Here is a 72,089-nt window from a genome sequence, read left to right on the forward strand (position 1 = left end):
TCTGTCAGATTTTGGATAAAGATGACAGAGAGAGAGAGGGAAGGAGGGAGAGATACACAGACAGAGAGAAACTGAGACAGAGAGAAACAGAGAGAGATGCAGAGAGAGACACACACAGAGGGAGACAGAGAGAAGGAGAGAGAGAGAGAGAGAGAGAGAGAGAGAGAGAGAGAGAGAGAGAGAGAGAGAGAGAGAGAGAGAGAGAGAGAGAGAGAGAGAGAGAGAGAGAGAGACAGAGAGAGAGAGAGAGAGAGAGAGAGAGAGAAAGGGTTGGTGAAGGATGGATGCTGACAGTCTAGAAGCAGCAATTAGGGAGCAAGAAATGTTCTGAAACCCTACAACAGCAAATGAAGTGATGAGAGAGGGAGGACAAAACAGAAAATGGAGCTGGCACTGAAAATTGTCATAAAAGGAGAATTTTCATCTACAGAGAAGGAGATCTCAGTGAATGCTAGAAAATGAAAGGAGAAGAAAGAACAAAGTTTATGATGAAAGGAAGATTATTTATTATGCAGCAGACATTACAAAGAACACAGTGGAAGGAAGGATCAAATATTTAGTAGGTCATTGTTGGGAGTTTTGAAATAGATGGAAATGAAGGAGGAGATACATGATATTGAAGAGGGGGGTGCTATTTGGAAACTGGTAGTTCAGTATAACTGGGCTTGTCCAAATAATAAAGGAGATGGTATCCAAAATTTTCTTCTTAGTCTAGGAAACACATAGGTGAATGGCAAGATGACTGCTAAAGCAGACAGGTGATTAGAAATGTCACTGTGTATTCTTGATCCTGACTTTATAGTAAATTGTATTTCCACATCTTGAGAAAGCTCAGGAAGGTCATCTTAGGACATGCACAAACAAGAAGAAGCATGGTATTTAATTCTGCTGTCCTGGAAAGGAAGGAAGAATACACCAGGGATCCTGCCATATTGGTAAACTTATCCTTAAAATTACTTATGACTCTAGTAGAAATTAGCAGAGAATAAAGCACATTGATTCCTGCCCTTGTGATCTGCTTTATTCTTTTTTTTTTTTTAAAGCAATCGGGGTTAAGTAACTTGCTCAAGGTTACACAGCCAGTTATTTCTGGGTGTGGTGCTGAGTATCTGAGCCCGGATTTGATCCAGGTCATCCCAACACTGGAGCCGGTGCTCTTACTCGTTGAGCCACCTGGCCGCCCCTGAGCAATTGGGGTTAAGTAACTTGCTCAAGGTTACACGGCCAGGTGTTTCTGGGTGGGTGCTAAGTGTCTGAGCCCGGGATTCAATCTCCAGATCTTCTCAACACTGGAGCCGGTGCTCTTACTCGCCGTGCTACCTGGCCGCCCCGATCTGCTTTATTCTTGATACTTTCCTGAGTGTTTCTGTCTGGCCTCAGCAGAATAATGTAACACTTGGGAAAAAAGATGCAGCTCAGTAACCCAGCACTGGATGCCAGGATGGAGAAGATTTCCACAATGACCATGGCCTTCCCCTTGGTGCTCTGGTATGTTGGGAGAAAAGAGACCCAGACACTGCAGAACACCAGCATGCTGAATGTGATGAACTTGGCTTCATTGAAGGTGTCAGGAAGGTTCCTGGCAAGGAAAGCCACTGTGAAGCTGCACAGAGATAGGAATCCCATGTAGCCCAGGACAGAGTAGAAGGCAATGACAGAGCCCTCATTGCACCCAATGATGATCTGACCTGGCTCAGAGTGTATATCTGTGTCTGGGAAAGGGGGGAAGAATCCCAACCAAATACTGCAGAGAATCACTTGAATCCCAGAACAGATGATGACGACAGAGTTGGCCACTCTGGACTGTACCCACATTCTTCCTCTGTTCCCTGGTGTTGTAAGCTTGAAAGCCAAGACTACCATAGTAGTTTTGGCCAAGATGGAGGACACGGCTACAGTGAACACAATCCCAAATGTCGTTTGTCTGAGGAGGCAGGTGACTGATGTTGGTTGACCAATGAAGAGCAAGGAGCATAGGAAAGAGAATTTGAGGGAGATGAGGAGAGTATAGCTGAGAGCTCGGTTGTTGGCTTTCACTATGGCTGTGTCTTGAAACTTCACAAATATCCAGAGAACCAGAGCTGTCATTAGAGAAAAAGAAAGAGCCACAGAGAATAGGCACATCCCCAAAGGTTCTGAAAAATCCAGGAAGGTCACAACCTTGGGGAGGCATCCACTTCTTTCCTTGTTAGGGTACTCTTCTTCTGGGCACTTCACACAATGCTGCATATCTGCAAGGGACAAAAGTTCTTAGGGTGTTAGATTCAGCAAATTATCCCCATCCTCATACACAGAAAATAAGTGCGATTGCTCAAGGTAGTATTTTTTTCTTTTCACATGACATACTATTTCTTTCTCTGCTGGAATATAGTCATTAATAAGCAACCTAGTGCCCAACCCAGATTCATTCTTTATTTGTATATTATTTGTAATAATTGGTTTTGTAAAGTTGATTTTATTTTTTCAATAGTCAGCTTTTCTACCTTAATACAAAGTTTTCCTATGTGTCTATCATCATAGTGTGATGAACAAAGTAATTGGAGTTCTTTCATACTGTTCTCTCTTTCTTTTCTAAATCAATTATGTTGTAACAATAGCTTTAGGTTAGAAATTCTGAGGTGTTTGCTAGATATTAAGCAATAAATCAATGAGCTATTAACTACCTACTTTGGGCCAGGTGGTTGAGTTGCAAACAATGAAGCAATACTTACACATAAGGGCTTTACATTCTAATCAGATAGTGCTAGTGGTACAACTTGTCTTTTTTAAAAAATAGTTTTTATGGAAATATTCAGAAAATTTATTAACTTACATACTTTGTATGTATGTGCAGTGGTCGCATGAGTAAATCATTCAAATAACACATCCTTATTAAATTAAATGATAATGTACTATAGCCTGGTTCCTTCATCTGGTGATGATACACCTCAGTTTTTCACTAGGTGTAAGCAGTGAATGGACAAATTTGACAGGCAAGTGGATTGGGATAGTTGAGGGGCTTGACGCCATTTGCAAGAGCCAGGAAGATTCCAGGAAGCTATTTTGCATAGTAAATACTAGTTCTTGGTATTGGATAGAAGATACACTATTTGAGACAAATTTCAGAGGTGTAATGGATTGCCAGGGCAAGACTAGACTGTTAAGTTTCAGCCTTGGTAACAGGTTAGTTCTCCTTCTTTGGCCCAGGGAGCCTTGTTAATTGTTAAAGTTCAGGAAGACTTGAACTTTTTTTCTGGCATGCTTGTATCACCTGCATAATGGTTAACCACAGAGTACACATTGGAGAAAAGGACAGACCAGATGCAGTGAAGAAAGGAGACTCAGGACTCTCCAAAGAACAGAAGAGAAAATCTACACCATACCTAGGGATAGATCTTTATTTTAGGAAAAGCTTTTGCAGGAGCTGTGAATTACAACTCCCCTCTTCATTTCATTTGCTCTCAAAGTTTGAATGCATTTCTTCCTGTGGTATTTGTATATGCAAGAGACCTTACTTTGATGGAAAAGAAGCGGTTCCACTGATGAATGCTCTTATGGATGAAGATAGATGGTCTATGAAGGGAGATCTACACTGCGTATGGCCTGGGTCACTTGGTGCTTTAAGAGTCTACATTAAGAGTAAAGTTGGAGAGGTTAAGTTACATCCCATGGGTTCAACTGACAACCTGGAGAGTTGAGAGCATCGATACAGAGAACAGATTTCAAGGCAAATATGGGTAAAAGATTACCAGAGGAGGGAATAGAACAGTTATGGCCTGCATAATCAGTGATGTGGTGGGGGAGTGACCATACAATAGGTTAGAGACTTCTCTGATGCTTACAATAATTAGCAATTTTCTGGGTATGCAACATAATGGAAAAGAGGAATCCATTGAACAAATCCTACAAGGCAGTGCCAGAAACCACATCCGGTGGGGGTAACCTAGAATGGATACCATGAAAGCTTTGATTACGAGAAAAATATATGAAAAAAAAGAAAGAAAGGCTATATTATCATAGGGTGCATGTGCCATACAATGAAAGTTTAGAGAAGGCCTGAACAACATAGAACCTGTGGGTCACTTGCAACCCACCAAAGCAGCCTGTTTTACATAATCTACATATTTTTTGCCAGCAACCCAAAATTCTTTGGCAATCTTCAAGTGGCAAGGGGGCCATAAGCATCCCGTGATGATGTGTAGGCCTGTTCTAGAGCATACAGAAAGGATAAATAATGAAGAAAGTAAGGTAAATCCTTTTTGGATATTAATGCAAAACAAATGACATTAAAATATGAAGGAACAAAAATACTTGAAGGTGGGGAGATGAAGATGGATACTACCTGAGTGAGAAGGTAAAATATAGACTTATATCACTATGAAAAACCAGGAGAAAAAAGGAACTAATAAAAAAACCCCAAAGAAAAAGGGGTAACAAACAATAAGAGGGCATATGGGAGGGGAAAAAATCCAGTAGGAACAGGGAAACCTTAAAAAAAATAAATGTGAAGTAACTTATGATGATACTGAATTTACAACAGAAGAGGGGAAATTATACTTTGAAAAAACTCAACATTAGAGAAGCAGGAAAATATAAACCTAACTCGAATAATTTTAAATGTGAATGGAATAAACAATCCAATAAAATGAAAAAGAGTGAAAGATTGGAAAAGAAAACAAAACCCTACAATCAATAGCTAATGAGAAAGATATTTAAAAACAGGACCATGCATAAAATTCAGCTCTAAATATTTTTATTTTTATCTGTACTTTATTCTTATCAATGTTGTCTTTGTGGTATACATCTACTATTGGAACCACTGGGTAAAATGTAGAGCACACTTTAGTCACTTTAATAATTTCAAATTGCTTTCAAAAGTGATTACATTTATTCACAGTTGCATCAACAATATACCAGTGTTCCTGTTTCCCCACAACTTTTCAAGAACTGAATATTCCTATATTTGACAAGTTGATAGGATGGAGGTGAAATGTCTGGGTTTTTTAAATGAGCATTTCTCTTATTTGCAATTTTGTGTATTCTTTCATATGTTAGTTAATACTTTGCAATTCTTCTGTTGAGAAGAAAATGTTCATGTCCTTTTACACTTATGTATTGAGGAATTATTTGTGCTCACCCAAAGCTGTGCATATGTACACACACGTGTATATATATATGCACACATATATGTATAACCCAGTGAGTAAGTATATGTATGTATGTATCCAGTGGTGTTAAACTCAAAGAGAAACCAATCCCTGTATACCACATATTGACTTATAAAACTGAAAATTAACAGTATTTTTGAAATTTTGTACTTTTATTTATTTTGTTAGACTTTTCCAAATGGCATAATCTGGATCTGGTCACACTAGTGTGTTTGGCAGGCTGCATAAGGTCCATGGTGATGAATTTGACACTGCTGATGTATATAAAATTCTTATCTAAGAAATAAATTTGATATAAATATTTTCCTGTTCATCCACATCCCTTAATATTCTACATAGGATCTTGTACCCCATTTTATGAATGTTCTCTCTCCTTTTACCCTTTTGTATCTTGGATTCTCTAGCCTTTTTTGAGACAGAAGAAAATTTTGATCTTCTGTAGGAAGTCTTTTGTAGACCAGGCAGCTGCTTTTTTTCTTTCTTTTCTGAGTTTACCTTCCTCTGTTCTGTATATATATTCTATTTCCAAGTTACTTGTACATTGACTTCCATGAATGCTGGGATTGTTTTTGCCTTTCCTTATATCTCCAGTATTTAGTGCAATTCCTGGAATATAGTAACCTCTGGATGAATGTTTGTTATCTTCCTGATACACATGTTTGCCATGCAGTCTGTCTTCAAAAATCTCTGGACATTGCCTATGTTGCTACCATATTGTTTTCTGTGATGTAGATACATTTTTCAACACAATAAAAGGATAAGTTCTGAAGACTCAATGCAACCTAGGTGTCAGGTCCAGAAGTCATGTTCCAAAGAATCATCAATATTCTTTCATTCACTTTGATGTCTTGAAAATCATCTTTTTCAAGGCCCAAATGCATCTCTATAAATGAGGAATCTCCTTAGAAATCTGATTGTATCCTTGCCTCTGGGTTAACTGGTATGTTCCTTTGTTCCATTTTGTCCTGTGCTGCCACCACCCTTTCATATCCCTGAGTACAAACAGCAAGGTAGAACTTTTTCCTTTTTGAGACTGAGTTAAATGTAGAAAATAAGATGTATTTGCTTTTAGCTGTACTAGAGAAATAATGAACATTTGCTTATATCAGTCTTCTCAGTTAATAAATATTTCCCCATCTGTCCATTAACCATACCCAGCTGGTTTCTTCTCCACCCACTGTAGAGGTGCTTCCAAAGCTAAAATTCTTTGGTTTTATAATCCTGTAGCCACCTTAGGAAGTGTTGTAGTGTGAAGTCATTTATGAATAGAGGCAAAGAATGGTTCTAATATATTATGTTTCACTTATTGTTTACATTGTTTTGTTTTAAATGTTTTTTTTTTCCTTATTGGAGTGTGACTCTAAATATTCTGTACATATAATAGGGTGTAACACTTGAGGGCTTCATAATAAATAACCCAAATAACCCAACCCATACTGATTCTGAAAAGAAGGACAAGTACTCCTCTAACAGAATTCTAAGAGAGAATATAGAGACACTTAACTGGTGATATCCTTCCCCTTCTACATGATTTATCAAAATATCACTTTAAAATATGTCAAGAGATATGGATATCAGGAAATCCAGCATATACCATGGGTCCCCTCTTCCTCTAGGAATAATTCTTCCTTCCTTAAAAGCTATATTATTCTAAAGTTTTCTAGTTAATGTTGCACATAAGATGCACAGAAACTCAGCTCTGAACAATCACAAATATTTTGCAGAGTGCATACTCCTCCACCTGTCAACTAAACTATTCCATAAAACTTGAAGCCATAAGAGACCATGCCAATATGCTTTTTTTTTTTTTACAAAGAGATAGGGTGAGAGAACTACTTTTATTTTGTAGGTTTCATTTTGAATAGTAAAGTGATACTGGACACCAAATTCTAACCATTTATTCAAGTCACTTGCCTTTACTCAGAACTTTTCCCTAACTCATCTTGCTTCTGTATACCTTACTGCTCAGGCAGGGATGGAGTTCTATGTGACCCTAGAGCAAAATACCAGTTTATTTTGTCCAGTGGGTGTAGGAGGAAAACTACCTGCAGACACTTACTCATGTTATTAGAGGTCTCCCCCTCAGGGCACAGAGAGCAGTTGAAGCAGCAGATGGGCTGTCCCTCCAGAGGGGTTTGCCTGAATCCAGGACCACAGCTCTCACTGCATGTGGAACGGGGAATCTAGTGACAAGGGAGTAAAATACAGGTTGCTTTTAGAAATTAATAGGACAGAGGATGGTGTATCATGAGCAGAGGGTGAATATATTAATTTGGGTCAAAGAAAGCTAATTATTTATGAGAAACATGAGAATTGTTCATACATCAGTAGAATATGACTAAAAGTACCACTGGCCTGGCCTAAAAACAGAGACCTGGCTACTAGACCCATTTCTGCCACTTGCTGAAGAAAAGTGTCTGAACATTTTAAATCTTGTGGACATTAATCATTTGTAAAAGAAGAAATTTGAACAAGATGGCACTTCAGGGTCCTTACTTATCAAGCATTTTGTAATCCTCAGTGTCAAGTATGTTTTTTAATGGTTCTGATACAAGTTACCAAAGGAAGTATAAGTGTTGATTTAAACTACATTTGATCAATCTGCATGTAGGATGCAGGACACAGATAACTTGAAGACAAAAGTGACTTCATTGCTCCTTTTAATCAAAAAGGGGAATTTCCCAGTCCTGTAGAGAAATAACTTGGTAGATTCAGAAATGCAATGAGTTTCGGGAATTAGCTATCAAGCCCATTATTTGGTTTATAGAGGTATAGTCCTTGGAGGACTAAATGTAAATTTTTCGCTGCATTAAGATGAATGGTTGGGTGTCATCATTCACAAAAATGTCAGTTAAATGGAAAATAACAACACTAGCCTTGCTATGGGAGGACATTGGGTCAGTCGCTACCCTTGTATGCCTCAGTTTCTCATTTCTGTCAAATGGCATAGCTGAGGAGGATGAGCTTGAAAGTCTATCTCAGCTCTCTCTGTAATGGCACTAACCAACCTGAGTTTAAAATCGCCTGATGGACTGCTTATTTGGCTTTTTTGGCAAACCAACATGTTTGCTGCAAGGGGAAAAGAAATCAGTGTCCAGGGAGGATTTTCTACCCATAAAAAAGGGATGTGGTTTGAGCTAAACAGGGTAAACTTCATTCCCTTGATTGGGTAATCGGGTTGAGTAGAATTGTTTCTGACCTCATAAAATGTCCAGCCCCACACTATGGCTTCCTCATTAATGGTGAAATCTTGACCAGTCTCAGCCTTGGGGATAAACTGTCCAACTTCCACCAGAGCTTCAACATTCTCATCAATTATGTAGTTCAGGATGTTATATTGAGCCTCAGCGTTTCTATTCTCATCCATAAACACCTGGTCACCGGCACTGTTGTTAAACTGGACATATTTTAGAAATGAGTGGAGCTGTAAGAGAAGAAAAGGCCCAGTCACTGGCTGGTGCCCTTGGTTAGTAAATTCCTAGAAGGAAAATCTATGAGTTGTTTGGGATTCAGTCCACAGTCAACAACATTTTATTAAGTACATATATGTTTTTGCCTCAATAGAAGAAATGAAGATGTAAAGGAAGATAAAAGCAGTCTCTGCTCTCCAGGAACTTATATTCCAAGAGAAAAAAAGGTAGATAAATAAACACCTCATCCCTAAGACCTTTGTCCAACACCCATGCTTAGATATGTGTCAGATTCCTGAAGAAGTCTATATCACCTCAACCTTTCAGCCATATTGCTGAGGGGTTCTTGGTTGCTTTCTCCACTGCCATCATTTAAGGCTTTTCCCCCATTCTACCATGCTCTTCCCAAATTTAATCACCAGCCATTAGTGTCCCATTTCATTTAACCTATTAGCATTAGTTAATTTTTGGAAAAGGGTACTTCTTTCAAAGTTATAACAGCAATAGCTGTGAAAAAGCAATGCATTCTGAGATACGCACACAGACACACACACATATATGTAAAATTATTCTATACATAATTTTATTTGTTAGTTCTTTATCTGGATGCAGATGGCATACTTTTAAATATGTTCTTTGTAGTTAATCTGGCCATTTTTGATAGTCAAAACAACTTATTTGCTCAAGACCATTCTTTTTTTCTTTTTAAAATATCAATCAATTAATTTATTTTTAGTTTTCAGCATTCAATTCCATAGGATTTTGAGTTCCAAATTTTCTCCCCATCTCTCCCTCCCCCACCCCAAGAAATCAAATATTTTGATTAACCCTTATCCCAATATTCCCTTCTTTCTATCACACCCCCTCCTTTCTCTTATCCCTTCCCTCCCTTCTATTTTTCCATAGGGCAAGATGGATTTTTATACCCTATTGCCTGTATAGTTTATTTCCCAGTTGCTTATAAAAACAATTTTTAACATTTTCTTTTAAAACTTTCAGTTCCACATTCTTGCCCTTCCTCCCTCCCCACCCACCCTCATTGAGCAGGCAAGCAACTCGACATAGGTTATACATATGTAGTCATGTAAAACACTTTCATAACAGTCATGTTGTGAAAGGCTAACTCTATCTCCCTCCATCCTATCCTATCCCCCATTTATTCTATCCTCTCCTTTGAACTGGTCCCTCCTCAAAAGTGTTTGCTGCTGATATCCCCCTTCTCCCATTTTCACTCCCTTTTATTGTCCCCCCTCTCTTATTTACTTCCCCTACTTTCCTGTAGGATCAGATAGATATTCATACCCAACTGAGTGTGTATGCTATTCCCTCCTTAAGCCAAATCCAATGAGAACAAGGTTTACCCATTCCCTCTCACCTCCCCCTTCTCCTCCATTGTAAAATGTTTTCTTGCCTATTTTATGTGAGACAATTTACCCAATTCTACCTCTCCCTTTCTCCTCCTCCCAGTACATTACTTTCTCTTCCCTTAATTTTATTTTTTAGATATCATCCCTTCATATTCAGCTCACCTTGTACCCTCAATATATACATATACACACATATACATACATATACACATCCACATGCGCACATCTACGTATTTAATACATACATATGTACATACACACATATACATGCATATGTAAGTGTATGTGTGTGCATGTGTATGTGTATGTATAAGTACATGTAGATGTAGATGTATATACCCTCCAACTACCCTAATATGGAGAAAGGTCTCATGAGTTACAAATATCATCTTCCTATGTAGGATGTAAACAGTTCAACTTTAATAAGTCCCTGAGATAATGTATCTTGCCTGTGTACCTTTTCATGCTTCTCTTGATTCTTGTTTTTAAAAGTCAAATTTTCTATTCAGCTCTGGTCTTTTTATCAAGAATACTTGAATATAGTTAGTCTTTCACAATATAACTGAATGTGGTCACATGGAACCTGTGGCAGGAGGTATGGTTTTCAGGAACACCCACACCTTGATGCTGTGTGATTGGGCAGTGGGTCAAGAGGGTGGTTACATTTTCTGACCCAGGAGAAGGCTATATAAGCCCTGATGGGATTCTTTGCTTTGGTGCTCACTTTGAGAAGTGTTGTGTGATTTGACCAGATGAGACTCTGGGCAGCCATTGAGAACCCCCAGCTTTGACAACCCAGATGTTGATGCTTCCCTCTCTGGTAACTGTGATTTGGTATGGATGTAATGGTTGGACAGTTTGGAAGCCTGTCTGCTTGATCTGTTTCTCGGTCTTGTAACTTCTCTCAGTATACTCTGAAGTTTGGGGTGCTGACCTTTTCCCCCTGAACTAGGTAAGTGATATATGCTTGATTGATTAAAGTAAGCTTGTTAACCCATTTTGAGTTGCTTTCCTTTAGAAAAGCAGATCTAAGAACCTGTGTTGGCAGCTACCCTGGGGATGCTGGGGGGCTTGCTGCTACACCCAGACCCAAGCAGGTCAAAGCAAGAGTGATTACCCTCTGTATGGTCACTTGGTCCCCCTATGATCTGCAGGCCAGGAGCACCAGAGGCAGCCATGCAGCAGCAGTGGCAGCCTCCCCACCACAACCTCTGTCACCCCAGGGGCAGGGGTTGGACTGTGCTCTTCTCTCACCCAGTTCCAACAGAGTTCCCTTCTGACCTTTTACTTTCTCTTTGGTGTTTATGGGTTCAGAAGTCTGGAAACCACCACAGCTGCTGGTGATTCACTCTTCTGATTCACTCACTGCTCCAGCCAGTCTGGGCTGCGAATTTGGGTGGCATGAATCATGCAGGACTGTGCTCAGCTCCTAGCCTGGAGTGATAAACCCTTCCTGTCAGCCTGCCAGGCTGCCTTCAGTGGGAGATTTGTTTCTCTCTGTCACTTTGTGAGTTCTGTGGCTCTAAAATTTGTTTAAAGTCATTTTTACAGGTATTGGAGGTGGTTGGAATGGCAGCTCAAGCAAGTTCCTGCTTTTACTCTGCCATCTTGGCTCTGTCCCCACCTCATAAAATTTTTAAATGGATGTTTAAAATTGTTTTAACATGTAACTGGGGAAAATAAAATGTGAAATAAATAACTTTTAAAATATGAGGATTGTTTTTACATTTTTTATACCTATAGGATTTAGCACAGTGCTTGAAATACAGTAAGCCCAGATAAATGTTTGTTATCTCACTGGTGGCTATGCTTCTATAAAATATGTCCTTCAATCCAAAGTGCCTATACTTTGCCCGTATGTCACTCCCATATTATTTTGTGTGATGTGGATAGGTGTTTCAACAGAACAAAAGGATGAGTGACCAAGGCCTGATGCAATCTAGGTGCCAGGTGCAGGAGGCACCTTTCACAGAATGACTAATCTCCTTTCATATATTTTCATGTTCTGAAAAGCATCTTTTCAAGGCCTACATGTGCCACAATAAATTAGGAAGCTATCTCCTATCCCCCCAAGACCTAATTGTATCCTGCCCTCTGGGATAACTATTTTTCCCCTTATTGCATTTTGTCCTGCACTACCACCACCACCCTTTCATTTTCCTGAAAAATAATGTCAACTCCTTCATTTTTGTGACAGAGATAAAAATGTAGAAAAGAAATTGTTTTTTTAGCAATACTGGAGTGTTACTGAAAGTTTCCTTACTCCAATCTTCTAATGAACTTAAGAAAAATTTCCCCACATATCTATTACTCATCCCCAGGCAGTTTACTCCCCATTCACTGTGGAGGACACTTCCAATTCTAAAATTCTGATTCTGTAATCCTTTAATCACCTTAAGAAGTTTAATAGTGTGAAATCATTTATGTACAGAGGCAAAGAATAATGCTAATATATTTTCTTTCCCTTATTGTTTTAAGTCTTAAGAGTATGATTCTTACAGAGTCTCTGCATATAATAAGATGTTCCACTCATGGAGTTCATAATAAACGACCCAAATAACCCAGCCCAATTTGATTCTGCAAAGAAGGTTAAGGTTTCCTGTGACAGAGTTCATAGAGGGAATACAAAAAATTAATTCATGACATACTTCCCTTATTAGATGATTTATAAAAATATCACTTTAAAATATGGTGAGCTAGGCATGGCATAACATCCAGAATAGAGCAGGGGTACCCATTTCCTCTGAGAATTATTCCTCAAACCTTCATTAGTCTAAAGTTCTCTGATGAATATGGAATTCAAAATGTATGTAACTTTGGTTCCACACCATCACAAATATTTTGCAGAGTACATATTCTGTCATAATCTAGCTAACTTGCTCTTGAAAATATAACAAGACCAAGTAAATATGTCCTACAAAGACATAGTTCAAGATAGCTATTTTTTTATTTTATAGACTTCATTTTGAATAGTAAAGTTATATTGGACACCATCTTATAACCATTTATTCAACTCACTTGTCCTTATCCTGTATAACCTGTTATTCAGGCAGCGATAGAGCTGTTGTGTGACCTTAGAGCCAAAAACTAGTTTATTTGGTTCAGTGGGTGTAGGAAGAAAACTACATGCAGATGCTTACTCAGCTGATTGGAGATCTCCCCCTCGGGGCACAGAGAACAGTTGAAACAACAGATGGGCTGTCCCTCCAGTGGGGTTTGCCTGAACCCAGGATCACAGCTCTCACTGCACATAGCACAGGGAACCTAGTGACAGGAGAGTAACATGCATGATGGCTCTGGAAATTAACAGGACAGAGGATGGTATGTCATCATCAGAGGGGGAATGACACTGATTTGGGGCACAGAAAGCTTCTTCTGTAGGATAGATAAGAGAATTACTCAGAAATCAGTGGAATATGGCTAGAAGAGCACTGGGCTGCAAAGAGAGACCTGGGTGTCAGTCCTGTTCCTGCCACTAGTTGTGGAAAACTGGGTGAATCTTTTAAAAGTCATGGACTTTAAGCCTTTGCAAAAGGAGGAATTTGAACAAGATTCTATCTCAAGGTCCTATTTATCTAGAGTTTTGTCATTTTCAGTGCTATCTTTGTCTTTTTAATGGTCATGACCCAAGCTACCAAAGGCAATGGAAGTGACTGACCTGAAACAGATGTAACCTGTCTGCATGTGTGATGCAGGACACAGTTAACTCAAAAATGATACTGATATAATTGTTCATTATAATTGAAAAGATAAATTCCACATCCTATAGAGAAACATCTTGAGTTCAGAAAGTTAATGAGTTTCAAAAATTTGATAGACATCAGACTTATTGCAGGGTTGCCTAGAGATATGGTTCTTGGATGCTTGAATTGACGTTATTTTCACTGAATTAACATAATTGTTTTGGTGTCATTCCCCCAAATGCCACATAGTTGACAAAAACACTGGCTTGGTACAGGGGGCACTTGGCCAATTGCTATGTTTACATGTCTCATTTATTATTTTTGCCAGATGACAGGGCTGAGCAAGATCAGTTTCAAAGTCCACTTCAGCTGTATCTCCAGTCATGGACCCCAAATTTAAAATTACCTGATGGTTTGCTTATTTGAATTTTTTTCTTTTTGGAAGGCAATTGGGGTTAAGTGACTGGCCTAAGGTCGCATGGCTAGTTTTTGTGTTAAGTGTCTGAGGCCGAATTTGAATTCAGGTCCTCCTGACTTTAGGGCTGGTGCTCTACTCACTGCACCACCAAGCTGCCCCTCTTATTTGACTTTCCCCCCAGAATTTTGCTGTAAAAGAAAAATATATCAGTGTCCAGGGAGGATTTTTGATTCATAAAGGGAGATATGGAGAGAGTTAAGCAGGGTAAAGGTTGTTCCTATGATTAGATTTGATTTTACAATTGTTTCTGACCTCAGAATATGTCCAGGCCCACACTATGACCTCTTCATTAATGGTGAAATCTTGACCAGGCCTAGCTGTGGGGATAAACTGTCCAACTTTCACCAGAGCTTCAGCATCTCGACTGAAGGTTACATAGTTCAGGATGTTATATTGAGCTTCAGGTTTTCTATTCTCATCTGCAAACACCTGGTCACCAGCACTGTTGTTAAACTGGATATTCTTTAGAAATGAGTGGAGCTGTGGGAGAAAAGAAATCCCAGTCATTTCCTGGTCCTGAGGCCAGCAAACTTCCAGAAAGAAGACCTGTGAGTTGTTCAAAATTCAGTCTGTGGTCAACAAGATTTTATAAAGTATATAATATATATGTTGGGTGCTATGAGAAGAAATGAAGATGTAAAGGAAGACAAAATTAATCCCTGTTCTCAAGGACCTTATATTCCAATTGGAGAGAAAATATATATATACACATACATACATAGTCCCTATAAGCTTTGTCCAGCTTCCTTGCTTGTGTATATGCCAGGCTCCTGAGGAAGGCTACATCTTTCTCTCAAGCTTTCAGACATGTTGCTTATGTGTTCTTGATTTTTTCCTCCACTGTCATCAGTTTAAACTTTTTGCCCATTCTATCATGCTCTTCCAGAAGTTAATCACCAGTGTTTAGTACCCCATTTCATTTGATCTACTAACACTAATTAGCTTTTACAAAAAGGTACTAACTTCAAAGTTGTAACAGGAATAGCTGTTACAAAGCACCTGGAATAGGTGCTTGTACAATTTGCCATCTATCACCTCAATCCTTAGGAACAGTGTGTTCATACTTAAAGCATTTGCATGCTATTCACATAGGCACTGTTCTGTCCTGCTGCCTCGGAAACTCTACCTCCTCTGCATATGATATATTGTTGCTCTGAAAATTGCAATCAAGGTGGGGGGGGGGAGCCAAGATGGCGGAACTGAAGCAGTAATTTTTCTAAATTCCTTCGTGAATCCCATCACTGAACTTTAAAAAGTGAATCTGAGCAGTTTTTGGTGTGACAGAATCCACTGGGAGAAAGAGCATGGCAGAATCCAGCCCAGGAAAGTGCCCATGTATGTCTGGGCACGGAGCATGTGGGGGCTGCAGCAGCTCGAACTAGAAAGAAGACTACAACGGAGAGAAGGAGTCCCAGCAGGTGGACTCACCCACCCCAAGGGTGATTCGCAGACCTCTCACCAGCATCTCACCACAGGATGGGAGGCTCCATTGCAGCTGGGTAAGAGAGGGATCAGGGCCCCCAGCAGAGACAGCAGCTTCTCCTGGGGCTATCAGCCCCCAGGCTGGAAGTTTAGAAATCGCCTGCCTGATTTTCCAGAGGCTGGGATGACAAAGTAAACTCTGGCTGCTCAGATTCCCCCTCCCTGACCTAGAAAACCCAGAGATAAGTGTCCCACCCAGAGTGAAATCCTGAGATAGTGGAAATAGCCTCAGGCTTGGGAGTCATTGTGAAGGGGTGTAACTGAGGCAGCAAGGAGTCTGAAGAGAAGGTGGGGAGGGGTCACAAAAAGCCCTACCTCAACTGACCAGCAAAAGCCTCCCTGAGCGTAGCCCAGGGGTATGGAGGCAGAAATCAGAAGTGGCCAGATCACCCCGCCTCTACAGAGTACTCTGTGAGCATCAGCATAGCTCAGGGGAAACACTGAGACTCTTGGCCTTGGCCTCAATCTAGACACCCAGAAGCTACAGAACACAAACTAAACAACCAGGCACATAGCTCCCAGCCTGAAAAATTAGGAAATAGGAAATTACAATGGGAAGGGAGGAAGCTGAGAAGGAGAAGGGGAAGGCAAGAAAATCAACTAGAGCTTATTATAGTGAGCAAGAACAACCAAATTCAGAGGACAACATGGGCTCTATACTCACACCTGAGACCACAGAAGGAAATATGAACAGGTCTCAAGCTCAGAAAGCATTCTTGGAGGAGCCCAAGAAAAATTTTAAATGTCAAATTAGGAAAGTAGAAGACAAATTTAAATCTCCAGTGACCAAACTGGAAAAAAGTCTCATTGAAGAAAACAAATCCTTAAAAAGTAAAATTTGTGAACTAATTAGAGAAAATACCTCCCTAAAAAAGGACCTACAAAAACTAACCAAAGAGAATAATTCACTAAAAGTTAGAATCAGTCAAATTGAAGATCAGGACTCTATGATGCACCAAGAGTCAGTCAAACAAAACATGAAGACTGAAAAATTGGAAGAAAGTATAAAATATCTCACTGGAAAAACAACTGACCTAGAGAACAGATCCAGGAGAGATAACTTAAGAATTGGTCTACCAGAAAGCCATGAGGAAAAAAGCAGCCTGTACAACATCCTCCAAGAGACTGTCAAAGAAAACTGTCTTGAAGTCCTAGAATCAGAAGGTAAAATAGTTATCAAAAGAATACACCATACTCCTCCTGAAAGAGATCCCAAACAGAAAGCCCCAAGAAATATAACAGCCAAATTCCAGAATTACAAGATTATGGAGAACATATTGCAAGCAGCGAAAAAGAAACAATTCAAATATTGTGTGACTACAGTCAGGATCACACAGGACCTAACAGCTTCTACATTAAAAGATCAGAGGGATTGGAATTTCATATTTTGTAGGGCAAAAGAGCTAGGACTGCAACCAAGGATTAACTACCTAGCAAAACTGAGCATAATCTTTCAGGCAAGGAGATGGTCATTTAATGAAATAAGGGGTTTCCAGACTTTCCTGATGAAAAAGCCAGAGCTCAATGGAAAATCTGATCTCCAATTACAAGACTCAAGAAAGACATAAAAAGGTAAACAAGGAAAATACACACTCACACATACACACATGCACACATGCCCACTCAAGCACACATGCACATAACTTGGGATGCAAGAAGAGCAAAATATTTACATCCCTAGATGAGAAGCTGATCACTGTCAATATCAAAATTTATATGATTATCATGACCTTTAAAAGGGTGTGGTTATAAAGGAACTAAAATGAACTATAAAGAGGGTGTGGTTATAAATGAACTAATCTGATGATAAAAAAGAAAAGCCTTATTAAAGGGGTCAAAGGGATGGTAATGAGATAAAAGGAAAGGATGAGACAGAAAAAGGTAAATTATGCCATACGAAGAGGCATAAAAACACACTATAGTAGAGGGGAAGGAAAGAGGAAGAGGAACATCATTTGAACATTATTCTCACTGGTTCTGGTTCAAAGAGGGATCAACATAATCAGTTAAGTTTAAGATTCTAATATGAAGGGGCGGCCAGGTTGCTCAATGAGTAAGAGCACCAGACCCAGAGTCGGGATGACCTGGGATTGAATCTGGGCTCAGATACTTAGCACCACACCCAGAAATGACTGGCCATGTAACCTTGAGCAAGTTGCTTAACCCCATTTGCTTTAAAAAAAGATTCTAATGTGAAAAGACATGAAAACTCATAAAATAGAGGGAAAGGAGGGAGGGAGAGGGGCACTGTGTGAAATTTACTCTCATTGGTTTGGGGTCAAAGGGGGAATAACATACTCTAATAAGTATAAAAATCTATTGTGTCCTATAGGCAGTAGGATGGTAAAGGGGGATAAAAAGGAGGATTAGAGGGGAGGGAAATAGTAGTAAGGGGAGAGGGTAGGTAAAGAAGGGGGGGTCACAGGGAGGGAACACTGAGGGAGGTGGTGGTCAAAAGGAAAATCCTTAAGGAGGGGAAGGGAGAAGGAAGAAACAAAAACATAAACCTGGGAGGGAATAGGATGGAGGGAAAGAGACAGGTAGTTATCATTACTGGGAATGTGAATGGGTTGAACTCTCCCATAAAACACAGGTATATAGCAGAATGGGTTAAAAAACATAATCTTACAATATGCTGTCTGCAAGAAACACATTTGAAATAAAGGGATACCCACGGGGTAAAGGTAAAAGGCTGGAATAGAATATATTATGCCTCAACTAAAGTAAAAAAAGGCAGGGGTAGCAATCCTTATCTCAGATAAAGTAAAAGCAAAAATAGATCTAATTAAAAGAGATAAGGAAGGAAACTATATCCTGCTAAAAGGCACCGTAGAGAATGAAGCAATATCATTACTTAACATATATTCACCAAGTGGTATAGCATCCAAATTCCTAGAGGAAAAGTTAAGGGAATTAGCAGAAGAAATAAATAGCAAAACTATACTAGTGAGGGACCTTAATTTCCCCCTCTCTGAACTTGATAAATCCAACCTCAAAATAAACAAGAAAGAAATTAAGGAGGCGAATAGAATTTTAGAGAGGCTAGATATGATAGATCTCTGGAGAAAACTGATTGGGGATAAAAAGGAATATACTTTATTCTCAGCAGTTCATGGCACATACTCAAAAATCTACCATGTACTAGGGCATAAAAACATCACAATTCAGTGCAGAAAGGCAGAAATATTAAATGCATCCTTCTCAGGTCATGATGCAATAAAAACTATAGGCAATAAAGGACCATGGAAAGATAGACTAAAAAGTAAATGGAAATTAAACAACTTAATCCTAAAGAATGAGTGGGTCAAATAAGAAGTTATAGAAACAATAAGTAATTGCATTCAAGAGAATGACAATAATGAGACAACAGACCAAAATTTGTGGGATGCAACAAATGAAGTTCTTAAGGGAAGTTCTATATCCCTGAGTGCATACATGAATAAATTAGAGAAAAGTAGGTCAATGAATTAGGCATGCTATTGAAAAAGCTAGAAAAATAACAAATTGAAAATTCCCATTTAAATACTGAATTAGAAATACTGAAAACCAAAGGAGAGATTAATAAAATTGAAATCAAGAAAACTATTGAATTAATAAATAAAACTAAGAGGTGTTTTTATGAAAAAAAAAAACAATAAAATTGATAGATCCTTAGTCAATATGTTAAAAAAAGAAAGAAAACTAAATTATGAGTATCAAAAATGATAAGGGTGAGTCTACCTTCAATGAAAAGGAAATCAAAACAATAATTAGGAATTATTTTTCCAAATTGTATGCACATAAATTTGACAATCTTAGTAAAATGGATGAATATTTACAAAAATACAAGTTGCCAAGATTAACTGAAGAGGAAATAAATTACTTAAATAACCCCATCTCATAAAAAGGAATCAAACAAGCCATCAGTGAACTTCCTAGGAAAAAAATTTCTAGGGCAAGATGGATTAACTAGTGAATTCTATCAAATATTTAAAGAACAATTGATTCCAATACTCTACAAACTATTTAGGAAAATTAATAAAGAGAGAGTCTTACCAAATTCTTTTTATGACTCACATAAAAATACTTAGGTACTGATACCTAAATCAGGAAGAGATAAAACAGAGAGAGAAAATTATAGACCAATTTCCCTCATGAATATAGATGCAAAATTTTAAATAAAATATTAGCTCAAAGACTCAGCAACTTATCACAAAAATAATACACTTTGATCAGGTAGGATTTATTCCAGGAATGTAAGGATGGTTTAATATTAGGAAAACCATCAGTATAATTGATCATATCAACAATAAAATTAGCAGAAACTACATGATTATTTCAATAGATGCAGAAAAGGCTTTTGACAAAATTTACAACATCCATTCTTATTTAAAACACTAGAAAGTATAGGAATAAATGGAGCCTTCCTTAAAATAATAGGTAACATCTATTTAAAACCATCAACAAGTATTGTATGTAATAGGAATAAGCTAGAAGCATTTCTAATTAGATCAGGGGTGAAACAAGGGTGTCCACTATCACTCCTCTTTTTCAATCTGGTACTAGATATGTTAGCAATAGCAATTAGAGAAGAAAAAGAAATCAAAGAATCAAGTTAGGCAAAGAGGAGGCCAAGCTATTACTCTTTGCAGATGATATGATGATATACTTAGAGAATCAAGTAAATAATTACTTGGGACAATAAATAAATTTGGCAAAGTTGCAGGATATAAAATAAACCCACATAAATCCTCAGCACAACTGTATATTTCCAATGAAATTCAACAGCAAGTGATAGAAAAAGAAATCCCATTTAAAGTTACTGTAGACGTTATAAAATATTTGGGAATCTACCTGCCAAAACAAACCCAGGACCTATATGATCACAACTACAAAACAAAAATTCCAAAGGAATCATGAAAAATACCATACACTTCCAGAAGGAGAACTCATGAGATCTGATTGCTCATTGAATAATAATTTTTAACACTTTATTTTTCTTGCTTTTGGTCCAATATGGCTCATATGTAAATACATTTTGCATGTCATTATAAGTATAATTCATATCATATGCCTTATTTTTTCGATGTATAGGAGAGGGGCTAGAAGGAGAGGAGAATTTGGAACTCAAATTTCTAAAAAAATAGAAAAAAGAAATTTTAAAAATAAAAAATAGAATGGAAAAAATAAATTACGTGTGTAATAAATACAGAAAAGCAGGGTAAGAGCTATATAAATTGATAGTGAAATAAGCAGAACCAAGAAGACAATATGAAGTAATGGCAATGATGTAAAGGGAAAGAATAATGAATCCCTACCCCCCCCAAAAAAAAAATCAAAAGCACATGTAACAAAATAATAAAGATCAAGCAGGACTCTGAATGAGGAGATATGAGTAGACACCTCCAACCTACTCCTTCATGGAGGTGGGAGGGGGGGGGGCGGGGATGATCCACAGGTGTTACAAATTACAGTGGTTTTTGGACTTTTTCGATTTTTTGATCACTGGTGCTGACTTACATTTCCTCTTTAAAAAGTACTATTTGTCATATGAGATGTATTTTGGGGAGGACTTTGGGAGGGAGCTATGGGATACTATAACTGTGTAAGAAACAGAAAAATATCATTAAAGTTAATAAAAAAATAAGTGGGTATCCTATAGACATCTGAAATTCCACATCTGAAACTGAACTCATTATCTTCTTTTTCCCCCAAATTTCCCTTCTTTTTAGCTTCACTACTACTCTTGAGGGTACCCCTGTGCTCCAAGTCACCCAGGTTCCCAACATAGGTGTCATCCTTGACTCTCCATTGTCTCTCATTCAACTATATACAAATTATTACCAAATTCTGTTGACTTTATATTCCTAACATCTCTCATATTTGTCATCCTCCCTACTCTGACATTGCAACCCCACATATTCAGACCATCATCACTTCAAGCCTGGATTATTGCAATAGTGTCATGGTTGATCTGCCTACCACAAGTCTTTCCCATTACAGTATTTTCTACACTAATCTGTCAAAATGATTTTCTAAAATCTCCATTTCACTTTAGCACTGATAAATTCTAGTGACTGTAACCTCCGGCATCAAATACAAACCCTCCAATTTTACTTCAAAGTCTCCCATGAACTGTGTCTTATCTTTCTGAAAAAAAATATTTTGATAGCCAGTGACACTGGCTTACTTGTTATTCTTCAAACAGAAGACTCCATCTGCTGGCTTCAGGTATTCTGGTTATCTTTCATTCCTGAGATATTCTCCCTCCTCAGCGGAGCATCCAAAATTTCTTATATAGGATCCTATATATATAAATTTTTAATGCCTTCCTTCCGATGATTATGTCAAACTTCTGCTTCCTATGCCTTGTCTGTACACATTTGTTCTCATGCTCTGTCCTCCATTAGATTAAACTACTCGAGATGAGAGACTGTCTTATGCTTCTTTGTATCCCCAGCCTTTAACACAGTGCCTAACACATAGTAGACATTGAATAAATCTTTGTTGACTGACTGGTTCCCAGCTCAAATAAACTTTGGGAGGATCCCCGGCTGTGCACTTCCTGGTCAGGTTGCCATTTCCTGACAGTAGAAAACACACAACTTTAAAGGCATATTACCTGCCATGGATGAGGTGCCCAGCTTCCTCCCTCTACCAGGGATCTTTCTTCTGATTTCACCAAGAACATTTCATGGAGGGTCCAAGCCACAGCATAGATGGCATTGTAGATGGTGTAACTCAGGTCAGACATGGTCATGTCAAAGTAAAGCAAAGGCAAAGACTCCAAGGAGCCATTTGGTGAACATTGCTTTTGCTCCAGCTCTTCAGGTTCATCTGTACATCTGAATGTTGCATGCCAGAATTCTCTCAGTACAATATCCTCTGAGTGTTTAACAGGGTTCACAGTCCTGAGGAAAGGCTTAAAACCTGGAACATCACTTGTTAGGTGTGAAAATGTAAGAGCTCCATGTAAATTATAGCCATCAATGTATTGTGGTCTCATGGTAATGTCCCAGTGCGAGGTGGTGACCCACACCTTGAAATTCACGAGTAAAGGAAATTGTGAATATCTCAAGATCATTAATGAGTCTGTGTCACCATGAATGAAAATTACTCTGGTTGTGGATGCTATGATTCTGGGCATAAATGTCACCTGTGATTCTCTGTGTCTTCTCTCACTGACAGGGATCTTCTCTGTAAAGGCCACACAGACAGCATGATTTGTCATCTCCAGTGTCATTTCCTGAAGGAATTTCTCACCTCTCAGGTCATCTACTGTCACCATGCCTACCCATGTCCACTCAAAATGAGTCATTAATCTGACCAGACCTTTATGGAGGGAAGAGTCCCTGAGGGCCATCTGGTAAAGAGAATGAAACTGAACCTTGTCACTTAGGATGGGATCAAATGGTCCAAAGGTGATCTGGATGTGAAAAAAAAAAACATGGAAAAATCTGGGATTTAAGAACATCAACTTTTTTTTAAAGCAATTGGGGTTAAGTAACTTGCTCAAGGTAACCTTGGCCAGTTATTTCTGGGTGTGGTGCTAAGTATCAGAGCCCGAATTTGATGCCAGGTCATCCCGACTCTGGGGATGGTGCTCTTACTCACTGTGCTACCTAGCCGCCCCAAGAGTATGATCTTGATTAATGTGTAGATGTGGGTTTGAAACCAAACAATTCCATTGTGTATTTGGTATTTTAACTAGGCAAGACTATATCTCAATTAATCAAAGACCTTGGACTAAATGTGAGGTATCTTTGAAGTCACTGAATGAAATGAAATTAAGCTGGACAGGAAAACTGTTTCAACAGCTGGGGAAATCTGTTTGTGCCTCAAGATATCATCTGTAAGGTATCAGAGACCCTATAATATAATTTATTGTTTCATTACCCAAACATTTTCAGTAAGTTCAATTTTTCCTCAACCAAAAAAAGGTCAGGACCTAACCAGAGACAAATACAAATATCACATTAGGCAATATACTTTTAAGTATTAGTATTTTTTACATATGAGGGTCAAAGGTTGGGTCCAGGGACAGAGCTCAGTAAATAACAGTAAGAAGGATGTTAGGCCTGTGGCATCATTCCCTGTACCTAGGGACCAGAACCTGATTATGACAATTAGCTGCTAAAAATAAAATTAAAATAAATGTGAGTAAGCAAAGGAGAAAGAACTCAACCATAGATAGCTACTATGGTGAAAGAGAGGATCTGGGTTGATATTAAGAGGAAGAAAATGGACTTAAAAATACTCCTTTTTCAGTGAGAAATGTCAAATGGTCATAATGCCAAAAAGAGTTCTTGGAAGAACTTTCTTTAAAAGGACTTTTAAAATCAAATAATAGAAATTGAAGAAAAATTTGAAAAAAATTAGATGAATCCAAGAAAATCAAGAAAATTATTTTTAAAAGTTGATGAATTGGAAATAGAAAATCAAAAACTTAAGGAAGAAAATAATTCCCTCAAAATTAGAATGGGGAAGGGGGGAGCTAATGGCATTATGATATATCAAGAAATAATAAAACAAAATGAAAAGAATGAAAAAAAGATAGAATGTAAAACATCTCAGAAGAAAAACATTGGTATGGGGAACAGATTGAGGAGAGACAAGAGAAGAATTGTAGGACTACCTGAAAGTTATGATAAAAAAGTATCTTGATATAATTGAAATTTGTATTGAAAATTGAAAAGAAATTGAAGAAAATTGCCCTGAAGTTTTAGAATAAGAAGGTAAAGCAGAAATAGAAAAAAATAATCCACTGATCACCACTTGAATGAAATCCCAGGAGAAAAACCTATAGGAATATCATAGCCAAGTTTCAAAACTCCCAGATTAAATTGAAAATATTGCAAGCAACAAGAAAAAAAAGCAATTTAAATATCATGGCATTTTGATCAGATTTACATAAGACCCAGCAGCTTCTACACTAAAGGACCATAGGTTTTGGAACACTGTATTTCATAGAGTAAGCAAGGGTAACTCACCCAGTAAAATTAAATATAATTCTGAATGAAAAACATGGACATTTAAAGAATTGAAAGGCTTTCAGGTATTTGTGACAAAAACAGCAGAACTTCAACATACAATATGCAGAAGAAATTTAAGATTAACATTTAAAATGAATTTTAAATCACTCAAAAATGTTCAAACTGTTTACTTCTTATATGTGAAAATGGTCTCAGTACTTTTATAACTGTTATTATTATTTGGGTAGTTTAAAAGAAAGGCTTGGACTGAACTGTGTATGGTAGGGTGATTAAAAAATAAAGCTGTGTAGGGAGAGATAAAAAGGAGTAATTATCTCAAACATGTGAAGCATGAAAGGAAGAACTGATACAGAAGAAATAAGTTGGAAGGGACTGATAGTGCTGGAACCTTACTCTCATTGAAATGTGGTAAAGAAGAAACAACATATGGTATAAAAGTCTTCTAAATTTGGAAAAAAAAATAGGAGGTCAAGGGGATAGGATAAGCCAGGGACTTTTAGGTGGGTGTGAAGATTAAGAATTTAGGAGGGATAGGAGATAAGGGGAAAACTCTCAGAAAGATTAGGTATATTATGGTGAAGGGTGGCAGGAAATGTTAAGAGAGGAATTCTTAGAGAGGTGGGTAGATTAAGGAACAGGAGGACAAGCCAGTGGGTAGAAGTAAATTAGATAAGTAAGGAGGGAGAGGGTTAATAGGATGAGAAGGGAAATACACAAGAAATTATAATTTATAATGTGAAAGGGTTTAATTTATCAAAATGGAAATGGATAGAATGGAATAAAAATCTGAATGTAACAATATATGGCAATCAAGAAACTCAAGAAAAATGAGAGATACATACAGAGATAGAATAAAGGGATGGAGTAGAAATTATTATGTAAAAAAGTATGGATAGATGATCTCAGACAAAGTTAAAGCTAAAATAGATTTAATTAAAAGAAAAAAAGGGAAACTACATTATGTGTCAGCAATATTATTTAATATTGTTTGAGACCATTTAAAATAACTAGACAGTATAAAATACCCAAGAGTATACCTACCAAAACTGATACAGGAACTACATGAACAAAAACATCAAATATGCTTTCTATAAATAAAATCACGTTTAGATAACTGGAGAAATATTCATTGTTCATGGACAGGCAAAATCAATGTAGTAAAAAATGACAATGCTATCTAATCTATTTATTCAATGCCACCCCAATTAAATTGCTAAAACTATTTTACTGAGTTAGGAAAAATAATAATAAAATTCATTTGGAACAACAAAAGGTCAAGAATTTTAAAGAAACTATCTGGTGGGGCGGCCAGGTGGCTCATTGAGTAAGAGCACCGGCTCCAGTGTTGGGACGACCTGGAGATCGAATCCCGAGCTCAGACACTCAGCACCACACCCAGAAATAACTGGCCATGTAACCTTGAGCAAGTTACTTAACCCCAATTGCTTAAATTAAAAAAAAAAAGAAACTATCTGGTACTGGCTAAGAAATGGAGAGATAGATTAGGGAAACTTAAACATATGACACACGGTAATAAAGGATTATAGTACTGTGTTTTACAAATGTAAAGATTTAAGTTTTGGGGATAAGAATTCATTACTTGGTAAAAAAAAATTCAGGAAAACTGAAAGCAGTCTGGCAGGAATTGCACATAGACCAATACATTAAACCATATAACAAGACAAGGTCAAAATAGATACATGACCTAAATACAAAAGAAGATGTCACAAGAAAATTAGAAGAAATTGTGTGAAATTAGAAGAAAATATGTTTCTGGAGTCTTATTCTGACAGGTAATCTTCAGAAACTTCCTAAGGCAATTCAAATGGAAGCAACTCAGTTTCCTGGCATGGTTCTGGTATACTGTCCAGGTTTCACAGAGTCTATACAATAATAAATTGGAAAAACAGCTCTTTAGGCCATCAGTTTGGTAGACAGTCTAATAACTCTTCTCTCCATACCATGCCACCATCATTGGTGCCTATGCTCCCACAGCGACAAACCCTGATGAGGTCAAAGAAAAAATTTATGAGGATCTGGAGATCTTCATCATCAATGTGCCAAAGGAGTACAAGCTAATAATTCTGAGTGATTTTAATGCTAGAGTAAGCACAGACTACCAGAAGAGGTAGGTTGTCCTTGGGAGGAATAGAGTTGGAAACAGCAGTGATCATTTTCTATTGAAGACTTGGACATCTCATGTTCCTCTTATCTCCAAAGGTGTCTTCCATTTACCTAAATACAATAAAGCCTTATGGATGCATCCTCACAGAAAATGTTGGCATTGAATAGGTTATGTCATTTTAAGAAGAAGAGATAGACAAGATATTAGAGTGGCAAAGGTAACATGTGGTCCAGAGTGCTGAACTGATCACAGACATCCCCTCCAACCTAAATATTCCCATTCAGCAAAAGTGGTGGATTCAAGGAAAAATCATGATCAGAAGACTTAATGTCAACAGATTAGAGCACTTCTCTGAGTAGGAACAGTTCATTATTAACTTGGAGGGAAAGCTGAGCCAACACACATTTAATAACAGTGGAGCAGAAAAGGAACAGGCAATTTTCAGAGATCTGGCATGCAGCATTACATTTACTCATCTAGGTCAAAACACTAGCAAACTTCAAGACTAGTTTAACAAAAATGACAGGGAAATTCAGAAATTTGGAAGAACCATAATAAGTGTAAGAAGGGATGAAAAGGTTTGGAAGACTTGCTGTGGAGAGTGGAATAGTGAGTTGAGAAGAGGTTTAGAAGGATTGCATAACAACAGTTAGGGCACAGTTGAAAGTCTTTAGCACACATTTGTAGTGGACCCAGTAAGAAGAGTTGTTTGATTTTCTGTGCTTTTATTCAGCAACACATGTAGAAGCAAAGTTGTCCAATGGTGGGGGTGATACAGGGGTGACATTTGGCTGACTACAATAAATAATATAATAAAGATGCTAAAAACTGAAAAGAATAGAACAATGTAGACTTGAATTGGTTCACTAAGGAATAAAAATAGGGAAAAGAGAATAGACTTGTTAGAAATTGATAGAGATAACTCAGAGGTTAAGTGGTTGAATTTCCTAAAATGCATTCATTTAGAGAATGAAGAGTACAGTTTGGTAAGGAAAGGCAGAGAGAGAGATGGAAATAATAGATTATGGTAAAAATAGTGGGTTTTAGAATTCTGGAAGATGGAGGTGGTATATTTGTGGATGGTGGAAAAATCCAGGTTGTGTGTATGCGACTTTATGTGTGACTGAAATAGAGTTGTATTCATGAAAAGTGAGCAGGTCAAGGAACTGAATGGTTGGGATTACCAGGACTATGTCTACTGAAGTCCCATTTTGTGATCCCAGGAGTCAGAGAACATAGGTAAATTGTGAGACAAGCACTGAAATCATTGAAGAATGAAGAGGAATGATCTGGATATCTGACATCAACAGATATCAGCATTTTGGTTAGATAGTACATAGAAATTTCATGAAACTCAAAGGTGGAGAGGCTATTGAAGGATAGAAGTAAAATGAGAAACTGGAATTGTTAATGGATAGTAAAGAGTATTCCAACTCCTCCATCTCAACCAGTAAACCAAAATAAAGAGTGAATTGTTTGTGCAGGACTAGAAAGAGTACATGGGGAGGCTGGGTCATCAGGCCGGAACCAGGTCTGGATGATTGCTATGAAATGTTCCCAACTCCCTACTGAATGCTTGGAACTGGATGTCTCCAAGTTAAGATGTCCAAAACAGAATTCTCTGTCTTTCCCCACAAATCCATTCCTCTCCCAGACTTCCCTATTTTTGTCACAGGCATCAATATCATTTCAGTCACCCAGACTCTCAACTCTAGAGTCATATTTGAATCCTCAATCTTTGTTGCCATATTTCTTTAATCAGTCATGAAATGCCATAATTTATATTCCCACAACAGTTCTTAATGTTCTCTATTTGTCACAACTCATATGTGTTCACCACACAAATTCAGGCCCTCACAACTTTACACCTGCACTATTATAATCATCTTCTACCTTATCTCTCTTCCTCACATTTCTCCAACTCTGATGTAGACTTCAGCTGCCAAAGTTAATTTTCTAAAATGCATTCTAAATATGGCATTACCCTTCTTCAATGAAGTTAGATGTCTCATTATTGACTCTAGCATCAAATACTAAGACCTCTGGTATTTAAATACCTCTCAATTTTATCCATCCAACTTTTCTACATTTTACATTTTCTAGCATTTTACAAATCACTTATCTTTATGAACATTTCTTTTGCACTGGCTGTCCCTCTAGTTAAAATGATCTGAGACTCTCTCCTCCATCTCTTGGGTTCTCTTGTTTCCTCTAATGATGAACTCAAATGCAACCTTCTCTTGGTAGTCTTTTAAAAACTGCCTGAGCTGCTGAACCTTTCACCCCCAAATCTGATCAAATATATTTTGGATCTATTTTGTGAATGCCTATATGTGTCCATATTGTCTCCTTCAGTAGGATTTTAAACACCTTATTGGCTAGGTTGATTCCATTTGTTGCCTTTGTTTCCCCAGATCCTAATGTAGTCCCATGAACATAGATTATTAATTGGCCAATTTATTTATTTACTGGGAGGGTGGACCCTTTGGTTGATAAAGTTTCTAGGAATAAAACCAAACTAAAATGTATTTACGAAGTGTCTATTTAGTTTTAGTAACAGGGGACACAAAATTTAAAATAAAAAAAAATTAAAACCTTTTTAAAGCTCCCACCCCAAAATTTCTATTAGAGAGAGAACACATGTAAGTTGATGAGCATATAAATAACAATTTGGGTATGAAGGAGAGAATAAGAGCAACTAAAGGAAACTGCTAAAATATATAGGTGTTTAATCCCAGGGAATCAAGATCAGCACAAAAAAAGAGGGGTTAGTCAAGATCAAGCAAGGCTTACCACCCTTTTTAAATGCATAGTATGGAGAAGATACTAGCTTTTGTGTAATTCCCAATTTAAAAAATTAACGCTAGTGGTGGTCAGGTAGCACAGTGAGTAAGAGCACTGGCTCCAGTGTCGGGATGACCTGGGGATCGAATCCAGGCTCCCACACTTAGCACCCACCCAGAAACACCTGGCCGTGTAACCTTGAACAAGTTACTTAACCCCAATTGCTTTAAAAAAAATTAAGGCTGGAGAGAAGTAAAGCAAAGATAACACTGGGTAGCATTAAAATTGGTGATGTAGAGGGACCCCAAAGTAAAAAGAGAAACACCACAAAAAAAGTTACAAAAACAAAACAAAAGAATTTCCCCACAGACAAGAACAAGTGAAATATCTTAAATAAAAGAAATTTAAAAGTTGGAAGACAGAAATCAGAAGAAAAAGAGCTTGGAATGGAAAATTCTATTTCTTATCCAAGTAATAGACTCCCTAAAAAATAAACTAGAGCAAACAAAAATCAATGACTCCAAGAAAGCAAGAACATTAGAAAACAATAAAAATATTAGGAGAAGAGAGTATTAAGTTATCTGAGACTAAAAAGAACTGACTTACACCAGTGATTAAGGAGAGATCATTTAGGACTGATTGGACTACTCGCTTATTATTATTATCATTACTATCACCTGTTATTTCTGGAATGTTCTCTCCAATTATCTCCATCTTATGACTTCCCTGATTTCTTTCAGGTACCAGTTAAAATACCACCTTCTATAAGATTACTTTTGCAGTATATATTAAGGTAAATGCCTTTCCTCTGAGACCATTTCCAATGTATCCTCTCTACTTTGTTCTTGTCCATAATTGCTTTCATGCCCCACCCATTACACTGTGAGGAACTTGCAAACAGGGACTGTTGTTTTTCTTTTTACAACATTCTTTCTATCCTTAGCACTAGGCATACTCCCTGACAAATGGTAGTTTCTTGATTAATGCTTGTTGGCTTAACTTTTAAAAATAACATTCAAATTGAAGGGAGGAAAAACAGTGAAATTGTAATGTCAGGTGGGGAACTTCAATGTACAACTGTCAGACATACAATTTGAACAAAGATATATATAAGAAAAAAGCTAAGGACCTGGATAAATAAGATTTAGATCTTACAGATCTCTGCTAACTACTGAATGGGAGCAACAAAAAAGGGAACTTAAGTATTTCTCAGTTAGACATGTTATCTTTTCAAAAATTGATCATGTGTTAGGATGGGGGGGGGCTTCATAAACAAATACATAAAAGCATAAATATCATTCGTGTCATTTACTGACCACAATGTAATGAAATTTGCATACAACAAAATGTCTTTGAGGGGATTATTTACCATCTTGTTACTTTCCTGGATTTCATGATCCCCAGAAACTCATTATGATGTAAGTTGAAATCAACTTGGAAACTGAAACTTCCGCAGATACTTTCCCACCACAGATGCGTGATTTCATCATACCCCAAAGCTCGTTAATTCCCTTCCCTCATCTTTCAGCTTCTTTTTTTATTTGCTGTCTCCTCAATTAGACTGTGAGCTCCTTGAAAGCAGAGACTATCTTATGCATTTCTTTGTGTCCTCTAAGAAATGTGAGGCGGCACATCGCAGGTACTTAATAAATTTGACTCTTATTCTCATTAAAAATAAGTGGTGACTACATAACTTAATTTTCTGGATTTTCTTGGTCAAAGAATAAATCTTAGACACAGAAAATTTAATATAAGATAATGACAGAATTAAGAAAACATGCCAATAGCTATAAAATATAACTAAAACAACTCTTTTTTCCCCCATGAGAGCATTTTATTTGTATGTATGTTTTACATCCTTAGAAAAAGAATCCCAGGATTTTTTCTCCTCTGTGTTTTCATCTTGCTTCCTCATGGCCCATGATGGCAGCTGAGGTTGGAAGCATAATAAACCCAAACTAACAGGATGGTAGCAGATTATTCTGCCACTTTTCCAGATTTTTCAGTTGAACATCAACTCTGGGGCTGATTACACCACACTTGTTTAATATGCCCATGAGATTCACAACAATTTTTCCCTCTCTGTGATCATCAATGATCTCAAATTTGCCAATGTAACCATGCTTCATCATCACTGTTAAGAACTGGATAATTGCTTTAGAGCACGGCTTAATGACAGCCTGATATTTTCCTTGCTTTTCTGCATTGTTGATGCTTTTAAGAGCATTTACCAGGACATTCATGTGCACCATGGTGGCAGTGCTGCAAGATGGCAGAAAGACTTAAAGCAACTCTTAATGGAAAAAAATTATACTTTTGTGTAATTTCTTCAACAAAAGACATAGAGGTAGAGTCAAGATGGAGGAGAAAAGGCAAGAACTTGCTTGGGCTTTCCATAATTCCCCTCAAAATAACTTCAAAGCAAACCTCAAAACACATTCTGGAGCAATAGAATCCACAAAAGGATGGAACAAAACAAATTTCCAGGCCAAGATAACTTATAAAGATGATGTGAAAGGTCTATTTCACTCAGGTAAAGGGGGAGCACAGTGCAGCATAGGTGGTATTCAGGCAAGCCAGTGGGAGACCCCTAGGTCCAATATAGATCAGCAGCTAAGGCCCTGGGGTCCTGGCTCAGAAAACCAGTGGCACAGCAGGTCATCTGTAAGACCTCCAATCCCAGTGCAACAGGTAGGCCTCTAGTCCCAGATCCCCTCCTACCCTTTCCTCTGCAATAAGTGGATTGCCAGTCCAAGAGGTCCTGGCATTAAAAGCCAATCACCAGGCCACTGGTCCTTAACACAACAAGCTTGAGACAGTGCCTCCTGCACCCCAGAAGCAGAGAAATAGGCTGCAAAATGGACAAAAAAAAAATAGTGTAAAAAAACCTGATCATAGAAAACTAATATAGTAAAAGGAAAAAAAACAAAACACACTCAGAAGAGGACAATGTCAAAATGTCTACTTACAAAGCCTCAAAGGGAAATATGAATTGGTCTCAGGCCAAAAAGTCCTCCTGGAAGAACTTAAAAAGAATTTTTAAAATTAAATTTAAAAAGTAGAAGAAAAATTGGGAAAAGAAATAAGAGTTATGAAAGAGAATCATCAAAAAAAGAGTCAACAGTTTGATAAAGGAAGAACAAAAATGGAAAAAAAGAAGATGTACAAAAATTCACTAAAGAGAAACAAATCCTTAAAAAGTAGAATTGGAAAAATGGAAAAGGAGAATCAAAAGCTAACTGAGAAAATAATTCCTTAAGAATTAGAATTAGATAAGTAGAAGCTAATGAATCTATGCAAAATCAAGCATCAAACAAACAAAATTAGAAGAATGAAAAAACTGAAGAAAATGTAAAACACCTTATTGGATAAACAACTGACCTGTAAAATCATTACAAGAGAGATAATTTAAGAATTATTAGAGACATTTCCAGTGCCAAGATGGAAGAGTGAGGAAGGAACTCTGAAATCCTCCCAAATTCCAATACAAACAACTAAAAACACACTTCAAAATTGAACTAGGAGCTGAGCAACAGCTTCCAAGCTGAGCAGGAAAGGTCTGTCTCATTCAGATGGGAGAGGAGAGAGGTATAAGAGCAGCAACAGAAGGCAGCCTCACAACAGGAAGTCTTGACCCCATTGCTAACCAGTAGTGAAGCCCTCCCTGGGGCTAGCCAACAGCAAGACCGAATACCTGTGGCCTGACAACAGAGAGGCTCTGTTACCATAGCAACTGAGCAACAAGGTCCCACCCCTGGAGCAGGCCAACAGTTAAACTCCACACCCATGGGAGGCCAACAAGGAGGCCCCACCTCTCCTAAGCACAAGCCAGAAAGGGAAACCTACCGTCCAGAGAAAGCAAGCAGCTAAGCCCTGAAGCCCAGTGAAAGTCAGCAGTAAGACCCAGAGCCCCAATACGGAAAACTTGGAAGAGAACAGGACCAGAACCTGACTCTTACATTAAAAAACACAAAGTCACAAAAAAGGTAGGAAAAAAATGAGGAAAATCAAAATTAGCTTGACTATAGATATTGTGGCGATGGAGGATCAAGGCATAAATTTAGAAAAGGACAAAAGGGTCTAAATGGCTACATGTGAAGCCTCAAAGAAAAATGTAATCTGGTCTCAGACCCAAAAGGAATTCCCAGAAGTGCATAAAAAGATTTTTAAAAGAAATTAGAGAAGTAGGAGAAAAAATGTGAAATTAGAGTAATGCAAGCAAATCATGGGGAAAAAGAGTCAATAGCATGGGAAAAGAAATACAAAAATTTACAGAGGAAAACTAACTTCCTGAAAAATAGAACTAATGGGGCAGCCAGGTAGCACAGCAAGTAAGAGAACCAGCCCCAGAGGCAGGATGACCTGGGATTGAAGCCGGGCTCAGACACTTAGCCCCCACCCAGAAACACCTGGCCATGTAACCTTGAGTAAGTTACTTAACCCCAATTTCTTAGAGACAGTCAGGTGGCGCAGTGATTAAGATCACCAGCCCCAGAGTTGGGATGACCTGGGATCAAATCTGGGCTCTTATACTTACCACCACACCCAGAAATAACTGGCCATGTAACCTTGAGCAAGTTACTTAACCCCAATTGCTTTAAAAAAAAAAATAAAACTAAGAACTTTATCATTACTTGTGCAGTTAAACAAGGTTCCCATAAACACAGGACATAGGTGTGAGTTGATTATGTTGGAATGATCTCCAAAAATTAAAGGAATGAGAAAAGGGGGTGCACTAGGAGAAGGTGGAAGGGAGAAATAGAATATGGAAATTTTTCTCAAATAAAGGAGTAACAGAAGGAAGAACTTTTTCAGTGAAGGGAAAAATGGGAGCAGGGGTGGCAGACAATTATACCTCATTCTCATCAGAATTGGTTCAAAGAGGAAAGAAAACATACATGCAAACATACATATATAATGTGGGTGGGTGGATGGGCATGAATGTAAGTGTGTGCATGTATATACAAACACATAATACGTATATATATATATATATATATATATATATATATATATATATACACATACATGCTCAGTTGGGTATAGAAATAGAATCCATATGAAAAAAAAAATTATACCAGCTCTTTTTGTGGTAGCAAAGAATTAGAGAATGAGAGGACATTCATCCAATGGAGAAGGACTAAACAAGTTGTGGCATATGACTGTGATGGAATACTGATGTGCTATAAAAAATGATGAAGAGGATGGTTTCAGAAAAAAAATGGAAAGATATATATGAACTGATGAAAACTGAAGTGAGAAGAACCAGGATATCATTGTACACAAGAATGGCAATGTGGTAATGATGATCAACTGTGAAAGACTTGGCTACTCTGATCAACACTATAATGATTCCAAAAGACTCGTGAAGAAAAAAAATTGACATCCACCTGTAGAGAGAGAAGTCTGAGTGAAAAATGAAGTAAGTTTCTTCACTTTATTTTTCTTCCTTTTTTGAAACATGGTTAATATGGAAATTTGTTTTGAATATCTTCACATGTATGATTTATATATTGCTTGCCTTCTCAATGGGTGGGAAAAAAAGTGAAAAAGAGGGAAAAAATTGAAACTAAAAACTTAAAAAGAAGAGAATGTAAAAACAATAAATCAAAGTGTTAAAAATTAAGTAAAAAGTAGGAAAAACAAATGTATATATATTCAATAACAAATAATAGAAGAGTTGGATTTGGAGAAACCTGGAAAGATTTGTGTGAACTCATAGCAAATGAAGAGAACAGAACCAGGAGAAAAAGTTATACAATATCAACATTGTAAATAAAAATAAATTTTAAAGCCATAAGTAATAGTTGGCAATGGCCAGCTATGGTTGCAGAAGATGATAATAAACTTAGGGCAAGTACTCCATTTTGGACATGGCTGAATGCAGTTCAATAGCTCCATTAGGATATTTGTGTACATCTGAAAGAAAACTTGAGTGCACCTACATAGAAATTGAACAAGCAACAGAAACATATGCTATTATACTGAGTCAGCCATTTTGGTTATGGGGTGCAGAAATGGGACCCGATGAATATGGAGTTTGCATTGGTAATGAAGGTGTATGGGGAAGAGAAGCAGTACGTGAAGAAGAGGCATTACTTGGCATGGACCTTGTCAGGCTTGGACTTGAAAGAACTGATACAGCTGAAAAAGCAGTCAATACCATTGTTGATTTGCTAGAAAAATATGGACAGGGTGGAAATTGTTTGGAGAGTATGGTGTTTAGCTATCACAATAGTTTTCTGATAGCTGATAGGCATGAAGCATGGATTCTTGAGACTTCACGACAATATTAGGCTGCAGAAAAGGGTAGAAGAAGGAGTTTGTAATATTTCCAATCAACTCTCTATAAGAACTAAGATTGACCAAGAGCATCCAAAGATGAGAGAACAAGCTATGGACAAAGGCTGGTGGGATGGTGAAAAGGAACTTAATTTTACTGCTGTGTATGCCTATCCTAATAATTCTAGGATTACTACTTCATCAGGCAGGTACTGTGATGGTTACAAGCTTCTGAACAAATACAAAGGAAATATGACGTGAAAAATGATGGAAATTCTCCAAGAAAACAGTAAGTGGCATTAATATGGAAGGAGAAATTCAAGCCACTGGCAGCATGGTTTCTATCTTGCCTCCAGATTGTAGCCTTCCATGTATTCATTTCTTTATAGGGACCCCTAACCCTGAAAGATCTGTTTTAAAGCCATTCATTTTTGTACCAAATATAACTCAGTTAACTAGAAACTAACTCACCAATATTTGGACATGAAGATCCAGTTAAAAAGAAGCCATGTTTTCAGAGTAAACCTAACAGAAGACATTCTCTTTACTGCATACATGAATGGGCAATGGAAATAATAGAGTCTGATGAGGAAACAGGCAGAATAATGCTGGAAAAGATGAGAATACTGGAGAAAGAGATGCTCAATGAGATGGAATCAGTCCTTCACTGATGATGTCATTTGTATAACATAAATTTCCAGGCAAGACATAATTTCCACAGCTTCAGGTTAGCACATTCTCTGAAATTTACTGAGAAATGCTTAGAAGACTGAAAGGTTAGGGGACTGGATGGGGTTCACATAGCAGAAGCAACTTTTTTTTTTTTAATTTGGGCCTCCTGACTCTGAGGCCCATTCTCTATTCATTATAACATCAGGGATCTGATGAAGCCTCAGAACATGTCAGGATGAATATTACCCACCTGTGGATACTTGTAGAGCTCCAGCAGGGTCCCCATCTGGACAGATAGAGCTGATGTGGCTCCACCAATGACAGCCACAGACTTGTCCTGCTTCCCACAGCTGTAGTTGGGGATGAACTGGCCCTGCCCAGACAGCCAGCGTAGGGAGCTCTCCAAGGTCCTCTCATCACTGTGGTAGGTGTTGTAGAGGTGGAAGCCCAGGGTAATGTTGGGCAACAGATTAGGGTCCTTGTTGATCTCCTCTACAGTAAACATTAGGGTCAGGGCTTGTTGGTAATTTTTATATAGCCACCTAAAGTGGAGAGAGTCAGAAACCATTAACAAATCCTGTAAAAGAAGAATTCAATTACGGAAGGAGTCTGTTCCAGCCATTTGAGGATTAAGCCTAAGAACCCCAGCTCATCTTGTGTGTATTAATAACAATCTCCATTGCTCCTTTACTGCTCCCCTCTTGTGATTGGAATGTTGAGGACTATTTGCTTTAAGTTCTGTCTGACAGAGTCATTCACTCACTCACTCACTCACTCATTCATACATATACATACTGAATGCCTAGCATTTCAGAATAACAGAATTTAAGATTTTGAAAGCAGCCAAGAAATTGTCTAATTCAACTGGTTCTTAAAAGGAATTCCAGCTATAACATTATCTGTAGTGGAATATAATACCCTCCCCTAAAAGGTAAATGAAGAGGTCCTGGGAAGTTGCAAAAATAAACACAATCCTCAATCATCCTTTAAGAGTAAGATCAGAAGTAACTGTCAAAAGCCATGTCCTCCTTTGGAGTCTGTCTGAATATAACGTTATAATTTCCACCTGCCTTCACCAAGCTTTAGTCAACAACAGTCATGAATCTTGGTGCACAACCCAAGTATGAGTTCCCATAGTCCCTGCTCCCAAAGACTGATGTTGTTTGTCCCTGATAATAACCTTATATAACTATACCCCTCTTCACAGTACTCAAACACCTAACATCATCCAGGACACCAGAAGAATGAAGTGTGTCCATCCTCCCTGCACATTCTGCGCCTTTGTGAACATCTCCCTGACTCCCACAAAAACTTCCTTTCTACAATTTCTCTACTTATGCTTCCTTTTGGTTCTATCCAATGCTGCTGTGCCTTCTAGGAATGCCAGTCCTTGTAGATTTCTCTTCTTAAAAGCATCTGTGATTAGCAAGTCAGTGTCTGCACCTCTTTCCCAAGTTTTCTGACTTAAGGGAAATAATTCAAAATTATAATACAAGGCAGTAGTGAATATTTGGCCTGTGACTTGTACAAAGAGAGTTAGGAATTCTGAGCAGGGGGAGGCACCTTCCCAATAGAGGAAGCCTTCATGAAGTATATCAGAACCCTGTAAGGATATGGATTTTCATGGGTGGAGATGAGGATCTCCAGGAGAGAGAAATCAGCACAGAAACATGTTTAAGAGGTAAGAAGCACTCCAATTTTCTACCCATAGAATATGATAACAGGTGTTGTCTAAGTGTCTTCAGGTCAAGAGCAGGAGTAATCACTCAGACTTCTCATCCTCTCTTCTAACCTTTTCCCTTCCGTGGTAGGGACTGAAAAAAATTCAAAAAAGGTAAATTGTCATCAAGGACTTAATCAAACAGCCCAAAACTAGTGGTCAAACAGATCCCATATTAATGTCATCTTCCAAAATATTGATAATGCAGAAATATTTCAGAAACAGCTCTTATCTTTAAGGTAATTCAGACCTATAATCCAGGAGGTGACATAAAAACATAAGAGAATTTTCAGGCCTTCTCATTCACTCCGTCATTAACATCCAAACTGACTTTCTCTCTCTTAACTGCCTGCTTTCTGAGAATTTGAAACTGTGTGTCCATTCTTTCTTCTTTCACACAATTAGAATCAGGGAGAAAGCAACCAATTCCTCTGTTCACATGAACAGTCAGCATCTCAAGTGAAAGTCTCTTAAAGGCTACAGTGGGCAAAAAAGGAAATTTGGTTCACAATGACCTTTTTATCCAATGCTACACTTAAGGTGGAGCTTGTTACTGGAGTTGTTCACAACATGAGCAGAGCCCAGACAAAACTCCAGATCTCTTCAGTGCCTCAAGATCAGTGAGAGAAGAGACAGAAAGACACAGGTGCAACTACAGACACAGACAGAGAGACAGGAAATTACAAAAGACAGAGAGAATCCTCTCCTCCTTAACTCTGTAAGATAATCAGATGGATGGAAACTGACCATGAGCAACAAAAGTCAGAAAAGAGAGGAAAGAAGAGATAATCAGCAAACAAGGGTCCACTGCCTGCCTGTATCTTCCATAAAGACCTTTGTAATCATTGCCCTATTCAGATGCACAGGCAGCAGGCACTTACTTATAATCCCGACACTCCTTGTCAGGTTTGCTTCCAAAGAGTCCTGCTCCTGTGACACTTCTCACTTCTACTGAATACATGGGAAGAAAAATCCCAATCACAAGATCCCCATTTCTGACAAGGCTGGGGCTGATTTGGGGGAAGCAGGCTGGCTCCTCTGTCCTGTTCTCAGAGGCTGGAAGCTTCAGCAGCAGTGACAGGAGCATAACAGAAAGCAACAGAGAAATCTTTCTCTGAACAGGAGACCATATATCGCTGAACATTACATCAAGACCCAAACCTGGCCAGAGTGAATTTGCTCCTAGAACTACAGCAAACATCTGAGGCTTGGTCTGCTGAGAAAACTCCTGGAACTGCAATGTTTTGTTCTAGGAAAGATGGCCAGGTCAAGTCCTTTCTCCACACCTGAGGAAACAGAAAGGAACATTAGCTGTTCCCATGTCAAAGGCAAAGACAGTGATGTAAAACCATGGGGGTAATTATAAGGCTTCTCTGGCCCCTAAACATATTCTGTCTCTCAGCAACTTTGTGGTTAGTCACTGACAATGATGTCCACAGAGACATGCAGGAGTTCCGGGGACCATTCCTGCCCCAGGCATCTCCAGCTGTGTCCCTGTATCCAAGGTAAAAACACAGGTGAAAAAATATGTTTTGGAATCTCTGTAACCTGTTTTCAACAGAGACTACTAAACAGGAGCCCTGTTTGTGTGTCCGTATGTCGCCCAAGGAGCTCAGAATCCTGGAACTGGCAGATGTTGGATCAGGTAGAGTTTGTGTGACCAGACAAAATTAAAAAAAAAAAAACTTTCAGAGAAGTCAGATGAGCTGAGATTCTACAGGACTTGTGGTTGTGATGTCCTCTGATTTCTGAGCCAGTATCTATCTTGTCCTTGGGTCAACTCACAAGTCCAGGCTGTCTACATGGTAAGGATTATAGAATCAGAGAGTTTAGGGAAACAAAAATTGGGCATAAGAGAATGCCTAATCAAAACTGTGCCTGAAAGGAATCACCATCTACTAGTCCCAGCTTTACTGACACCCATGACCTGATAGTTTGCCATACTGACAAGCTTTAGTAATGCGTATTTTGCTCCCAAATCCTAGGATCATGGGATTTAGAACTAGAAGGAACATTAAAAATAAAGTTAATCCAACATATGGTACATACATTATATATAATGCTTACTTTATGTATGTAAAGTAAAATGTCTTGTCTAATACCCTATTACTAATAAATAGCTCAATATACCAATAATGTTAGCTAGCATTTCAATAGTGTATTAAGGTTTATAAAGCACTTTACATATGTTATCAAATTTTATTCTCACAATAACACTGTGAAATAAGTGCTATTATTATCAGCATTTTACTGATGAGGGAACAAGCTAGAGAGAGCTACTGTGCTCTGTACAGGATCTCTTAGTCAGTAAGCATTTGAGAAAGGATTAAAACTCAGGTCTTCCTCACTCCAACTCTGACATTATCCATTACATTATTGTTGCCTCTAGAGAGAATCATATTTTGCCTCTCAAAATGGTCTCTTTTTGAACCTATATCCATTTATGTCTTGTGTGGGGCAGGAGATGGTGATAGAATCCAATGAAAAACTAATGTTGGCTTGCAGAGAAGTGAAATCTAGTGTAGAAAGAAAACCTTAGACAGGGCTATGAGTGTATAAAAGGGTTGGTAAGGACTTGATGAAAATCTTTCTAATCCAGGCTGTTCTTAAGGACAATCTGGATGGTAACTCTGGGGTGCCAGGTCCCCACTGCTGACTCAGGACCAGTCCCATAATGTCACCCATTACTGCAGCCCCCCATTCCACTCCATCTGGGTAAGTAAACCTCAGGGACCCCACATCCAGAAGAGGACCACTTTCCACCAGTCCTCCAAGCCAGCATCCATCTACAGGACAAAAGGACGGATTGACTCAGAAGAAGACAACATTGTTGCATGTGTGTGGAAGTGACCAGGGCCTGAAAGCTTGTGTTTCTCTCACCCACAAGTATTTACCCAGAAGCTTGTTTAATTTTTGGAAAAAAAATATTTCTTCTCCTTCTTCTCCTCTTCTTCCTCCTTCTTTCTTCTTCTTCTTCTTCTTCTTCTTTCTTCTTCTTCTTCATCACTCTTCAATCACATATGCTCAAGTGAAGACATCTATTGACTTGGTAACAGCACCATTACTTGTAATGAATGGTAAAGAAGTTGGAAGGAAGTCCTGAGATCTCAAAGGGTCTTTGGATATAGCCATGTCAGGGGCCCTTCTGTCTACTCTGCGTACATGTTCCTATATGAGCCCAGAATCATAACAGAGTTTCTGCATAGTTCTAAAAATTGTCCATTGAAAGTTATCGACCATTGTTCTTCTGGTTGATCCAAGACTTTCAGCATCTTTCTTCATGTTCTTCCAGAGTTTTCCGAAAGAGTACAATATCACCAACACATTCATTGAGTTCATGTTTCCAAATAACTCTTCCATCAGTCTTTGAAGGTGATAAGTGCCTCCAAGGAGACTTGGGGTCTACGTGCAAACAAGGAGAATCCAGTTAGATTCTGATAAAGAAATCTTTACTTTTCACACATCTGCCATAGGAATCTAGCAATAGTTACAAGAAATGAATGGACAAAAAAGCATTTCTTAAGTGCTTACTATGGCAGCACCTTTCTAAGGGCTGAGCATCCAAATGTAAAATGAAGGCAGCCCCTGTTCTCCAGGAGCTTAGATTCCCCTGGAGGGTTTCAGCTGCAGGTCAGATGGAAAGGTTCCCTGGTCCTGAAGGGGTAGCAGCAAAGCAGATGGTCATGTTTCTTTAACTCTACTTATATTGATAAAATAATATCACTTTGTGATTGGCACCATTTCACAGAGCTGAAGATTTTGGGAACAGGAACCTTCTTTTCTGGGCCTTCCTAAGTTGTGACTGCAGTACCTGCAGGACCACCTGCCAGGCTGCATCTCCACCAGGTTGTACCTTGGATTTATAATACCAGACCCTTGGCTGGAAGCATTGTTGTTCCTTTAGCTTGAGAGTTCAATTCAATTAAATTCAAAATTCTAAACCACTGTCCCCATGATCCTAGGGGAGAAGCTGGCCAAGGTGCTGATGGTGTTTTGACCTGCTTGGCACATGCTGCCTCCTGTTTTTCCTCTAGGGGTGGGTTTGTAGCTTCTACCAAGTTGGCTCATCTGAACTGTGGGGAGCTTGGTCGACAGTTGCTGAGGATGGTTAAGCCTAGTCCATGTGAGTTACTCCCATGGATGATGGCTGTGATGACTGAGCTAGAAATAGAAACCCTTGTTTCTTGCTTGTGTGAGACATGCTGCTGCTCCTTGTGGTTGTCTGCCTTTGGGTGGTAGTTGGTGAGCAGCTGCTGATGGTGCTGAGGAAGGTGGGTTATTTCTCTAAAATGATCTCTCCCCTTCAGGATGGCTGTGGGGGCTTGGCTGGAAGGAGGTGTGGTCGTTCACAAAGCACTGCTGTTCACCACTCTGTTCAGGATCCAGTGCTGTCTCCTTTTAGAGGCTATGGGGAGATGGTGGTCAGTGCAGTGGCAGTGGTTTGACTTACATGTTACATCCTGTCTCTCCCTCTCCTAGGTGTCCTGGATGCTTAAAATCCCAAAGATAAAACTCCTTTTGGATTAATAAATCATTAAGGATATCTTAAATCTTGGCATGGTGTCTTGGCCCACTCTCATGCTTTTGTTCAAGGCCCAATCATTTCAAGGGGTAGCAATAGGAAAGTAACTTGACCCATTAAGAAATGCGCCTGGACCAGAAATATTTAGGAGAGAACATTAGGGGATGTAAAATTGATCATTTTGATTATAGTAAATTAAAAATAAAGATTAAATTAAATTAAAATGAAGTTTAAAACCAAGTTTAGAAGGAAAGCAGAATGCTGGGAAAATCTTTTTACAGCAAGTCTTTGCTAAAGCTCTTATTTCTCAAACAGTACTGAGTCAAATATATAAGAAAACAAGTCATTCCCCAGTTGATAGTCAAAGTATATGAACAAGGGATTTGCAGAAGAAATCAAAGCTCTCTATAGTCACATGAAAAAATGCTCTCAATCACTATTTATTAGAGAAATGCATATGAAAACTATGATATAATCACCTCATGCCTACAAGATTGGCCAATATGCAGCAGCCAGGTGGCTCAGTGAGTAAGAGCACCAGCCCCAGAGTCGGGAAACCTGGGATCAATTCTGGCCTCACATACTCTGCACCCACACAAAAATAACTGGCCATGTAACCTTGAGCAAGTTACTTAACCCCAATTGCTTAGGGGAGGCCAGGTGGCGCAGTAAGAGTGCTGGCCCCAGCGTCAGGAGAACTGGGATCGGTTCCAGTCTCACATACTCTGCATCCACACAAAAATAACTGGCCGTATCACCTTGAGCAAGTTACTTAACCCCAATTGCTTTAAAAAAAAAAAAGATTGGCCAATATGACAGGAAAGGAAAATGATAAATGTTGGAGGGGATGTGGGAAACTTGGGACACTAGTGCACTGGTGGAATTGTGAACTGATCCAACCATATGGGAGAAATTTCGAACTACACTCAAAGACTCTCAAACTGTGCACACTCTTTGATACAGCAATACCACTTCTAGGTCTGCATGCCAAAGAGATCATAAAAAATGGGAAAAACCTATGTGTATAAAAATATTTATAGCAGCTCTTTTTGTGGTAGCAAATATTTGGAAATTGAGGGGAAGTCCATAGATTGGGGAATGGGCAGACAAGTTGTGGTATATGAATATAATATTCTGTTGAAAGAAATGATGAGCAGAATCATTTCACAAAAACCTGGAAAGGTTTACATGAACTGATACAAAGTGAAAGTGAGAACAAGTAAAACATTGTACACAGTAACAACAATGCCATATAGTTATCAACTGAATGATTTAGCAATTCACAGAAGTATAATCATCCAAGACAATTGCAAAGGGCTCATCATGAAAAATGCTACCTACCTCCAGAAAAAGAACTGATAGGGTGTGAATGCAGATTGAAGCATATTATTTTTCACTTTCATTATTTTTATGGGTTTTTTTTGGTCTGTTTTTAACAGCATGACTAACATGGAAATATGTTTTGCATGACTTCACATGTATAACCTATACCAGATTGCTTGTCATTTCAGGGAGGAGAAAAGAAAAAGAGAAAAGGAAAGAATTTTAAACTCAAAGTTTGTTAAACAAATGCTAAAAATTATTTTTACATGGAATTAGGAAAAATATTATTCAAAAAAGGAATAAATCTAAGCACTCATCCATAAAAAGTAAAATAAAATAGTATCATATATAATAAATGCCCATGTATTCAGATATATCTTATGCCCTCCTAGTTTTTCCACTTCAGCCATTAACTCCATCTGCACTGAAGCCTTTACAGCAGGAAACAATGGGCTGATTTTGTGTTTTGTTCCCGAGCACCTTGCCATCTCATAGTACCAGAATACGAAGAAGAGCTCTATTGTCCTCTGTGATAAGCTGATGGTCAGGACAGTTTGAGCCTACAACCTTGGGGAACCCCTTCAATTTCCTATATTCAGAGGAACAATTGCATCCCACTTACTCAGGTTGACAACCCAATCAATGGTATCTCCAGAGCCCAATAGAACAAAGTTTCTGGTTTCCTGGGAGGTCATCACAGTCACCAGATCTATCTTCAGGCACACAAATTCCTTGCCCTGTACATCACCTTCAATAACACACCTAGTCTTTGTCATTCTCAGCTCTCCCCACTTCCCTACCTTGATATGAAAAATGAGTTGAATTTTGAGGGAGCCATTAACATTACTATTACTTTGTTACTTTTTCCTTATCTTTTTTGATGGAATAGAACTCATCAGAGGACAAATTTCTATCTTATTATCACACTTTTATATTTAATTTTGTGTGGGGGACACAAAATTTTTATATACTGAATATAAATATACACAAAAATTGTATAACTGAACATGAGATAAGGACATCAGCTTGTCTTATGTAGATTCAGGGAAATATCAATGAAACAAATTCAGGAATCCACAGAATGAATGGGATGGAAGGTAACTCATCCAGTTTCCATACTGTTTTTTTTTTCTTGCTGGTTTCTCTTTTCCTTTTCTTCAAATGAAATAAATTTTGTTGTTTTTTCTGTTTCTTACATCACTTATCCTACATATATCTCACTTTTCCCTTCCCCCTCCCTGAAAGTTATCCCATATGACAAAGAGTATTTATTTTAGAAAGGAAAAAAGAAGTCAGTAAATTGATCAACACCTTGAAAATGTCTGAGAACATGTGCAATGAATCACACCTGTGGTCTTCCCACCTCCATGGAGGGGTGGGCTGAGAATGTCTTCATATCTCTTCATTCAGGCCCCACTTGACCATCATTTTGTTACATGTCCTTTTGATTTTTTGTTACCTCATTGTTCTTTCCATTTACATTGTTGTCATCATTGTGTTATATTGATTTTGTGACTGTTTACTTCACTCTGCATCAGTTGTATAAATCTTCCCATAATTCTTTGTATTCATCATGCACTTTATTTCCTCTAGTGCAGTGGTATTCTATTACATTAATATACTACAATTGGTGTGGCCATTCTTTCATTGATGGGTATCTGCTTCATTTCTAACACAATTCTCACATAAAGTACAGTTTATCAATATATTGGAGTCTTGAGGGGAATTTTTCTTATCAATGAATCAAAGTTTCTGAAAGGCCAAACTGATGGACTGAATATGGTAAGTGAAAGGTTTATTATAATTATTACTATTTATTGTTGTTGTTGTTGTTGTTATGATCGTCAGAGTAGGCTCCTGCTACAGCCAGCAGTCCATCTGTAAAATCAATTATGAACAGCTCCCCTGAGAACTACGGCTGTCAAGAACTTTAAGGATCTAATCGCACAGTATAATGAACTCTATTTATTCAGCAATAAACTAAAGCACAACATCCAAGAAACTAAAACACAACATTCACAACAATATAACACAGCTTATTACTAAGGTGGCCACACAGTCTTAAACAAAACATATCATTCAGTAAGTCACTATCTCATCAGTCAGTATATAGGGCCCAAGTAAAGTGTTCTTTCATCTTGACTCAGGCTGGCTTCTAATCATCCTTAAGCCAATCATCCTTAAGAGATAGTAGAAAGTGCAGAAATCACCCACCCCTAGGTCACAGTAAGTCACAATCTCCTCAGTCAATAGAGAGTGCCCAAGTAAAGTCTTCTTTCATCTTAACTCAAGACTGAGAGGCTGACTTCCAAACCCCATGGCTCCTCTTCCATGGGCTGACTGCTTCCAGCTCTTGCCTGGACTCACACATAGGCAGCTCTCCTGTTTCATACTTCAGCTTACTGCTCCCTCCAAGCTCTTTGAAGTTCCTGTTTCTAGGAAGAAAAAGCTAAGAGAGCTACAACAATATTCCCACACATTGCTGGCAGTATCATCTCAATTCACTTTCTTTCTGAGAAATCAAACAAAAATCAACAGTAAAGTCCCAGGACTTCTGTAACAGCAGTAAAGTCCTCTTTCAATAGACAGAATGCTTCATTCTGACAAACATCAAGACAGACAGAATAGACAGAGTGCTGACATCACAAGCATTCTCCCTCCCAGTTCTGCTTGGTCCCAGCTCGTGCTTGAGCCTTTTTCTATTTTGCTCCTTCCTGTTCTGCCCTTCCTGTTCCACTCTTTTGGCAAGCTCCTCCAACTGTGGGCTCCTACTTCAAAAAGTGAAACTGAGTTAGCTGTAAAGCAGAAACTAGCAGGGCAGCGGGGCAGAAAGCTTATTCCAAATGAATTTACAGATGAATTCTGTTAAATCTTTAAAGAACATTCAATAAGCTTTGCTATGTAAATTATTCTCAAAATTTGGCAGTATTCTCTTTTAAAGTCCCCAAAACAGGCCACGATTCATCTTCTGGGCTATACGTAAGCCAAACAGTGTTGCCAAAAAAAAAAAAAAAACCCAACTTTTCCTTTCTAAGGTCTTCAGAGAAAGGACATTTTCCCCAATGTTGTAAAAGACAACCCAAAGGCGGACTTTGGGAGCTACAGGTGTAGGGAGGGCCTGGAAGGAAGGAATCTGGCTCACTTCCAGACCGGTGTCTGTCCGTGTCCTCCATTCTTCAGCAGCTGCCCACACGGCCATGTTCTCCAAAATAACCGAACGGGCCCGAGAACCTGAGGTCAGGCTGCACAGGACCTGCTGGGACCCGAGAGGTCAGGCCCAGAAAACCGCACAAAAGCAAACAAGTCCCTGCCCTTCCAAGGTGCTCGGGAAAGAGAGGCTGGAGGTCAGCCTTGCGCCCGCTCAGGGCACCCCCAAGAGGGGAGGGTGCGGGACCCCAGAGCGCCGACCGCCGGGGCCGGCCAGCGGAGTCTTTTCAGCCAAAGCCGGGCTGTTACCAGTCCGCTGGTGCTGGCCGCGGTGAGCCTGCGCTCTCACCCACACACAGACGGCTGTGGGAGGAGTTACCGAGGCCTGGCGCCCACGGACAATGCTGGGCTAGGCCAGTGCCAGGCTGGGGCTCAGCCCCACGTAAGGCAGATGCCCCATCAAAGGGGCCGATCTAATCAGTCCCAGGGAGGCCCCCAGAGCCCAGGTCAGTGAGGTGAAGAACGGACCACCCCAAAGGCAGAAGAGGCCAAAAGGCCAAGGAGAAGGACGCCCTAACGAAGGCGCCGGGACAGGGAAGAGGAGGCCGAAAGCTCCGCGCAGGCGCAGAGGGGAGGGGAGGGCCTGCTCCGCGCAGGCGCAGAGGGGAGGGGAGGGCCTGTGGGGACCTGACTCCTCAGACTTGGCTTGAGCCGAAGGCGCATGGTGAATACTGCCCAGAAATGGCCTCCCGGCTTCTCCAGAAGAAGTACAAAACCGGGGACCCCCCCCCTTCCTTGTCCCCCTCTCTCCTTAACAAAGACTGTGTAAAACCCCTTCTCTCCCGGGAAGAAACGTTCTAGCCTTCTGCTCCGCCCAGCAGCCAGAGGAGCCTCGTAGAACAGAACAGGCTCCTGGCAACGTGGGCGACTGGAGACTACACAAGGAGAAGAGGGGCAGCTAACGCTTCCTCCTCAACCAATGGGGGACAAGAATAGTCCCAAATGTGAGCTCATCCCTCAGCAAATGAGAGGGGAGAATAATGGTTAGAGGAACTGTGCTCAAAGCTTCCTCAACTTAGGTGCCAAAACGCTGGCCACACGCCCTCACCAATCAGGATGGGAAATGACCTCGCCAACCGGAGGGTCCCGCCCCCTCACCAATAGGAGGCAGGACCAAGGCCCCGCCCCCAACATGTCCTGGGCACTATTCCCATTTTAAGATTGTAAGCCCTCCCCTCATCCAATGGCAACAGAGAGGGGCGGGACAGAGAGAGAAACCTGATCGTACTGGATCAGGCTTTAAAAACCTGCTCCCTCCCCCTCCCCCTTCCCTGCCCCCCTTCCTTCATTCAGAATTTGCTTCCTGAAGGTGGCTCTCTGGGGTGACTCTTTTTTTGGTCAGTTAACCTTCCCTGTTCCTCGCCAGCCTGCTTCTCATTTCCTTTCTTTGGGTAAGTGATTTATTTTATCCCAAACAGGCTTAAGGAGGGAATAACACCCATGTTCAGTTGGGAATGGAAATCCATCTCACCCAAAGGAAAGTAGGGGGGAGGGGATAAGAGAGGAGACGGAGCTAGAAGGGAGGGGGGGGAGGGGCAGTCAGCAGCAAATGCTTGTGAAGAGGGACAGTGTCAGAGGAGGAAATAGAATGCATGGGGGGATGAGAGGAGGGAAATGTCCTTAGTCCTTTACAAGATGGCAGGATTGTATGGGAAAGGTAAAAGTGTGGTTTCTCAGAGACTGTCTGCTAAAGTAAGCAAGTCCTTAGGCCGAAGTTTTCATTTTTTTTTATTAGAAATTATGTGACTTTGAAACTTTAGAAGTCTTTCTGTATAGCTGCTCTGTTCTAGTCAGCCCTTCTCACCCAGCTTACCATGAAGAGTTAAGTTTCTACAGACATGCAAAAACTGCTGAACAAGACTGCTGATAAGGAGACCAGGCAGTAATCTTGGGAAGAAGCTCAGACCCTGGTTCCCAGACAAAGACTCCTAGATCATACTAAAAATAATGGAGAATGGAAGGAGCAGCAGCAGCGGGTGGATGTGACCAATCAAGGGACAGACCTCAAGTCCCGATAAGAACGTATCAAGGGTGGACTGAAAGGCGGGGTCCAGGATTCTGAGGGTGTAATACGCTGACGTAACGGGCCTAACGTATTATGTAACAAGATGGGAGCCTCATTACTAATAATTATGTCAATATTCATAACCCCAGCTTCAGCTTCTGTACCACAGCCTCCTCTCTCTTGGTGCTGTCCCAGAGGCTGGACCACCCGCTTCTCGCCAGATTCTAATGAATCTTTCTACCTTCACTTTGAGAGGTCTCTGAGTAGTCAGTGTGGGTTAAGGTCTCCGTATCCCAGTTAGCTGGGGGCTCGTCCGGGATCACGTGACTCGGTGGGGAACGACCTCCACCCCTATTTGGAGGCAGGCGCCCATGGGACATTTTGTTCTGTGGTCTCCAGAGCAGGGGGGGTGTTTCTCCTCCTCACCGAGAAAAGTGCCCGAAGCGGAGAACCTCAGTGAAGGAGAAGATGAAAGTAATGGATGCAAAGCTCCATGTGCAGAGGTTGTGATTGAGCTCACAGTCAGGAGAACCTACGCATGTAGCCAGAAGGTAAGCACTCAAGAGTCTGGGGTCCAATTGGCTGGGTTGAGGAAGACCCGAGAAGAAGAGCCTCTCACGTGAAATTGTATGTGGTGAATCGGACTGCAAACAGCCCCAGGGGAAAGGAGTCTTTGAGAATGCTATCCGGTGACTACTGGCAGGTGGGTGACCCCTGTCGAGATAATTCGGAATATAGAGGAGTCTAGGGGCGGTCCTCGCTAAATTATGGGGAGAATGCAGCCCAAGCCCCCAAAATTTGGAGCAAGGTCAGGAAGTGCTGGCTAATAGAGAATTGGGATGAATTACCAAAATATAAAGGGAAGGATAAAATAATGATCTAGTGAAACTGGCTTGTATATTCGTTCTTTGTGTTTCTGTGTGATTGAGTGTGAATGAGTAAAGTTTAAACTGCAGCTGGACTGCTGGACATTTTTTGGAATGCTGTTATCTCTGTCCCTCCTTCTCCCTTCCCCTGCTGCTAAATGCAGGCTACAGAGAGAGAGAGAAAGAGAGGCAAATATTGTCTTGTTTAGGTTATATGATGGTAAATGCAAGTGAAAGAGTGTAGAAGAGGGGCGGCCAGGTAGCACAGCAAGTAAGAGCACCGGCTCCAGTGTTGAGAAGACCTGGAGATCGAATCCCGGGCTCAGACACTTAGCACCCACCCAGAAACACCTGGCCGTGTAACCTTGAGCAAGTTACTTAACCCCAATTGCTTAGGGGCGGCCAGGTGGCTCAGCGAGTAAGAGCACTGGCTCCAGTGTTGGGACGACCTGGAGATCGAATCCTGGGCTCAGACACTCAGCACCACACCCAGAAATAACTGGCCGTGTAACCTTGAGCAAGTTACTTAACCCCGATTGCTTAAAAATTAAAAAAAAAGAGTGTAGAAGAAGTGTAAGGTCAGAATTAGAAAAAAGAAATAAAGTGTGTGTGGTTTTAAAGGGGTTTTAATCAAAGTCCACCAGAAGGGTGAGTAGACAGTAGGAAAAACAAGAAAGTTTAAGCATGTAGCCAAGAAAGGAGCATGGGTAGGAAGTTAAGATAGGTATAAGTTATTTGCTATTGGAAGGTGTGAACAGAAATTTTAAGATTTTTAAAAGTTTGGAAAATCTCTTCCTCTTCATTCCACTCTGGCCAAGTGGAGTGAGGAGAAATCGATAAGAAAGGGAGGGCATCTTCTCCCTTCAGATCAAAGAGGCAGGCAGAAGAACATTTAACTATTTCCTGCCTCATCTAAAAGAGGAAAGCTTTGTGTATCAGAATGCAACTGAAAGGCAACTGAATACATTCTAGTCATTTTTGAAGAGTATCACTCCTGATTCAATGCTAAAGATATATAGTATTCGGCACTGGGGCAAATTAGGAAAATACATAGATTTGTAAAAGAGATACCTCAGGGGTAAAGCTTTGAGCTCTCTGGCACAAAAGGGGACACCAGGGTCCCACTCACTCGATTGGTAGATTCAAAGCTCTCACCTTCAAGAAGTTCTAAAGAGTGGATGCATAAGTGAAATTTATGGGAGTAAAAGTTAGAACAGCTAAAAACATTTGAGCAGATTTTGTTAAAGCCTCTCTCACCAGATCAGACTAAGGAAAGAGAGTGCTGAAGAGTAGTATGGAATTTAAGTTACCCTCCCCCACTTGACAGCTATATCGAGGGGCCCTACTGGCAACACCCCTGGGTCCCTCAATACTCTGAAGCCCCCACCTCTAAGAATGCAGATCCCCCCCCCTCCTTTCAAACCCCTGTGTCCACAACCAGACTCTGCAACTGTGGGGAGAGGAGAAAAGCCTCTGCACTTGGTAAGCCTAATTTTCTATCAATAATTTTTCTATGTGATGATTTGGAAATGCAATTAATGTCATTGTGTTATTATGGTATCTCTAAATTGTAAAATCCTCTTATACTGTAAAATTGAGTGCCCATTGTGAGCCAGAAATGGTGTTACATAAAGCAGTTTTCAATCTAAATTTTGTTAAAACTAAAAGAAAAAGTTGTGTAAAACCAGCTATGTTACTTTATCAATTCTGTTAACCCTATTTTATAATTTTATTTTTGAATTTTATTTCATTTGAATTGGATTTTTATGTTATAGAATCTGATAATTTAAAGCTGTTATATTTGGAATACAAACAGGTAGTAATAATAAACTTTTTGGAAGATATGAATGTGAATGAGTAATTGGAATAGTAAGGAAAGAAATAAATTTGTGGATATAGATTTCTTTTCTGAGGACCAAATGTATTAGAACTTAGAAATATATAGTTACGTGATAAAAAGGTACATATTGTTATTAGGCATTAAGAAAGTGATTCACTTTATGTCCATCTTCTCCGCCCCCCCCCCCCGAAAGTTTTATTTACTAACTTAGTTTACTGTTCAGTAAGGGGATGGTGGTGGAATTCACATCCTAGGAATTTTTATGGGACTGATATAATTGTAAAGGTGCTTGGTACAATGCCTGGTACAAAACAACAATGCTCTTTGAGTGTAAACTGTGTAAACTAAAAATTAATTGTTTCATGTTTGTTAATCTTATGTGAAATTTTCTTTAAGTGTGAATTTTATGCCAATGGTAATGGGATGAATGATTTTTTTTTGTGCAAAGCAATTTGGAAATGACTAAATTTAAGATCCTCAGATTGGTAATTACTTGATTTTGGTTTCAAAGTCTAAATTTAGGTACATGATACTTATGATATTGTTACAGGTAAGCAGTTGTATTAAAAGAAAGTTTCAGTTAAGATTGTTTAAACTTGTAAGATTGTTAACCGAGCTATTTGGAGTTATTGCATAAATCAAGTATTTTCAAAAGTATGATTGTGAAAGATAATTATGTGAAGAAAAGACCTGTTAAACCTCCTTGTATAAATTTTGTTAATTATTTGGGAAAGATTTTATGATCAGAGAATTTAGGAATTGTATAATAGTTAATCATATCAGTATAAACTATATTTGAAAAAGGGAAATATTCTTATGAAAAAATGTTTTATAAGATCTTTGGTATGAGATAATGGGGAGCAGATTAGCAGACAAGAAAGTTAAGGAGGCCACCCTGTCCATAGAATCTATGAAGAGGGATGTGTTGAATCCCCAAGACCCTAAGACAAAAGCAATATGTGTGTTCATAGAAGCTGAAAGGGAAAATTTTATTAAGTTTGGGAAGACTGAAATTGAGCAAAGTATTGGTTGTTGCTTGATGGCAGAGAAATGGTCAATCAACAAATCTTTAAAGTGTCTTATATGCAACGAAGTAAACAAAAGGGTATTAATAAAGCAATGTGAGTCTCCTGACAGGAAGGCTGGGAAAAACAGACCCTGAGACTTAGAGCAGTGCTTATGGGTTCCAGAATAGTGAAGTAGTTTCAGAAGTTTTATGGGAAAGACTGAGACCAAGATGGGAGACACAAGTTGAGAGAGACAAGGAAGTATTTAGGAAGACAGAAAGATTTATAACTTGATTTTATAATTAATAGCTCACTTGATTTTATAATTAATAGCTCAATCATATTTGAGAAGGAAAGGAAATAAGAATACAAATGCAATGTTGAATCATTATCCCATGGACTGAGATTGGAATTATAAAGTTACTGTAGAAAAGTTATATCTGTGTATATGTAATGGGGTCCCAGTGTATTCCAAAGTGTAATTGGGTATTAATGCAATTGACTGAATTAATTGTTGGAATTAAACCAGAGACATTTTTAGTTGAGATAAAAGAAATTTTAGTGTGAGATCAGATTAAGCATAGTTACAGGAAGATAGGGATTCTTGGGAAGTAGATGCAAATCTATTAGAGCAATAATTTATAAACCTGATGGGAAATTTGATTTTTATGAACAAGAATAAATATAGAAATGAATACAGGCTATTTGAGGCTCACTTTAGAGATGTTCCTTAACCAATGTGAGATTATAATCATATCTTAAACTTATTGTTGGAGCTTGTTATTTAAGATTTGATGGGATTGTTAACTGACTATTCCTCTGAGTCTAACTCCAGGTATGGATATTAAGAAAGGCTATCCAAGCTATCTGAGCCACCAATCCATGATGCCAGACCCTATGAGGTACAGATATGGAAGGCCTGTGAAGTATGGGTATGGAAGGTCAGGAGAACGACTGTTCTGCATGAGCTGAGGTAGGATTCTCCTGACTCGACCCTCCCAGTAACACCTGGCAGACTCTGAGCTGGGCTCAATGCAGATTGCATCCTGGTATACATTTTGCCTGGAATTGACATTCTGAAGTTGGGGAAAATGGTTCCCTCATTACAGCTTTGTCCCTCTTCTTGGTGGCAAGTTTCAATAATCAAAAGTTTTGGAGATACAACAACAAATCTATTAAATACTTGATTCTGGAACATCTTAAGTTACTATAAGATAAAGCTATTAGGCTTAGGATTTAGCATAGGTATTCCTGTATAAGTCAGGATCCTTTAGTTCTTTGTAATAATGTGAGGACAAGTAGGTCAAGGGTTTGTGGGAATATTATTCTGTCATTTAGTTAGTACCATATTTGTCTCACCTTTCTCATAATTGGCTAATGTTAAAAGGAGAATAGTTTCTGGACTACTTAGTAAATGTTTTAGTTGTTGTAATTGTTAGTATGATGTAAATCCCTTAGTGAAACCCCATCCTCCTGGTGGAGGAATTAATAATGGATTAATGCAAAAATATAAGAAACTGTCTTTAATGTGTGATCATGACAATTGACCAGGACTCCAATTTTAATTTTGCAAGAATGATAAGGGCTCAGGAGGGGTAATTTAAATTGGTTCCAAGGTTCCTTTTGTAGGGAAGTGAATGAAAGAAGGCAGAAGAGAAAGAGCCTGGAATGCGATGCTGAGGATGGATAGCTGGAAAACACCCAGAGGACTCCCATGAGATGGTGTAACCCCTCACAGTTGTATGAAATGAGACTTTGGGACTTTAGAAGGGGCAGTTGTTTGTGATTGTTTTCTTCTGAATCCCTGTGTCTGCACTCATGAAGGGGACTGCCCCCTTGTATGTCGTCAATGCAACGATATACATTCTTATTACTTCCTTGTATTTTGTAACTAAACTCAGTATTGTTTCCCCATATTACTAAGATGATAAGATTAGACACAAAACCTCTGGAAGGGGTCATGTTGATGGTGTTATGGAATAAAAGATAGGAACCTGTACCCTCAATTACTCAAGATGAAATGGGACCAACCAGAGACTTAGAAAGCCAATGTGAGGCCATGCTCAAAATGTTTGAAGAAAGAGTGTGAAAAAAAAATGTTAAATTGTTTTAGTGAGAAACCACAGTAGGCTAAAAGAAAGAGGAGATTGTTGGGAAAGGTAAAAGTGTGGTTTCTCAGAGACTGTCTGCTAAAGTAAGTAAGTCCTTAGGTCTTAGGCCGAAGTTTTCATTTTTTTTTTTATTAGAAATTATGTGGGGGCGGCCAGGTGGCTCAGCAACTAAGAGCACCGGCTCCAGTGTCGGGATGACCTGGATCAAAATCCGGGCTCAGATACTCAGCACCACACCCAGAAATAACTGGCCGTGTAACCTTGAGCAAGTTACTTAACCCCGATTGCTTTAAAAAAAAATTATGTGACTTTGAAACTTTAGAAATCTTTCTGTATAGCTGCTCTGTTCTAGTTAGCCCTTCTCACCCAGCTTACCATGAAAGAGTTAAATTTCTATAGACCTGCAAGAACCGCTGAACAAGACTGCTGATAAGGGAGACCAGGCAGTAACCTACGAAAAGAAGCTCAGACCCTGGTTCCCAGACAGACTCCTAGATCATACTAAAAATAATGGAGAATGGAAGGAGCGGCCGCAGCGGGTGGATGTGACCAATCAAGGGACAGACCTCAAGTCCCGATAAGAACGTATCAAGGGTAGACTGAAAGGCGGGGTCCAGGATTCTGAGGGTGTCATACGCTGATGTAACGGGCCTAACGTACTATGTAACAAGATCGGAGCCTCATTAATAATAATGATGTCAATATTCATAACCCTTGCTTATTTAACCCCGCTTCAGCTTCTGTTCCGCAGCCTCCTCTCTCTCGGTGCTGTCCCAGGGGCTGGACCGCCCGCTTCTCGCCAGATTCTAATAAATCTTTCTACCTTCTCTTTGAGAGGTCTCCGAGTAGTCAGTGTGGGTGAGGGTCTCCGTATCCCACCCAGTATGGAAGCATTTTGCATGACTCTACGTGGATAACCTCTATCAAATTGCTTGACTTCTCAATGAGGGTGGGAGGGAAGGGAAGAAGGGAGAGAATCTGGAACTCAGTTTTAAAAATGAATATTAAAAATTGTTTTTACATGCAACTGGGTAATAAGATATACAGGCAGTATCTTGTCCTAGTGGAAGACAGAAGGGAAGGGGATCAGAGGAGGGGGAGGGGCGGTGACGTATTGTGGTGAGGGGTAGTCACGTGTGCGCCGTCGGGGTGGGGGCGGGGAGGGATGGGAAGACGACTTGGGGCTCAAAACCTTGTGGAAGTGAATGCTGACAACTGAGAATTAGTTAATCAATTAAAAGATTACAACTTTCTAAAGGAAAAAACAGTTTTCAGTTTATTTCCTCCTCCTCTTGCACACACACACACACACACACACACACACACACACACACACACACACAGCGCAGGATCATTTGCTAGCGCTGATTTGCAGGGAGGAAACCCCAGACGCTTCCCAGTAAATACACAAGCAAGGACGCAGCCTCGGCTTGACGTAGCTGCAGAAATGCTAGAAATGCTAGTAAGAGAGGAAGAGTTGACGACTGGCACAAATAGTAGCAAAGTAGGGACAAGACTATGCGCCTTTGTGGATGACGGCCCGGTTGTTTACTTAGAAAAATCTGAAAATCTGCAAAAATGTGAGACCAAATGTCAGCCCCGTAGCAGGAGACCAAAAAATAAACAAAGTCAACAACATTTCTATTTCATAATAACAAAGAAGGAGGCAATAATAGGAAGCGATGTCCCATCCAAAATAATCCTAAAATACAAGCGAGTGTGGTCTTGGGCTGAATCGGAAGAGGGGCAACTTTGAGTAACAGGAAAATCTCACGCGACTTTGTCCTGGAGAGACCATTTGTGGAATGTTGTGTTCGGTCGTGGGCACAGATGGTCAATAATCAACAAACATTTATTAGGCACCTGTTGTGTGCCAGGAACCATGCTGAGAGCTGAGGACACAAATAAGAAAAAGGAAAATAATCCCTGCCCACAAGGAGCTTGCATCTAATGGGGAAGGACAATTACAGAAAAGGGAGCTGAAAAGTCAGAGGTGGGGCACCCAGAGGGCACCCCAGACATGTTTGTGGAGCTGACATCAAACAGAGCAGCTAACAGAAGGTGAAGACTTTACTTGGAACATGTTGAGCCCTCTGTAAAGGGAGACTTTAAGAGGAGTTGATCACTCCACCTCCCAGCCCTCCAGTCAAAGGGAAGAAGCACCTGCAAATGCTGAGAGCCTGGTCAGATTCCAAACTGGATCGATTTTCTTGATGATGAAATTTCAGGTGATGAGTTTATCCCTGGGGAGCTGTGATGTTCATGCAGCACCATTTAGAAAGGGAATTAATAAGCTGGAAAGGACATCCTCAAGAATGACCAAAGACTGAACTGATGTCCTATCACATGAAGGCACAGGGGAACATTATAATGTTTGGAGAACAGAACGCCAAGAGGTGACATGATCAACATGTTCAGATATGTCATGTGAGAGAGGGATGGAGGTCCTTCTCTGCTTGGCTCCAGAAGAGCCAAGGACAACAGGCGGAAGGTACAATGGGGCGAATTCTGGTCGGTGTCAAGAAAAAATAGATTTGTTCCAAAGGCAAAATGGATTCCCTGGGAGGTTGTAGATCCCTCAAGCAGAGTCTGAGCCCTCACTTTTCTGGCACCCTGACTACTCCTGTTGCAAACTCCTGTTCAGAGAAGTGATAGACCGGGTGGCATCTGAGCTCCCTTCCTTCTCTGAATGTCTGGGATTCCATAATGGGGAAAATGGTTTTCTAGGACAACCCTGCCTGGCAGCTGAGGACCTTAACCACTGGAAACCCAGAAAAAATAGTTTCTAGAAGCTCTGTGAGGCTGAGTGCGGTCCTGAGGGAATGAGACCCTCCCTGCCTTGGCCTGGGTCCATCTCACTTGAGCAGACATCTCCCCAGCGATGGAAGATGTATATGAAGGACTCTGCTCTTAATGGGGCCTGAGACAATGATGAAGAGATGGGGGTAGTCTGGCTATTTCGTCTTCACCAAGGCCTAGTCTCCTTTCTTCTTCCTGTTTCTCACTCTTTGTGTAGGTGTGGCCTTGGCCCTCTAAGGGAGTCTTTCCCTGATGACAAAGTCCCAAGCTGAGACTAGGCCTGAACCTAAGTTTGACACCAGGGAATCTGGGAGGGTTATAGTCTCGCAGTTAAAACCCTTGGCCCTAAGCCACTCTCTACTTCTCTTCCTACAGGGTTTGTGGCCTCCTACACAGTCTCAATCTCCTCCCATTTCCTAATCCTGTGAGCAACTGCCATATTCTCTTATAATGGGGAATCATATTGGCACAGTGATACCCGCAGCAATCTGGATGCATCCCCAGGGTGGTGAAATGGCACCCGGCCCCCAGAGATGTGCAAAAGATTCTCTGGTTCACCTCAGGGGACACATCCATGTTAACTGTCCCTGGCCTCTGAGGGGAGGGATGAAGCTGCTTACCACCATTGTGTGCCATGGTGGTGATTCTCACATTGACGTGGAGGGATGGGGAAATGAGACAAAAATCCCCACCCCATTTGGCGTCCACCCTCTCTGCTCGCCGGCAAACTTGTTCCCAGGAAGGAGGGCTCCTCATTGCACTTGTGTCCATCTACCTTCCCCCGGGTCTGCCATTCTGCTCAATTTCCCTTCTCTTCTTGAGGCGTCCCCTCCCAGACTCTTCTCCATCCTTAGACAAGGACTACTCTCTGTGGAACCAAGAGCCTTCAACACCCAGGGCCACCTTCTCTCAGTCCAGGGGTACTACTACCCCTGCTGGAGGCAAATGCCCACCCTTAGAGCTGACCCCTGAACCATGTGGGTCAAGCCCCAGATCAGATAGCTCTATCCCCAGATAGCCTCATGGGTGCCTCTCCTTTCTCTTGGATCACTTGGGATCCCTTTCTAGACCCTTCTTCAGCCCACTGCCGTCTTGCTGGATTCACTGCTCCCTCCTAACACAGAGAACTCCCTGACACACTGTAAGAGCTTGTGATTGATCCATTTTCTTCAGCTTTCCCTGCTCAGCTGGTGTTCCCTCCTCTCCTCTGTTACAATCTCTGGTTTCCTTCAAAGTGAAGCCCAAATGTTCATTCCTTTCATGCTACTGTGACCATATTGGCGTATGTGTTGTATACATTTTGTGTTCACTGGTGTGTGTGCGTGCACATGTGTGTGCATGTGCACATGTCATTCCAGTCCCCACAGAATGCAATGGCTCTTGGTTTGGGGGGTGGGTGGCCTTTGTATCTCTAGTACCTCACAGGATGCCTAGCACATAGCAGACACTCAAGAAACTCACATTGACTGGCTAACTGATTGACTCTGCTTCAAATGACTCAGTAGGTCAGTCCCTTCACAGAGGAGGTGAACCTGAAATCAGGAAGACCTTGTTTCAGATTTGACCTCAGTCACTTACTGGGTGGCCCTGAGCAAGTCACTTAGCCTGTGTTTGCCTCAGTTTCCTCAGCGCCTCCCTCCCAGGGTTGTTGTGGGGATCCAGTGAGACATGCGTAAAGGGCTCAGCAGGTATCTGGCGCATAGTAGGTACTTCGTAAATGTTGGTCTCCTTCCTTTCTTCCCATTCCTACATACACGTCTTCTCTTTCACAGGTACAAGTTCATCTGCTTCTCCATGACTGAGCTGCCCATGTGATGGGTCAGAGCTCAACAGCATGAAACGGTGAGTGTGGTGGCTGACAAAGGCGCCCCATCACTCTAGGGATGCTGTCATCCATAAAAGAGCATGGAAACTGGAGCAGACTCTGAGTGGAACTTAAGAAATTATAGGATTCTTTAAGGACAAAGGAAAAGGGTCCTGTGGGGGCTGCGGGTGTACAATGCGTTATACTGGCACCCAACCAAGAGGATCCATTAAGAGGGTGCTCCGTAAATGACCACCTAATGAATTCAAACAGCGTGATACAGTGAACGGGCTAGAAGTGTCCATCCTCACGAAGATGCTGGCGGAGTCCCAGCGCTGTCATCTGCTGCCCATGGGACTCTGGATAAATCACACAGCTTTTCTGGATCTTATTTTCCTCACCTGTAAAATGAGGTGCCTGAACTCAAGGACTCCTAAGGTCCTTTCTGACCAAACCAGCAAGCTTCATTCTAAGTCAATCAACAGGGGACAAGCATTGGAAAAAAGATGATGCAAATTAGCGGAGACAACTGCTTCTCTTTGCACCTTCCCTGGCAGGAAGATGGTAGCTGGTGTCCATGTCCATCGATATGAAATTAACGCAAACATAGGGAGACCTATGCAGATGCAAAGTTAGGAGACTATCCTTTGAATTCTGTTATTGGAGTTACTCAGGGAAAAGGAAAAGGCAAAATAAAAGATTAAAAATAGAAATAGAATTCAAAACAAAATTCACAGAGAAAATAACACAGCATAACATAATTGGAAAAGAAAACATCTTTCCAAAGAATTTTGTCAAAATTACAAAAATATTTGAATTTACATATTTAAAGTATAAAATTATTTTAAAAATTAAACATTAAAATTTTAAATTAACAAACATGAATTTTCCCCTAAAGAAACAAAAGTTGAACTTTATTCGCCTCTAAACTCAAAGTTGTAAAGAAAAAAATAACAAAAAGATTCAGAGAAAAAAATCCAAATTGATTCTTTTTGTATTAGATATCTTCAATGTCTGCAGGGAATCCTGTTTTAAAAGAAGCAGGAAGAAAGAATTTCAGTATTATCTAAGCTCCATAAAGAAAAATCAAATGCCCCCCCTCAAAAAAATGATCCCAGATGAGATTGCCACTTTTATCCAGCAGGTGGCAATGTCTAACAGAGTTGGCAGGTTTAAGATGGAAAATGGAAAAGGGCTAGGACCCCTCCCCTGCGCCCATGTAGGTAGGCATCATCCCTTTCCCCAACTTCTCCTTTAGCCAATAGCAATGGGGCTCTTAGTCAAAACCCATTGCACCCCACCCACTTCCAAAGAGAAGAAACACTAAAGGAAGTCAGGTCTTCCTCAGGCCTCTTGCCTCTGAACAAAGTGCCCTGCTTTTTTAGCAAGCTCGTGGCTGTTCATTGCTTTCATTCATGTCTGATTCTTCAGGACCCCCTGGGGGTTTTCTTGACAAAGATGCTGGAGGGGTTCGCCATTTCTGGCTCATTTTACTGATGAGGGAACTGAGGCAAACAGGGTGAAGTGACTTGTCTAGGGTCCCACAGCTAGTGTCTGAGGCTAGACTTGAACCTAGAAAGATGTTTTCTTGACTCTAGGACCAGCACTCGATGCTGCCCCAGAAAGCCTATTACTACGATGACTACTACTCCTAGCTAACATTTACATAGCCCTTACTATGTGACAGGCACTTTGCAATTATTATCTCATTTGATCATTATAAGGACCCTGAGAGGTAGATAACTGTTACTATCCCTATTCTACAGCTGAGGAGCCAGTGAATGGTAAGACCTCAGGGCATCTCAGCAGCCCATCTGGTCTCTGTAGGCTTTTAATCCCAGATACTCGTTGAAGTTTACGTCCCTGACTAACAGACACTGTCTCGCCCCCACTGCCAGTCCTGTGCTCACCTGCCTCACAGGGGGTCCGGTCCCTCAGAATCCAAGGACTCTTTCTCATGGTCCCAGAGGCTCTGCTCCAGCCCGTGGAACACTCCCATCATGCATCTCCCCATGGACCAGAGGCACTTGGTACACACGGAAAGGGGCATAGATGCTGTTTGTCAAGTTCATAAAAATGAAGAAAATTTGTTTAGAGAAAGAAATGTCGGAAGAAAGTTTGGGGAAGAGATTGGGGTAAGAGTGTTTCAGTGATTCTGGGATATAATTTCCCCATTCCTTCAAAGGAAAGATTTCACAATATTCAGAGATCCAAAAAAGGACAAGACAGTTCATAATACAAAGGCAAATTTTAAAAGTCCCAAAAATTAAAAAAGAAAACAACTCTCTATAGACTAATAGGGATTCACTGAATCATCTGATCCAGCCTTGTCCTAGCTAGAGAGGCATCCCTACTGCCTTGAGCATTGGGGACTCAGGAGTCCTGGCTGACAGGGTAGTTCAGGGAAGCAGCCAGGCTAGAGGCCTGGTATAGTGAGTGGGGTAAGCTTGGGCTCAGAAACCTCAGCCATTTAGAGCCCTAGGCATCCCTGCCTTTCAGGAAGTTAGGTGAAGCTAAGGTGGGAGGATCCTACCAGTAACTTAGGAGAAAATAAGACACTCAAACACTCTCCTGTTCTTTTTCTTTAAATCTTCAAATCTTTTAAAATGTGCATAATGTGTATAGGCATGCACTGTGTATGTAAGTATACTGTATACTGTGTATATATGTACAAAGAGGCGGTAGTATATGCACTCAAGCTGATGTGTATCGTGAGCCTATGGATGTGCCTGTGTTGAGTGTGGGTATTATTGATAATCATTTATTACCAATTTAACAACCTCGATAAGGGCCAGGGCCTGAACTAATCAGCAGAAGAAGAGCCTGGACCTCCCAGCTTCTTTGTTCTTTGTGTAAATTCAGAGAATCCCTCTTCCTAGGTCAACAAGGCCAGATGGGGCTGACTTTATGGCGCCTAAGGATGAGACCCTGAACCCAAGGCACTAACCTGAGTAATGGGTCTTTTTCTTATCTTAATATTTTTGAACATATCCTGTGTTATGGCATGTTAACACAGATGTACTGTGTCATGCTCAGTCATGATTTCTGTTGACACTTTGTCAGCTCTCTTATTTTATTGTATTTAGCACCTATCCAATTCAGAAAATTCCTTTCTCATACAATGATTAAACATATGTGGAGATCAGGAATTTGAATGACGCAGCCACCCTGAACTGGGATGGCTCTAAAAGGTCAGCTCTAAAAGGAAGTCAGAACTTAGGCTTTGGCTCCTTGTACATGCAAGCTGGCTAGCTTCATAGGCTTTAAGGGGATACAGAATGTGGATTGACATGTCTCCTAGCCTGTTTGTCTCCTTTACCCAAGGTTTCAGGTTAACAGTATGTATGTGGACATGTTTTAGATTGTGTGTCTGTGTGTATACACATGCCTATATGTGCATGTGTGTGTATATGTGGGTATCTGTGTGCTGTGCACTGAGAATATATGTACATAGAAGTGTAAACAGACATTCCTAAGTGTGTGCGCGTACATCTGCGTATGGATGTGGGTGTGTTATATATGGTACATGTGTGTATATACATGTACATGCGTATCTAAATTGCAGTACAGGCATATATATGTGTGTTTATATATGTGGCTCAAGTACACATCTATGTGTATGTTGTGTGTGTGTCTCTGTATGTACATATCCGTTTCCATACCTATACCTACATTTATAGACGTGTGCAAGCTTGACTCAGGGTCCTGGCCAGGAACCAAGCTTGCAGCACACACATGCAAAAATGTTTTTCCTTTTACATGTGTGTGTGTGTGCACACATGTATATGTCTATGCCTCTATCTTCGCACACATGCATATACTCTGTCTGTGACTCCGTCTGCCCTCCTTCTCCTTTCCTTCTGTGTGTCCCCATCTGTTTGACTGACGCTCTTCGGGATGGGGGGATGGGCGATGTATCTCCCTGCCCCCACCCCCTCCCCCCAGCAACTCCCCACCCTCCCAGCGACAGGCCTGCTTTATAACAAATCTAGCCAGTCTGCTGCTCACCATGTGTGACTGAGAAGGATGGCTGCATCTTGGCCAGGAAGTGGGCGCCGCGTCCCCAGTGTTCTCCATCATGACTTCAGAAATGACATGCTGAACTCCTCCGTCCCTTGGGAATTACTTTGTATTGTTTCCTTTACATTTCCTCGAGTATCTTCCTAGCAGAAGGTAAGCTCCTGAGAGGATGGAGGGTCACACTTTTTCTTTGCTACTGACAGGCACAGTGCCCGTTGCTGATTGGTTGTTTGCTCAGTTGATGGAACCCATGGTCCATAAGGGCAGCGATGGTTTCCTTTTTGTCTCTGTATGCCCAGGACCTCCCAGGGTGGGCAGTACATAGAAGGTATTTAAGTGCTGACTGGGTTGAATTAAATCAGTGGGGTCCTCCAGGCTGGAAGGGCAGGGTGTCTGGAGGTCCTGGTGTGGGGAGGAGGGCAGGGGTGAGGAGATCCCTGAAAGGTCATCTGAGAGACATCAGGGCCCCCCACCAAGAATCAAGCTTGTGTGTATTCTGGCTGTCTCGGCCTGTCAGATTCTGGAACAGGCTGAACTAGAATATTGTGGCAAGACCTGCACTCCTTTAATGCCTTCCCAAGGTTGACTCCAGTCCTGACCCTGGAGACTTTGCTTGCATGTTTCTAGAGCCCAAGATCCAGCATTTCACAAAAGGAAACAGGAGCCTCAAGCCCAGCGTGTGGGATGGGATGTGTGCAAAGCCACACAGAGATTTTGTGGCAGCCCCAGGACAAGAATCCAAGTTTCCAAATGATGGATTCCTTATCCAGTGTGGTCACCAAGGTCCCCACCATCTCAAAGATTTTGTGATTCTTTTTTTCTTCTGTTCCTTACACTGTATGCCACATTGTGAAGCAGAGGTCCAGTGGCTTCTCTGGCCTTACCCTCAACTGAGGAGAAACAGCCCCATGGAAGTCCTGGGCATAAGATTCTGCACCCCCACCCCTTCTCCCAGGATTTCCCATGCACTCTCTGGGGTTACAGACTTAATTGCAGCAGCCTCCAGACACACTGCCGCCAAAAGGAACCAGTCTGACTGGGCCTGGGGCCATGAAACTGGCACTGGGCTTCAGGAATGTGACTCCCTGCTGTAGGTGTTTCCTGGGGAAGACTGAATTCCTGGGAATGCAGGGAAGAGCTGCCAGGAGCTCAGGGAACTTGACCAGTCTGTACAAGTTGGGAAGGGACTTGGTACTAGAGGGTCACGCTACCCATGAGCACCTGTGGAAGGACAGGCTTGGGGCATGCTTTGGAACAGAAGCTCACTGAAAGGCAGATTCTTTCCTTCTTTGTCTTTTTATCTCCAGGGCCTGGCATCTGTGCACACTTAATAAACGATTGCCTTTTGGGGGTGGCTTCCTCCCCTACTCTCTCCCCCATGCTCTTCCCCAGTCCTTATCGCCTGCCTGACACCCAAGCCTTCCTCTGGCTCTGTGTTCAGATGAGGCCTGGTACCTCCAGGCAAACTCCCAGCCTATCTCTCTCCAAGCTTCCTTCCCAGCCCAGAGAGGCTACAAGACCAGGCCTGTGCAGAGTACTCCCAGGTAATAACACAGAGGGAAGGGCTAAACAGGAAAAAGCATGCTAGTGGAATCAAGGAACAGGGTCCATGGGGCTCAGAGTTCCCCTGAGCTCCTAGTGAATGAATGATGCTCCCATTGAAAAAGGCCAAGGGCCTAAAGCAGTCAGGGGTGAAGGTTCCCCTGGAGAGGGACCAAAGGCAAAGAGTAAGGAGAAGAAAGGGCTCTGGGTATCCCAATTCCCTGAACCAAACCACCCATAGTAGGGCCTGGATCATGTCTCAGAGTCCCCTGGGAGACAGAGAAAAGCAATACAAGAATGTAGCCTTCTGGACACTAATGACAGTGGTGCTATTTCTGGTATCAGTTGGACAATAATTCAATTCAACAAACAGTAAGTTTGGCATGGTGGTCTACTGGATAGGGTGGGCTTGAAGGCAGGAAATATGCACTCAAATCCTGCCTCAGCCACTTCCCAGATATGTGACCCCAGGCAAGTCACTTCCCATCTTAGCCTGTTTCCTCATCTGTAAAATTAATAATAACAGTAATAAAATTAGCATTCATGTAGTACTTTGAGATTTACAAAGTTCTTTACAAATGTTGTCTCATTGAAGAGCAGTTATTATTTCCATTTTACAGATGAGGAAATCGAGGCAGACAGCAGTGAAGGGACAGGCCCAGTATGGCACAGAGGGGCCAGGTCTGTGCCACCTCATTGCCAAATGGGGATAGAAGCAGCACCTACCTCCGTGTTTGTTGTGAGAACAGAATGAGATAATATGTATAAAGTACCTTCTATTGCTGTGGAGCATACATGATAGCTGTCATTCACTCACTCATTCGCTTAGCTTAGCTCTGAGGGTGCTGGGCTGGACGGACAGCTGCCATACACTGGCTGACCCCACTTCTAGTCAGCCTGGAGCTTGACTTCAACTTCGAGCTGCTCCCTCTCTCGCACCATATGGGGTGGGACTTGGTACAGATGACCATTATGCTCTAGCCCTAGCGCAGCTTGGAACTCCAGAGCTCCAGCAATCCACTCCCTTCTCCTCGCACTAATACGGCAGGGCCTGTCTTTGTATCCCCAGGATTTAGCACAGTGCCTGGTATACAGTAGGTACTTAATGGATGAGAGTACCTTCCCTCTGTTGTCTCCAATTTGTTCTGTCTTAACATGTTTATTCACAGCTGTTTTCATGTAGTCTTCCCACCAGACTGTATGTCTTTAAGATCAGAAACATAGTGTTGACAAGGGGGTGATAGGTGTTATGGGGGCTCCAATGACCAGAATCCCTTGGTGGGAAGTCTGGAATGAATTCATAGGACCCAAGTAATCTTTTAAGTCAGGATTGTAAAAGTTTATTGTTATGCTATACAGTGGGCATGAGTTTTTTGGGAACCTGCAACCTTAAAGAAATCATAGGTGTGGTTTATAAAGAGTTACAACAGTAAATCAGACGTCAATTATGCTAACTAGGTGACTATGGGTGGGATTAGGAAGAAGTTAAGGAGGGGTCAGTGCTTAAAGGAACATGCATTTTATTATCAACTGCGAAGGCGTATTGCCCATAATTCACTGGGAAATAGCCCAAGGGGGTTGCTGCATGGAGGTGTGTTTTTAGTCTTGAAACATCACTAAGTCAGCTAGAGGTCAGGGCTGACTGAGAAGTGCCTAGTCTGCCACCCATCAGTGTCATGTTTGACAAGATGGATGTTGGGAGCCAAGGCTAAGGAGGATTCAGGATGGGATTAATTGGCTGAGGAGTTAACTTACTGATAGTGAATTGAAGGATTCCTAGGTGTAGCTTGTTATTGTACCAAACAGAGATAAACAGTTCATGAATTGTTGCTGTGCAGAGTGCAGGCAGGGGGAAGGGGCAGAGTTAATGCTCTGAGGCTGGGGGGCGGGGCGTGAAAATGTGATTTTCCAAACTGGTATCACAAACACAGACGCCCCAAGCACCCCATCATTTCCCCCCTTAAACAGATGGGACCCAAAATCATTTAGGGACAAGGGACAAAAGTCTCAGCTTCCCAAGCTGCTTCATGCTGAGGGAAGATGTAGAGCTGTCCCTGCTTCATAGGGTCCCACCATTCAAGGGGCTGGGTCTGTAGCCAGTGTCCAGAGCCTGGCCGATGTCAGGTCCAGGGGGTGATGGGTCATGGTCTTGGACAGTGGTTGGTGCTCAGCCCGAGATGTCATCTGCAAGTGAAGGGTGCTGAGTCTAGAAGAAACAAATCTGGCAAAGAGATTAAACAAACAAGGGCCAAAAAAGAGTAGGAGGAAACTGACCAGAGGCGGGGTGAGGATGGGCTGGTATAACCCATCACTCAGACTACTTCACTGTCCTTTATATTTCTACATCCTACATAGACAAGATACCTCCTAAGTTATTACTCTTTTATTAACATAACTGTACTGCCTTAAACAAAAGAGGTTCCTGACTTGGACCTCACAGCTAAATAGTAGACATACATCCTTGTTTCACAAAGCTAGTGTATCCTCTGATTGTATTCACTCTGGAAGAGACTTCAGAAATGGAATCTTTTACATATACATTCAGTTACAAATGTTAATTTTGGCTTAGATAGTGGAATAACTACAAATTCAGATCAAAACAGAGAGATCTCTTCTGCTTTGCTACTCATTACATTAACTTAGCAATAAATCTATCTTGCAAATGAAGGTTTTAGTAGGCCTCTTAAAATCACACTAGAGATTTTAAAAATTTCTTCTAAAAGTATTTCTCCTTCTTTGAAAATAGTTTTAAGATTTATAAATGATCACTAAACTTTTACGAAGAAAGTTAGTTGAAAACTTTTAAAATGATCTTAAGCTGTTTGCATAACTTACTGCACATGTTCTAATTCTAGATGAAAATAATATTAGATTTTCCAGTAAGCTAACACAAAAGAGCTCATATCTTTTACTGACTACTTGCTCTGATCATAAAAACCTGCTATAGAAGGAAAAAAAGTAGAGACATGTGACATTCCAAATATGACAGAAGAAAACATCCTTGGCTCTGTTTAAATTCAGGTAAAGTCACAGACATCCAACCATGTAGTATCTGTTCCACCTCATAGCTAGACTCAGAGATAGGTGGGAAACATTCCTTTTCAAAAGAACCCCATGGATAAACTGGGCCAGGAGGGACCCCATCCCAGACAAAGGCCAAGATTGTCCCTTTGGCCTTTACCAAATGTAGATTTCCACCTATCAACAGTACAGGATCACATTCCCTCTGAGTAGCTTGTGGCATTTTCTCTCTGATACTGATTTAATGCAGACAACTATACCCAAATTCAAACTCAAAATAAAATTTAGTTTTGGTCCCAAGTGGCTTTTACCTTAAACAACAAGTTTCACCAATCACAGCTTAGAGCCAGTTATAATTATTTTTAATTTCGTGGAGCTGCAATGAGCAATAAAGATTTATCAGGTCTCATAGATGTAAGGGATTCCATTTACCATCTTTCCTTCTCAAATATAAAAGCCAAGTGATAGAAATCCTTTCTAATATTTGCAACTTCTTAGCAAGTTAGGTTCATTTAAAATTATATCACTAAAACAAGTTCCTTTCCCAGATTGAATGACCTTGTCTAATAGAGATAATTTCTAGGGGATTTGGAAGTTTTACAAAATCATACATGCAGGAGGACTGTTCTGAATGGGCAGAACTAGTCAAAATAAAGTTTTCATCTAGTCTCCTCCTTTCCAATACAGTAGTCAATTAAAAATTTTAGGTTTTAGCATTAAAACAGTAGCCCAAATAACTTAGTTAACAATCTTACAAGTTTAAACAATCTTAACTGAAACTTCTTTTTAAACAAAGACAGACTTGGAAGCTTATGATTTCCCAAATTACAATACTCCAAGACTTTAAGAGAAACTGCTTCTCATACAACATAGATAATACAACTGTTTACCAGTAACAATATCATAAACAATTATCATGTTCTTAAATTTGAACTTTGAAATAAAAACAAATGAATTACCAATCTGGTGACCTTAAAACTCCAGTTTTTGAAGTTATACAGAACTAAAGTTTTCTTGATGCCATACGACCAATCAACTTATCATGAGAAATCAATTACATTCTGGAATCTCATATAGATGGTGAATTCGGTGATCCATAAACTTTCAAATTAACATCAATACATTCTCAGATGAAGCAAACTTGAAAAACACATCCCTATATTTTTCTTTCCTTTTTTTCCCAAGGTTTCTCATTTGCTCAATAAGAATTCTACAAAATGCCTTTCCAATTCACCTGGTATAGAGAATCATTCATTTCATCATTAGTAATGTGGAAACTATAACTTTAAATCACCATATATTTCCAGAATAATAAAAAAGTTAAATGAACAATCAGCTATCATAGTAAATATCAGCAGTATTATTACTACCTTTTCGTATCCCAAATATAACAGCTTTAAATTACCAGATTTTATAACATAAAAAAATCCAATTCACATTAAATAAACATTATAAGATAGGGTTAGCAGAATTGATAAAGTAACAGCTGGTTTTACACAACTTTTTTCTCCATCTTTCAGTTTCAACAAAATTCAGTTTGAAAACTGCTTTATCTAACACCATTTCTGGCTCACAATGGTCACTCAATTTTTACAGTATAAGAGGATTTTACAATTTAGAAATACCATAATAACACAATGGCATTATGACATTAATTGCATTTCCAAATCATCACATACAAAAATTATCGATAGAAAATTAGGCTTACCAAGTGCAGAGGTTTTTCTCCTCTCCCCACAGTTGCAGAGCCTGGTTGTGGAGCCAGGGGTTTGAAAGGAGAGAGGGTCATCTGCATGCCTAGAGTTGTGGGCTTCAGGGTACCCAGGGGCCCCGGGCTTCTTTCCAGTGGGGCCCTCAATATAGCAGCTATGCCTTCCCCTCTCTTTTTTTCAAGTGGGGGAGGGTAACTCAAATTCCCTACTAATCTTCAGCACTCTCTTTCCTTAATCTGATCTGGTGGGAGAGGCTTTAACAAAATCTGCTCAAATGTTTCTAGCAGTTCTAACTTTTACTCCCATAAATTTCACTTATGTTTCTACTCCTTAGAGACTTCTTTGAAAGTGAGAGCTTTGAATCTACCAGTCAAGTGCGTGGGACCCTGGTGTCCCCTTCTGTACTGGGGAGCTCAAAGCTTCACCTCTGAGTGGTCTCTTTTACAGATCTATGTATTTTCCTAATTTGCCTCAATGCAAAATACTATAATAAATTCTGACTTATCTTTAACATTGGATCAGGAGTGACACTCTTCAAAAATGACCAGAATGTATTCAGTTGCCTTTCAGTTGCATTCTGATACACAAAGCTTTCCTCTTTTAGGTGAGACAGGAAATAGTTAAATGATCATCTGCCTGCCCCTTTGATCTGAGGGATAAGATTCCCTCCCTTTCTTATCATCTGCTCCTCACTCCGCTTGGCCAGAGTGGAATGAAGAGGAGATTTTCAAACTTTTAAAGATCTTAAAACTTCTGTTCACACTTTTCAATAGCAACTAACTTATTCCCATCTTAAGTCCCTACCCATGCTCCTTCTTGGCTACAGGCTTAAACTTTCTTGCTTTTCCTGCTGTTTGCTCATCCTTCTGTTGGACTTTGATTAAAGCCCCATTAAAACCATACATACCTTATTCTTTCTAATTCTGACCTGATACTTCTCCTATATTCTTTGACTTCCATTAACCATCATATAACCTAAAATGAGACAGTATTTTCCTCTCTCTCCCTCTCCAGTCTGCATTCAACAGCAGGGAAAGAGAGGAGGAAGGAAAGAGATAACAGCATTCCAAAGAAATGTCCAGAAGTCCAGCTGCAGTTTAAACCTTACAGGGTGTTAGATTATTCACTCGCACTTATTCACACAGTGACACAAAAACAGAACAGATAGAGAAACTGACAGGAAGGTTCCAAAAGCTCACAGAGGATTGTCAGATATCCTCAGCACAAATCACTCATTTGCTTGGACTCCAGATAAATGCTAATGGAGGCCAGGCAAGACTTGCTTTAAGATAACCTGGGGGCAGATCCCCATGTGTAGGGGGATACTGGCCCTTCCTTTCTTCCTGCCCTTAAGCCAAAGAGTCCCTGTTGTCCCTGCTCTCAGCTCCTGGTATCCCAGAAGGGAAGCTTTTCCAGCAAATGTTCCTAGACTGGGCATCCCCTGTCTAGAGGGAAGTATGCCAAGGTCTAAGGTAGACCTACCCAGGTCTGTTGAAAACCATAAGCCACGTCCCCACTAGCCTTCCTAGGTGCTTGAGGGGGAGACCTGACTACAGGAAGAGAGAGAGAGGAGGTGAAAGGAGCTTACCATGACTCCAAGAAAGCTTGAGACCTCAGACTATTGTCCTGGCAGAGTCACCAAAATGATGAGGGAGTGATAGGTGTTACTGGGGCTCCAATGACCAGAGTCCCTTGGTGGGCAGTCTGGAATGAATTCTTAGGACCCAAGTAATCTTTTAAGTCAGGATTGTAAAAGTTTATTGTTATGCTTTACAGTGGGCAAGGGTTGTTAGGGAACCTGCAACCTTAAAGAAGTCATAGGTGTGCTTTATAAAGAGTTACAACAGTAAATCAGACGTCAATTATGCTAACTAGGTGAGTAAGAGTGGGATTAGGGAGACGTTAAGGAGGGGTCAGTGCTTAAAGGAAGTGCACTTTTATTATCCACTGCGCAGATGTGTTGCCCATAATTCACTGGGAAACAGCCCGAGGGGGTGTGGCTTTAGTCTTGAAATGCCACTACGTCAGAGGAAGGCTCGGGCTGACTGGGAAGTGCCTAGTCTGCCACCCATCAGTGTCGTGTTGGACAAGATGGATGCTGGGAGCCAGTGTGTGTATAATTGACTGAGGAGTTAACTCACTGATAGGGCATCGAAGGATTCATAGGTGCAGCTGGCCACTGTACGAG

At 40.3% G+C, this 72,089-nt stretch overlaps 1 protein-coding gene and 1 pseudogene across 1 annotated transcript; one reads left to right on the plus strand and one right to left on the minus strand.

The window, feature by feature from the left end:
• Nucleotides 1-936: 936 nt before the first annotated feature.
• Nucleotides 937-39,215, minus strand: LOC138167910 (vomeronasal type-2 receptor 26-like). Its single transcript, XM_069096880.1, has 6 exons — nt 39,004-39,215; nt 36,653-36,944; nt 22,169-22,972; nt 14,338-14,565; nt 7,207-7,330; nt 937-2,231 (listed from the first exon to the last, which is right to left on the minus strand). The coding sequence occupies exons 1-6, from the start codon at nt 39,207-39,209 to the stop codon at nt 1,267-1,269; spliced, it is 2,619 nt and encodes an 872-aa protein (XP_068952981.1). The 5' UTR covers nt 39,210-39,215; the 3' UTR covers nt 937-1,266.
• LOC138167905 (secernin-3 pseudogene) lies at nt 35,384-36,401 on the plus strand (annotated as a pseudogene).
• Nucleotides 39,216-72,089: the final 32,874 nt, after the last annotated feature.

Source organism: Petaurus breviceps, unplaced genomic scaffold, assembly GCF_028583685.1.
Source record: "Petaurus breviceps papuanus isolate PSGF00001 unplaced genomic scaffold, PetGlider_PUasm1.0 328, whole genome shotgun sequence".
Lineage (NCBI taxonomy): Eukaryota > Metazoa > Chordata > Mammalia > Diprotodontia > Petauridae > Petaurus > Petaurus breviceps.

What these genes read in the sequence shown, in the direction of transcription:
- LOC138167910 (XM_069096880.1), bottom strand. Translation starts at nt 39,209, where the DNA reads ATGCTCCTGTCACTGCTGCTGAAGCTTCCAGCCTCTGAGAACAGGACA. An exon ending in AGCTCTACAAGTATCCACAG is followed by an intron (nt 22,973 to 36,652) that starts GTGGGTAATATT and finishes TTTCACATCCAG; the next exon opens with ATCACCTTTGGACCATTTGA. An exon ending in GGGCCTGGACATATTCTGAG is followed by an intron (nt 7,331 to 14,337) that starts GTCAGAAACAAT and finishes CCTTGTCACTAG; the next exon opens with ATTCCCCGTTCCACATGCAG.